At 35.9% G+C, this 71,481-nt stretch overlaps 5 protein-coding genes and 1 pseudogene across 7 annotated transcripts; 2 read left to right on the top strand and 4 right to left on the bottom strand.

The window, feature by feature from the left end:
* Nucleotides 1-1,956: 1,956 nt before the first annotated feature.
* LOC122038702 (phosphatidylinositol/phosphatidylcholine transfer protein SFH12-like) lies at nt 1,957-7,484 on the bottom strand. Of its 3 annotated transcripts, none has more exons than XM_042598587.1 (15): nt 7,282-7,484; nt 6,862-7,191; nt 6,403-6,537; nt 5,541-5,787; nt 5,261-5,360; nt 4,658-4,924; nt 4,463-4,540; nt 4,272-4,373; nt 4,152-4,201; nt 3,967-4,060; nt 3,528-3,662; nt 3,068-3,173; nt 2,615-2,979; nt 2,358-2,432; nt 1,957-2,223 (listed from the first exon to the last, which is right to left on the bottom strand). In XM_042598587.1, exons 3-15 carry the CDS (start codon nt 6,446-6,448, stop codon nt 2,185-2,187), a joined length of 1,704 nt encoding a protein of 567 aa, XP_042454521.1. In that variant the 5' UTR covers nt 6,449-6,537; nt 6,862-7,191; nt 7,282-7,484; the 3' UTR covers nt 1,957-2,184. The 3 variants fall into 3 exon arrangements, with proteins under 3 accessions (XP_042454521.1, XP_042454522.1, XP_042454523.1); XM_042598588.1 differs by having other exon boundaries at nt 6,403-6,470; XM_042598589.1 differs by having other exon boundaries at nt 3,528-3,659; nt 6,403-7,191.
* A 9,110-nt stretch (nt 7,485-16,594) lies between these two features.
* Nucleotides 16,595-16,771, top strand: LOC122039152 (annotated as a pseudogene).
* Nucleotides 16,772-20,932: 4,161 nt separating this feature from the next.
* Nucleotides 20,933-27,032, top strand: LOC122038701 (putative bifunctional dihydrofolate reductase-thymidylate synthase). The gene is made up of 11 exons (XM_042598586.1): nt 20,933-21,242; nt 21,352-21,844; nt 21,914-22,313; nt 22,405-22,449; nt 22,744-22,809; nt 23,077-23,138; nt 23,223-23,297; nt 23,388-23,553; nt 24,061-24,184; nt 26,502-26,608; nt 26,690-27,032. Exons 1-11 carry the CDS (start codon nt 21,200-21,202, stop codon nt 26,798-26,800), a joined length of 1,692 nt encoding a protein of 563 aa, XP_042454520.1. The 5' UTR covers nt 20,933-21,199; the 3' UTR covers nt 26,801-27,032.
* Nucleotides 27,033-29,209: 2,177 nt separating this feature from the next.
* On the bottom strand, nt 29,210-30,842 carry LOC122038700 (phenylpropanoylacetyl-CoA synthase-like). The gene is made up of 3 exons (XM_042598585.1): nt 30,578-30,842; nt 29,895-30,448; nt 29,210-29,809 (listed from the first exon to the last, which is right to left on the bottom strand). Exons 1-3 carry the CDS (start codon nt 30,750-30,752, stop codon nt 29,369-29,371), a joined length of 1,170 nt encoding a protein of 389 aa, XP_042454519.1. The 5' UTR covers nt 30,753-30,842; the 3' UTR covers nt 29,210-29,368.
* Nucleotides 30,843-35,174: 4,332 nt separating this feature from the next.
* Nucleotides 35,175-36,728, bottom strand: LOC122038699 (phenylcoumaran benzylic ether reductase Pyrc5-like). Its single transcript, XM_042598584.1, has 5 exons — nt 36,412-36,728; nt 36,142-36,279; nt 35,828-36,065; nt 35,534-35,737; nt 35,175-35,457 (listed from the first exon to the last, which is right to left on the bottom strand). The coding sequence occupies exons 1-5, from the start codon at nt 36,598-36,600 to the stop codon at nt 35,291-35,293; spliced, it is 936 nt and encodes a 311-aa protein (XP_042454518.1). The 5' UTR covers nt 36,601-36,728; the 3' UTR covers nt 35,175-35,290.
* A 20,395-nt stretch (nt 36,729-57,123) lies between these two features.
* LOC122038698 (phenylcoumaran benzylic ether reductase Pyrc5-like) lies at nt 57,124-58,664 on the bottom strand. The gene is made up of 5 exons (XM_042598583.1): nt 58,383-58,664; nt 58,112-58,249; nt 57,798-58,035; nt 57,506-57,709; nt 57,124-57,406 (listed from the first exon to the last, which is right to left on the bottom strand). The coding sequence occupies exons 1-5, from the start codon at nt 58,569-58,571 to the stop codon at nt 57,240-57,242; spliced, it is 936 nt and encodes a 311-aa protein (XP_042454517.1). The 5' UTR covers nt 58,572-58,664; the 3' UTR covers nt 57,124-57,239.
* Nucleotides 58,665-71,481: the final 12,817 nt, after the last annotated feature.

The raw sequence follows: 71,481 nt of genomic DNA, 5'->3' as shown, positions 1-71,481 counted from the left end.
CAGCTAACTTTTTGGATCGTTTAATTTTAACAGGAAGTGCAGGCTTCTCAGGTCTTTTGATACCATTTGGGCATTGTTTCAACTCTCTAGATTTGACATCTCACTATTTTTGGTAAAATGTTTTTACGGTTTTTATTTTTTTATTTGACACCATGTTTTCAACTTATATCGATTAATCCTGAGATAACAGATCTGATTTTATGAAAATTTTCTATTAATCACCGAGATAAATTAGAAAATACTCGTAAAGAATGGCCAATTAGTCTGGCATTTTTAGGTCAAATGTCCATTAAAAAATGTTATCCATTAATTTACTGAAGAGACTCAATTTTTAGATGTCTAGAAAATTAAGAAGGTATTTTGCCGTTGCACTATTATCCCGGAGGCAAAGAGTAAGTGCATGAGTGGCGTAGCTAGGATTTTAGACGAAGAGGGACAATTTTAAAAATATAAATATTAGTATAGATCAATATTTTTCACTCTCTAACAGTATAAATTTTGAATTCAATGAGTTAAAAATGAACTTAAATTCAATTTTTTTTTTTAATTTTGCTCTTGATTTTAGTTGAAACAACGATCTGTCGACCATATCTATGAGTCAAAGTCAAAAAATCATTTAGATGGAAAAGGAAGAGAAGAAGGATGTAGTGGAGGGGGAGATGCCCTATTTGAAGTAGGTATATCTCATATTTTCTTAAAATATCTCGACATTCATATTTAACCTAATTTATTATTAGCATAATATTTTAGACATATAATTACTTAATTTAATGACTAGCATTTTTCCAACCATTCAAAAATAATAATAAAATTGATAGTAAACCTGACTAACAAATAAAAACATAAATATGAAAAATTGACACCATATTTTTTTTAGCACTTAAATTTGTAACAAAAAAGATCAAATAAGAAAATTTCACCATAATCCAAAAGGTGTTTGCTATGGATAATTGGTGTAGTGACGATGACGATACTCGTAGCAAACAACGGCAGCTGCCAATAATATCGTGTAGTGACAATAATGTCAACGGTAGTGAAGAGAGGAAATCTTAAGGAAAAAATAAAACACGATATTGAAGACAAATAAAAAAAAATAGGAGAGAGAGGAAAAAGAAACTCAGAGAGAGAAAAAAAATAAAACATGGTCGAATTTTCATTGGATTTTTTTATGAAAAATTCCATAAAATGTTAAAATTTATAATTAAGTTTTTTTATTTTTTTTCCAATGTATAATTTTTTTTCTCAAATTTCAGGGGGTGCGGTCGCACCCCCAAAGCTCCACCTAGCTACGCCCCCTGTGCATCATAAGAATTTTTCAAAGGATCATCCATCCTAATACCGCTCTCACCCAAGAATTTCAAACAAAGAAAAGGAGTTGGAGGCATGCAGACTTACGATTTGAACATGAAGCGATAACTGATAGCTTCTGTATGACATGATATACGACTGATTTATTCGACCAAAACATAACTAAATCAAGGAAGTAGAAATTTGAACAGATGCTATGTGCTTGCTTGAAAATCTTGCTACAACTTCTAACTTAAATAAAAGATGGTACCATAATATAGGTAATACTTCTTTACTCAACTAGTAAAGACTGAAGATGCATTATAAAAAAAAACCATTAAATATGCTGCGCTGGTATCGTAAGAATGCTAACTCAAAGAAAAGCCAGCAGCATTGTTGGAAATTAAGTTCTTTCTCCATCCACAATGATGAAAATAAACTCACCAACTTTGGAAACCTATCTGTTCATTTTCCCCATTGCTTTAGCACACACCATTGTTCCATGCAAATATTCTTAAACCCTTCTAGTGATCCTATTAGTTCGACTTCAACAATGAGGGATTTGTGCTTTGCACGAATGTACAAGTCTTTCTTTGATGCCAGAGCAGTGTTGCACAATGCTCAATGTTAATACAAGGATATAAGGATGAGCATTGAAACAATGAAACCTTCATCAAGTATAATTTATTGAAAACAGAAGCAAATAGTGTATTTAGTTTATAATTATTCACATCGCAAAAAATACTTGCTTAGGACAATACAATATGATTTACAGTAAAGGTCATGACTTAGATACTCAACTCAAACTTTGGATCAGTCTCGCAAACGTAAGTGACACTTAATGTACACTCTGGATGTTTATGGTGACAACTTGTTAATTCAGATTCATGCTTTGTTTCAGTAGACCAGAGTTTTTTCCTTCCAGCAAAATGGATTCTGCAATTGAGAGAAACAGAAGTAAAAGATCAAGAGAGGAGATAAAGAGAGTGATGTTTCCAGAGTAGCTTCACAATCCTGGCTTTGTCCTTGAATAAAATATGCACCCGAAACTAAAAAATAGTCACACTTACAAACTTCTTTTTCTTCTTTCTCTTCTCAACATAAGCAAGAAGCTCCTTCTGTTTCTCTAGAGTATCCTCAAGAGCCTGAAAAACATCATAAACTAGAAGCATTAGATAATTGCATCTTTTATTCTATGTTAAGAGCCGTTTTTAAACATAAAAGCCAGTAGAGAACTCATAATCTTTGGATCCACGATGAGTACACAAATTGGGGGAAGATCGCTCATCTAGAAAACAATGACAAACATATGAAATTAAGCTGATACCTTCTTTGTTGCTGCAAGCTCCACCTCCAAAGCATCCACACGCTTAACGGCAGCATTTAGTATCTCTTCCTTCTCAGGTGGCATCTCAGTGGGCTTATTGCTGAGAACAGTTACCTTCTCTTCAAGCTCTCCCAGGCGTCTCAATGCACATGAATATTCAACTGCTGAGACAGGCGATGCTGGTAGCTGTCTCTGGTGCATTTTGCCAGAACAGTTATCGATCTCTGCATCAACAATCTTCCGTGTCATGTTCTGACCAACACGGACCATGGAGAGAATTCCCATGACAATCGTTATGGCTCCAGATAAAATCTGATTACTAAATCCATCTGGACCTTTGTAAATTTCAGAGACATCATAAGAACCTGTAATGCAAGTGGATTGTAAATTTTGGAATAACAGTAGATTGAAAGCTTTAAGTTCTGATCTTGCATCAGCAGGTATGATATGGACCTTTAGAGACGTCAGACTTTTTGCTCCAGTTAGTATCCACAGCCTTGTCCACATATGGATCAAAACCGCCATATGAACACGGTGCAGGGAATTCTTCACGAGTAATCTGTATGTGCAAAATTCTTGTGTTTAAATGCTAGTGTAGCAAATTTTCATTTATCTTGATGTCGAGTCCAGTAGAACTACAATAGTTTTTATTTGTACTCTTTGATTTCTTATTCTCTGGTGGCAAAAGGTGAAGCTGTCACCTTAGCTCTAAGGTCCTTCTAGACAAGGGGCACGAGATAACCCGAAATAGTTTTGATTTCCTATTCTCAAATATAGAATAGGTTTGATTTGTTTTCTTCAAGGTGAACCATTGAGGATATATTTCTCAATTAAAACCTAAGCTAAACCTGATGATTGTAACAATTAGCAATTGAAAATTTTGCATATTCAAACATCATGAATATGAAGTTACCTGACATTTTGTACTGTCTACTTCCCGTACAGGTGACATCTGTGGGTGCTCAATAGTGCTCCTTGGGGGGCTGGGAGAAATAGAACACTTATCATCTGCTGTTAAGTGTGCTTCGGGAGAGAAGGATTCATGCTTCTTCATTGAACAAGAATCATTTCAGTATCACCAATTCCAGGAAGACCAAAATTTACAGAGAAAGTAGAGAAGCACAGGGGAAAAGATGATATCATCGTCACCTTAGAATACAACACTAGCTACTTCAGAAATGTTTTTTTTTTTCCTGAGCACCATTTTGAACAATCTACTTTGTCAATTTTTCAAAGAGTGCTGATGCTTAAAATATGGATAAGATTCTCTGTTTAAACTTTTGATGCAATATCATATAAAAGGTTGCAAGCAAGAAAATAGAGAATGAGCAAAAATGGATGCGAACAACCACCTTGGAGATTTCAGCATCCTGCCATGGACCTTTATCCGATCGAAGGCATCCACCTTCACAGTTGCAAGTGCCACCAAGGAACTCCGGCAATTCACTTGTCAATCAGCCCACGAAGTTAGAAGTTGTAAATAAGCAAATTATTTAGAGATCCTAAATCTTCCCAAACTCTAGACAAAAGAAGATACCTGGCATCAATTACTTCTAGCAACTTACTCTGGTATTTGTTTCCTAAAACCTGCAAGAAAATTTTTTAGATGATAAATTCCTATACTGTGCTAACTCCATTTAGAGGCAAAAATTCTTACATGGATTTTAGCAGTAGTTTTGGGATCTAGGAAGGACTTTATGGTATTCCAAAGCAGTCTGAATCCCTGGCCTGCATTGACGATGAACATGCGGCACAAGGTCTGAAGTAGATCAAACAGTTACACTCGATTGGAGATTCTAATAGTATAATAATCTGTTAGAATTTATTTATCTCGAATACTTAGGGTACCTCAGGATAATTGTCACCATCAATTTTTTGAAGACGTCCTATAAGATCTCTTGCTGCTTTACTGAATTGTTTAATACCCTACATTATTAGAGCCAAAAGTGATATCAGAGACATGAAGAGAGAAAAATGAAACATTGACAAAGGATGAAGACTATGATATACTTGAAAGGTAGTGAAAAGTCATGTCATGCATACCACTCCCTGAACATCAATGATGGTAGTGCTCTGGTCAATGTGTTGTTTTGCTGCAATTGAACAAGCCGGAAACTTGACAGCAAAAGTCCTCTCAAACTCTTTTACATGGTACTTAACATATCGATCCATCGTTGTGACTTGCATCAGCTTGTTGGCATCAACTTGACCCAACCTTTCAATATAGACAGGTCTGCCGTCTTTATCTACACCATGATGACCTTGTGGATAGTACTCTAAGACTTGATCAAGTTCCTTGAACTCAAAGTCCTAATGTACAATGGAAAGAGGAAGAAGAATGTGTTATGCTGAAATGCCACTGGCGAATAAACATGTAGCAAAGAAAAATAAGTATATAGAATCAAGATAACAATTGAAAATTAATTACCAAACTAAAAGTAAGATGAGCATAGTTGATTGCAAATTAATGTTTTTAGGTTCCGTGAAGTATCTTTTTTTAATATGAAATTGGCTTTAGCAAGCTACGACACTCAGAAATGTGCTACACTGTGTTGCACATGGTCCATCATATAACTTACCTTTTAACATAGACAGAAATAACTCCAGGAACAGAGAAAATTTATCAACTAAAAAAACTTTTTTAACCTCTAAAATTGTATCAGCTCCAAATTCCTTCCTCCAATTGAGCATATCTGCCCACATTTGCTTTGTTTTCTCAATGTCAAATTTCCTGGCCTTGAGAAATCTGAGTCACATGCATTTTGCATTAACAAGGCAGAATGAAGGAAATACAATAAAAACTTGAAGGATTAGCAACCGAAAATGAGTTATTTGAAAAGGAACAATTCAGAGCTTGATTCTCAAGCTACCGGAAAAAATCAGAAAAATGAGTCATTTCAAAATAAAGATTAAGCAAGTGACAAGCCTGAGCATCGTATGATAGTCATCATGCTTAGAAGGAAGCATCTCTTCCAAAATGAGAATCTGCCTAAAGGCCTCAACAGCTTTCATTTCCTCAGCATCGCGAACATCCTCAATGGAGACAGACATGACCCTGCTACTTCTCCTACGCCTTTTTGACAAAGACCTGAACTTTGTGGAAGCGTCATGTGCCTTCTTCTTTAGCGATTCAATCTTAGTTCTCCTATCATCCTCAGAGATCACATCAAGACCTGAAAATGGAAATTATCATGATTTTAAATATTTCAGCAAAGAGCCCCATTAGACTCTATATTTATGTGCGTGTGTACCTAGGAATAATAGACTAGACCAAAATCATCATTTTGAAAGTTACAGAATGATATGTAATGCATTCATATTTCTTTGTGCCATCTACAATCTTGTAATGTGTTAGTCACTAACAGAAGGCACCAAGCTTCCTGAGTTGATATGAGATTTCTAGATTGACCATTGCTTATATTTCTAACCTAAAGTATCCAAATCCTAGGGTGGTATAAATACTCCTGTGAAGACCTACATTATCGAGATAACTAAATTCCTCTAGACTAACCTTAAACTAAAATGCACTACAGATTGGGGTTGATCACATGCCTTGCAATTGTTATTGCAACTTCCATATTCTAATGATAGGAATCAAACTACAATTCAAGAACAAGGAGATGCTTTCATCGATGAAATTAAAATCTATTCATAAATTTCCAGGCAAATCCAACGGCCACATGGTTGCATCCTGAAATGCTCTAATGCTTTTACTGATCTAACAAACAAAATTGGATGAGGAAAATATACAAACAGATGAAACACGCCAAATCTCGTCTTTTGTATACCATGTTTGTGAATCTGGTTCAGCGGTCCCGGCATGACTTCACACATTTTTGGTGCTTGCAAGTTCAACCTGATTCAAGATATCAGAAGGCAGAGTAAAGTGGTCATGCGAAGAGCACCAGGCCGTCAACAAGCACCTGAAATGTGCAACTCAATAACAGTAATTAAACAACAATAAATTATCAGGGAAAGAGGTATGAGCTACAGATGTAATATATTTTGAATCTTTCTATTGATTCTTCATCGTCAATTTTGTTGAAACAAGAACTCAAACCCAATGCGAGCTGTCATGGAAAATGTCCGGAACTCAAGAAATAGTAAATGGATCCTCCAACTGTTGCTGACACGAATAAAGTCAAATGGCATTGCAGAAGCCCTTCACAATCACCACAAGGGAATCGACTTTCTTCTCAAAGATCATATTTTTTTGCATGAAATGGGGGAGGGGAAAGAAGCATTACCTGTGAATGGGGGGCTACGGCGAGACCAGCAATCCGGCAGTTAGAGAAGAGAAAAAGGGCGAATGGGGGATCGAGCAGCTTAAGAAGACCTTGCTGATGGGAAGGCGAGAGCTACACCAAGGCAACGATGCGATTGCAATTTGCAAGCTGTAGCTGAAGCAAAAAATAAAAAAATCTGTCCTTTTTTTATCGGATGGCGTTGACTCTGTCTTCGGCCGTGTGTTGGCAAACGGCGATAGGGAAGAGGGAGGAGGAGGAGGACGACCGAGCGCCGAAATGCACGCCACTCCGTTCTTTGTCAACGCTTTTTAAAATTTGCAAAGAGTCAACCTGTCGCATTGCACACACCGATGAATCAGTAGCATCTCTACGATGAACAATCTCGATCGAACTAATTAAACGACATAGGAGCAAGCAAACCTTTATGCAAAAAGTAAAGTAATTATCAAATCCACATAAAATTACAAGTCATATGTTCCAACGACTAGCCCTCAGCATTGTCGGCTCGTCCAGTACTGGAAGATTTGGGTGCTCCATTAAATACCAACTATGTCAACATATAGAGGCAAGATTTGGGTGTTTTGAGAACTACGGAGAAGAGCAAGGAACTATGCAGAAGTGAAATTAAGAGGGTGACCAAAGTTAAGGGAAGAAGTCATTTTTTTTTTTTAAAAAAAAAAGCACATTTGTTTAAATAGTCATGAGGAAGGACGCTTCTAAAGTAAGTATAGTAAGCTGAAGAACAAAGAGAGAGCAATGAGACCTACATAGAATGATACATCATCCGTGGGTAGAGAAGAAAAAAACCTGCAACTACTTGGCTCTAATGACAAATGATGATTTCAAGCGATCATCAACTATAATGATGAAAATAAGGTTAATTCACCTTAGGATAATGGTACGGCTATAGAGTGTCTTTTTAATTTTATAAATATTAAGAATTCAATTTAAGTTTCCATGAATTAATAAATAATTTTTTTTAATAGATGATTGACATAGGAATGTTAGGTTGATAGATCATCTGCTGTAAACGCTTTCCAATTTACTTTGGTGACCGGTAAAAAATATTCGTGGGGCATGACTGATCACTATTTTTTTAATTATGCCTAAAACAAAATGAGAGGCATGGACCCTAAATGACCGCTAAACTTATTCTCACGGCTTTGAGGCACGCAACGATGCACGACACTTATTTGAATGTAATTTCTTCTCTAGTGTTGCTCTTCTTTGCACGTGATTTATTCTCCAACGTTCTTTTCTACCAATGCATAGATTCACTGAACAAGAGGTAATCCTAATCTTCTTTTTTGACCATCTTCTTCGTCTTGCAACACGCGGCACCAATTATATCATAATCATGCAACAACAGTTGTTTGTGCGACCTAATCAAGTCGATTCTCACAGTGGCTATCTCATGCAACACGGGCTGGTGGTTGGCCTTTGCTTATGTAACCTAATTGCATGGCGTGGTGGCTGTCGCATGCTATCCCGGTCGCTTGTGTGAACGACAACTTAATTGTATGGTGGTTACTACTTGTTACCTTGCTACTACCTGCAACTATCGCATTAGTCTCAGTGTTATAGGATACACTAAATGAGCTATCAATGTTATAGATTGAGAAAGAAATAGTTCGACAATTGGATTATTAAGATTTTATAAATATTTTTACCTCTAAAATAGCTAGACAAGTAATGTTTATAATAATATATTATTTTTGATTTATTTACGTATTTAGTATATATATATTTTTATAAATTGAACTTTATCATTATTTATTGTAGTAAAAGGATCATTTTTTAGTATGCGCTTTAGGCCTTCAAATACAAGTATGGCACTAGCTCGGCATCTTGTCAAGACGATTACGATTCCAGACCCTAAAAAATCGATGGACCATCGGTTAATCGCCAGTTCGACCCACCAATTCCAATTTTTTTTTTTTTATATGTATCCATTGTTGTTCCCAAGATACAACGACGGTGCTAACGGATAGCAGCAATTCATTCCCCACCTTTTTGATCAACGGTTACCATCTGTTTGCCCAATCAACAGTCCAGTCATCTCTTCTTGCCCACGTGGATGTCACATAGGCATTGCCATGTCAGATACGAGCCTGATACGTCACCTGAGTGTCACGTAGGTACTGCAATGTCCTCTGGAACTGCGAAGTGCAAAGTGCGCCTACAAAATGCCCATTGCGCACGTGGTGGGTGGCGGGCTCACAGGTGTGAGCACCTACTCCTGGTCTTTTTCTGAGTTAACTCCATTAACACAGCATCATTAATAAGCAAAGAATGCACATCGAAAATTTCCGATGTGGGACTATTCTCTCATGCATTTCCTTATATATATCATTAATGAATAATTAATGTTTATTTGGGCCGACTTTAAACAATTAATTTCTCATTCACCTTTAATCGGTTTTGAGCAAATTAATAGTCTAAGTTTATCTACTCGAAACATAGATTTCAATTTTGAAGTCAATTACGACTTTTATCTATTGATGACATTTCGATTTTTCCACAAAACCGTATTGGTCCATTAAGGCCTCAATATCCAACAATCCCCCACATGAATGGAAATTAATGCAATGCGTGTATGCATGCTGACACTTTACAAGAGTCTAATCGATAAGTCACTTCATCGGGAGAGGTAGCTTATGGCTTTGAACATTCCGTAGTGGAATGCTATCGAGTATACTAGGCTGCGTAGTGAACATGATGTTTTGAACTGCTTAGCTGTAGGTGTATACTAAGACAATAACACCCACACAGAGACCTATCTCACCTACTTTAGGTTCTCATGGTTGGTTCCGTTTCGGCCATGGACACCATCTTGGATTCATGAGTGTTTCATTGAAGCGGCCTGTCTTCATACTCATATAGGTGACACTTCTATCAGGAGTATCCTACCATACTCCACCTTATAAGGTATAAAAGTCACTAAAAGCATAAGCTTTACCTCACTACATGAGGTAGGACAGCACAAATTCATCCTAGGATTGGGATAGAGATAAAATATCTCATGTGCTGGAACACAACTTTCGTAACTTCGTTGTCCCATTGAACCAAGATCTTGGGATCTCCAGTCAACAAGGTTGGGTTACCGCTACAATCATTTTTTAGTTGTAGATTTTTAATCTCATTCCTCTTGATGAGCAGTATACTTGATCTCGACTCAACCCTTTCGTAAGAGGATCTGCCAAATTATCTTTGGACTTAACATAGTCGATTGCAATCACTCAATTCGAGATCAACTGCCTAATGGTATTATGTCTACGATGAATATGTCGTGACTTCCCATTGTACATATTACTCTGTGCCCTTCCAATTGCCGATTGACTAGCACAGTGGATCAGTACGGCAAGCACAGGTTTCATCCAGCTCGGAATATTTTCCAAGAAATTTCGCAGCCATTTAGCTTCCTCATCTGTTTTGTCTAGTGTTATAAACTCGGATTCCATAGTTGACCGAGCAATGCACGTCTGCTTAGTGGATTTCCAAGATACTACTCCCCCACCGATCGTGAAAACATATCCACTAGTGGATTTGAAGTCTTTTGTATCTGATATCCAATTAGCATCACAATATCCCTCTAGCACAGCGGGATATTTTCCATAATGTAATCCATAGTTCATAGTATATTTCAAATATCTAAGAACTCGCATCAATGCTTTTCAATGGGTGTCGTTTGGATCACTCATAAAACGACTCAACTTGTTGACCGCACAGGCAATATCCGGACGTGTGCAGTTTGTGAGATACATCAAACTGCCTATTATCCGAGAATATTCCAACTGCGATAAGGTCTTACCATGGGTTTTCACTAAGTGTTGACTTAGATCCATAGGTGTTTTTACTGTAGAGAGATCTACGCATTGAATCTTTTCAATACTGACTCTACATAATGGGATTGTGTCAGAACTATCCCTTCTGATGTCCTGAGAATTTTAATTCCCAATATAACATCTTCTTGACCCATATCTTTCATATCGAAATTTTTTGTCAACATTTTCTTTGTAGTCATGATTATATCATGATTGCCTATTATTAGTATATCGTCTACGTATAGACATATGATTACATAACCTTTAGGTGTGTCTTTGACATAAATACATTTGTCACATTCATTTATTCTGAACTTGTTTGATAGCATTACCTTGTCAAATTTTTCGTGCCATTGTTTAGGTGCTTGTTTAAGTTCGTATAATGACTTAACAAGTCGATACACCTTTTTCTCATTTCCTGGAGCCACGAACCCCTCGGGTTATAAATTTCTTCTTCCAACTCACCATTTAAGAACACAGTCTTAACATCCATTTGATGTATTTCAAGGTCATACTGTACTACAATGACTATTAGCACTCGTATGGACGTAATCCTTGTCACTGGTGAGTAGGTATCGAAGTAATCAAGGCCTTCCTCTTGTTTGTACCCCTTGGCTACAAGTCTGGCCTTATACTTGTCAATTGGTCCATCAGCTTTATACTTGCGTTTTAGTATCCACTTACAACCTAATGGTTTATTACCAGAAGAAAGGTCTACTAATTCCTAAGTATGATTATTCATGATGGATTCGATTTCACTATTGACAGCTTCTTTCCACATTGGAGCATCGAGACTAGAGAGAGCTTCACTTAATGTTCTTGGGTCCATTTCCGACATGAAAATCATGAAATCTGGCCTGAACGATTTCTCAGCTCTAGCCCGTTTGCTACGACGTGGCCCTTCGCTTTGATCGTCAATAGTCCTTTTATAACAGCTAAGTTCGATAACGTCATTTTCGTTTGAACTTCCGTTGTTATCATTTTCAACGTTTTCCTTCTTATTTGGGAATTCATTTTCAAAGAATATCGCATTCCAAGATTCTATGGTTGTTTAGGGCTGTAAACAAGCCGAGCCGAGTCAAGCTTTGGGGTGTTCAAGCTTGTTTGATAAGGTAACCGAGCCGAGCCGAGCCGAGCTTAAAATGAACCAAGCTTTTGAAATGAGTGTTCAAGCTTGGCTTGGTTTATTTTTTATGAGCTTGAGCTTGTTTGAAGCTTGGCTTGAGCTTGGTTCGTTTAGATGTTATCAAGCTCTCAATTCAAGCTTGGCTTGAGCTTGGTTCGAGCTTGGTTCGAGCTTGGCTTGAGCTTGGTTTGAGCTTGGTTCATTTAGATGTTATCGAGCTTTCAATTCAAGCTTGTTTGATTGTTTGAAACTTTTAGTTATTTGATTGGTTATTGAGCTTGGAAATTTAAATTTATTTATTTATTTTATTTTATTTTATTATTTATTTAGCATATTGAAAAGAGTTTTATTAATGAATATGGTTCGTGAACATTGTTCACGAACGTTGTTCACGAACGTTAACGAGCTGAACACATATGTGTTCAAGCTTGTTTGTTTACCTTAACGAGCTGTTCAAGTTTGTTTGTTTAATCAATCTTGTGTATATTGAACGAACATAAACAAGCTCTTACCAAGCCGAACACCAAGCTTGTTCACGAACGTTTGGTTCATTTACAGCCCTATGGTTGTTCCCACATGAATATCAGGAATGTCTGATTTGTGAACTAGGAAACGATATGCACTACTATTATGGGCATATCCGACAAATACCGCATCGAATGTTTTAGGTCCGATCTTTACTTGCTTTGGTTTAGGTACTTTGACCTTTGCTAAGCACCCCCACACTTTCAGGTATTTGTACGATGGCTTGCAGCCTTTCCATAATTCGTATGGAGTTTTATCACTTTTCTTATGAGGGATTTTGTTGAGAATGTGATTTGCCGATAATATTGCTTCCCCCCACAAGTTTTGAGGTAAGCTTGAATTTATCAACAAGGCATTCATCATCTCTTTTAGTGTCCGATTTTTACGTTCAGCAATACCATTCGATTGAGGTGAGTAAGCGCCGTTGTTTGATGGATAATGCCAGAATCTGAACAAAATTCATCAAACGGTGCACCATATTCTCCACCTCTATCGCTATGAATTATCTTAATTCGTTTGTCAAGTTGATTTTCAACTTCTGTTTTATAAGTTTTGAACGCCTCTAAGGCTTCGTCTTTACTTCTTAAAAGAAAGACATAACAGAACCTCCTGCAGTCATCGATAAAAGTAATGAAATACTTTTTACCTCCTCTAGTTTGCACAAATTTCAAGTCACATAGATCACTATGTATTAACTCTAGAGGAGTCGTTGACCTTTCCACTGAATGAAAAGGTAGTTTCGTCATTTAGCTTCTACACACACTTCACATTTATGTGTTTCGTCAACATTGACATTCGGTAATAAATTTAGTTTGATGAGACGTTTCAGAGTATTATTATGCACATGTCCAAGTCGATCATGCCACAAATTGAAACACTCAACCACATAGCTGGAAACAATTATTTTATTACCATCAAATTTTCGGAGTACAGTCATTACAACCATTTTGAATAGACTTTGTTCTAAGTACCCCTTTCCTACGAAGACACCATTCTTCGTAAGGACAAAGTTGTTGAACTGGAACACTAGTCTAAACCCGGTCTTAACAAGTGTCGATCCAGAAATTAGGTTCTTTCTGAAGTCGGGAACATGGAGCACATCAATCAGAGTTAGCTCCTTTCTAGACGTCATCTTCAGAACAACTTTTCTGAGTCCGACGATTGGAGATGTCATGGAATTACCCATATAGAGCTTCCTTCCATTTATCGGAGTATACTTGGAGAACATCGCCTTATCTGAACAGATATGACGAGTTGCTCCAGCATCGATCCACCACTACTTCGGGTTATCCTCCACTGTATTGGATTCAAACACGACCGCAGTGAGATCCAAGTCCTCGAGAGAGGTTGTGACGTGGTTTGCAACATCTTTTGGCCCCTTGGTTGGCTTCTTCGGGTGTCTGCAGTCCTTTGACATGTGTCCTGACTTTCCACAGTTGTAGCAAAAGAGCCCTTGAACTTCTTTACTTGAGCCTTCTTCTTGAACTGCTTCGGCTTTTTGGAGTTTGGCTTGACCAGGTTGGACATTTCGTCAATAGTCCGCTTGGTTCCTCTAGAGTCGAATAATTTTCGATTATCCTCCTCTATTCGTAGCCTTAGGACCAGGTCTTCCAGTTCCATCTTCTTTTGCTTGTGCTTGAGGTAATTCTTGAAGTCCTTTCATGACGGAGGGAGCTTCTCAATTACCGCAGCTACTGCGAATGACTCGTTCAGCTTCATGCCTTCGACGTCCAGATCATGCAGTATTAATTGCATATCTTGGACTTGAGCTGAGACGCTCTTAGAGTCCACCATGCATCTTGAAATCCAGAAATCGACCGACGATGAATTTCTTCAATCCGACATTTTCGGTCTTGTATTTCTTCTCAAGTGATTCCCACAAAGATTTCGCTGTCTCCAATGAACAATACACGTTATACAGCGTGTTGTCCAAGGTGTTGAGAATATAGTTGTGGCACATGAAATCTCCGTGTGACCACGCATCGCAAGCAACCTTACTACCTTCCTAGCGGCTGGCGGGTTTTCCTGCAAAAATCGTACAAGGTTTAGCGTCGTTAGATAAAACAACATTTTCTGCTGCCATCTTTTGAAGTCGGCTCCGCTGAATTTCTCCGACTTTTCTCTGTGCGGAATTGATGTTGGCGGAATGGCGATCGGAACGTCGTTGGAAGTAGTCATATCAGTTTGCAGAATATCGTTTACGACTGTTGTTCCCGGTATCTCCCGGATTGCGCAAACTAATACTGATCGTCGAGGCTAGTGTTCAACACTATCTCCATAAACGATATTGTTCCGCTACGGTGCTAACGAATAGCAGCAATTCATTCCCAAGATACAACGACGAACATCTCGGAATCGTAGCACTCTGAATTCTGAGACTAGCGAACCTTCTCGTATTGGTCCATTAAGGCCTCAATATCCAACATCCATTGGAACTGTTGATTAATTGGCGGTTCCTAGTCGTTGGGGGGATGATTTTTTTTGGATATTTTTTCAAGGGTTAAAATCATTTGACCATTTTTTTTATCAATGACTATGATTTATTATTCGTTACTATCCAAACTCTATAAATAGAAAGTTCATTTTATCATTGTCACATTCATCTTCTCTACTCTCATTTTCAATTTCGTATTCTCTATATATTTTCAACTCTAACTCCAAGTCTCCATTTATATGCACTTTCATTTCCAACTTTCAACTACAATGGAAGGAGGTTGTGAAGGTTCATCATCTCAATCTTAGAGGAGAAAGGAAATAGTGAATTCCCATGGAGACCTTAATATTCAATTCACCGATGATGAGACCGAACACCTTCTGACACCCGAAACATAAGGAAGCATCGATGTAATTACTTCTAAGGTTCGGAAAATTTCTCCTCTAAAATCTTCTATTTTCACTAAGCATTTTGAGAATGTCACGATTCCCTTGAGAAAATTACGTGCAAAATATTAACACTGCAATGCTTCCTAAATATTCCAAGTTAGCTATAGATCATTGAAACAACACGTAGAAATGAAAATATGATGAAATATGGACAATTAGTCAACAATAGTACTAATTCTGGTTTATTTTTATATTATGATAATAAATTAAGAGAATCATTAACTAAATTTATTTTCATAAAACATCTTTCTTTTAGTTTTGAATCTAAATGCACATTTGAAGATTTTTGTAAAAAATTTCTTAATCCATGTACGCTAAGCATGTTCCTAGGATTACATTTACTCGTATAATTAAAAAAATTAGTAAACCAAGGAAAAATAATTTAATTAATGAATTTATAAATTAAATAATAAATTTTTTTATTACGATATTTGGAGTGATCATTGGTAAACACAGTTGTATATAAGTATTACTTGCCATTATATCGATAACTCTTGTAACTTCAAAAAAAAAAAATTTTGTTAGTTTATAGAGTTTTGATGAATCACATATTGCTAATAACATTACACAATTATTATATTTAATTTTAGAAGAATATAGATTAACTCATAAAATATTTTAATATTATTAAATAATGTCAGTTCTAATACTGTTTGTATAGAAGATCTAAATTTTGTTTGTCAACCTGTTATTAGTGGTTCATTTTTTCATATTTATGTCATATTTTAAATTTATGTGTTGAAGATGGATTAAAATTTTTAAAAAAATCATATTAAACCAATTAAAATTATATTTTCTTATTTGTGGCCACATTTATCTATAATGAAATACTATGGTAGGTTTTGTAAAATAAATGGAATGGGACCTAAAAAATTTAGGTACTGTTGGAATTTAACATATCAATTATTACATGATTTATTTCAATATAAAGAATTATTGTGTTTATTTTTTTTACATAAAATACTAACATATATTTATTTATTTTCACAATGGAATATTTATAATAGTATTTAGAAATTTGAAAAGTATTTAACGATACAATCTAATAACTTTCTAGTGTTTATTATTCCACTGCTCATTCAGTTTTAGAGAATTTTCCTAGTATAGTATTAGTTTAAATGAACATCTTATTATTATTTAATTAAAAATATGAACCTTTAATAACTAATTTTGGTGAAGTATAAAATTAAATTACGTTAATGTCCTTTTTTCTTTTCACACTTAAAATAACTTTAAGACTTATTAGTAATTTTCTCTAGTTATTTTATATAAAAAATATGCATTGTCATTATTTTTTAAGTCTCACATCTTAGGATTGACAACCCTTTAGTGGAGAAGCTTCATGAAATACCTTGACTCTGCGACGCTAGAAAGCATATCTTTCTTGGCTTTTTGGCTAAGATCAAGTGTAGTATTTATTCTTATAAGTTTAATATCTGATATAAAAAATTAAATTCATTTTTTATGAGAGAGAGTTCGTTATAGTAGCTTACTGCTGGGGTTCTTGAGTTGCCCTTGCGTTACACTACTGCATGGGATTGGCGTCGCCCTTGTGTTGCACTACTTCATGGGATTGACGTCGCCCTTGTGTTGCACTATGGGATTGACATCGCCCTTTTATGGGTCTGATGTACTAATTTATGTGTATTCATATATTATATTACATATACAACTCGTGTGACCGATGACTAGTATTAATAATGAGTTTTATCTTTTTTTATATATTAGTTATGAAAACTAAATAAAAAAATATTTTTATTTTATATATAATATTAGAATTTATTTATATGATATTTATAATCAATATTATATAAAATATGGAATACAAATTAATGTTTCTGAAACATAATAAACTACTATTAGAAATCTAAAACTTATAAAATCACAACTTTTATTAAAATAATGGACGAAACGTTCATGAGGATCCTCAAGTTTCACACAAGAATTTGAGAATTATTTTATGACTTCTTTTGATTTTAATGAAGCAGATTGTGAAAATTTCGATATCCTATATAAAATGGTGGTCACAGAAGGCTTAATGCTTTCTTATCGTCTCTGTGATCACCAAAAAAATTTTAACTTGTCTGGTGTTAACTGTTATTGTAGAGCAGACATTCGGTGTTGACGACAATATATTAGATGGACAATGATCGATGATCCTGTCCGAACCAGGGGTCAACGAACGCTGGGGATGTGGCGCTCCCTGCTGGATCCTCGAGTCCTCCGGCAAACCTGCAACAAAACCGGGCCGGGAGGGGTGTCCCGGCGACGGCCCTCCGACGCTCAAGTCAGGCGAGGGAATAGATGAAGAGGTGTTTCAGAAACAGAAGACTCGTGTACCTCCGGTGAAGAAACGGAGCCCTTATATAGACCTCTCCAAGGAGCCTGGGCGCGCCAATCGAAGCAATCTACTGTTTTCGACCATGCCCAGGTATGGGTCTGTCAGAAGGACTATGCCCAGATATGGGTCTGTCAGAAAGACGTCCATAAGGCCATACCGCTACTGTATCAACCTCTCCATGATGTGACGGAGAGATCCTCCATCGTGCACTCTTGTGTACGGCATAATCATCAGACATGCCTTTGCTGACATCCCATATTCTGAGCCGAACGGATAGGCCGCTCGGCTAACCTTTGTACCCTCGCCCTTGTCCTGGCCGAACGGACCACCCGCTCGGCCCTTCGGTCCCAGCCGAGCAGACGCCCTGCTCGGCCATTCGGTTCTCCCGCCTTGGTGTCGGAAACCCCAGCCCATGACTGGGTTATCTTTGGTTCCGCTTGGACCTACTCAGCTGCTCGGTATTGGTGCAACATCCCTCAGGTCAAGGTTGACCTGGTTGACCAAGCTGAGTCTTGGTTTGAGTTTATATGTTTGACAATAAGATGTTAATTGAAGAAGAGTCAAGTAGGTCAAGGTTGACCGGATACTTGACTGGGAAGTCCTAACTGGGATGTTAGGCAGAAGGAAGTCCTGGTGAGTGAAGCCAGGCAGAAGGAAAATCCTGGTGAGTGAAGCCAGGTGAAAGTCCTAGTGAGTGAAGCTAGGCAGTATGAAAGTCCTGGTGAGTGAAGCCAGGCAGATGGAAAACCCTAGTGAGTGAAGCTAGGTGGAAGCCCTGGCGAGTGAAGCCAGGCAAGGGAAAATCCAGATGGATCAAGGATTGATCGGACATCTGGTGTTGAGAAGTCCAAGTAGGTCAAAGGATTAACTGGATACTTGGCACGAGGAAATCCAGATGGGTCAAAGGGATTGACCGGACATCTGGTGGAAGTCCAAGTAGGTCAAGGAAGTGACCGGATACTTGGCATGACGAGAAAAGTCCAAGTGGGTCAAAGGGATTGACCGGACACTTGGTGGGAAGTCCTGGCATTAGTCAAGGGAGTGACCAGATGCTAGGCATGATGTACCAACAGGTCAAGGTTGACCGGATGTTGGTTTGGGAGTCTTGGAACTTGGTTTTGGGCAAAAACCAAGTGCTGGATCAATCAGGGGATCGATCCAGGAGCTGGATCGATCCAGGCTTCTCCCAGCGAACAGAAAGCCTCTGGATCGATCCGTGGATCGATCCAGATGTCCCAATCGATCAGTGGATCGATTGGGACGCGGCTGCTTCGCGCGATAAGCGCTTTTCCCAGAGCACAGAGGCGCTCTGGATCGATCCATGGATCGATCCAAAGCCTCCCCGATCGATTGGGAACATTCGAATCGATCGGGATCCGACCGTTGGCGTCGTTTATAGCTGCAGGCGTGCGATGGCTGCGGCATCTCTCTCTGATTCACTCCAGCTCTCTCATCAGCTTCTCCACAGCTTTCTCCAAGCTCGTGATCGCCAGTTCTTGAAGGTTCTTGGAAGCTTTCCAAGTCAAGAGGCGGATCAAAGCAAGAAGAAGAAACTAGGGTTAGGGTTTTGTACTCATTGTAAGCGTGTAAGCTTGTATTTCTTGTATCCCTTTCCTCTCTTCTTGTATTGAGTCTTGTAGGGCTTCTCCGCCATTGGTAGTTACCATAAAGGAGAGTTTTATTAGTGGAGGGTGTGTGCGTAGGTGTGGATCCTTGGACTAGTCACCTCTTGTGAGGTGGATACCAAGTAAACCAACCGTGTTAGCGTTGTGTGATTTGTTTCTTTGTATTTTCCGCTGCACATCTTTGAAGGAACGAGCACCGAGCGAACGAGCGGAGCTATTCACCCCCCCTCTAGCTACTTTTCGGTCCTAACACTCGGCGCGGCCATTAACCGCTTAGCCCTCCATCTGTCCTCAAGCTGAGACCCTTCAGGAAGTGGATCCCCCATTCTTACCGCCGGATCAATCGACTTTGTCTTCTGACTCATTAGAAGTCGAAGCATTACTTGACGATTGGACCAAAGCGAGAAAAGAATCTAAAGAATACTTTCAGATGATGAAGTTGAAGATTTTGATACCAAAGGAATAAATCCGAACGGAAAATGAAAGTGAGTAACAATGCCACTAAGTGTAAAAATGTAAAAGAACTTAACTTTGATTTCTCTATATCCTAAGGGATACGTAGCCAACTTAAATAAGTGCAAGCCCTTTTTCTTAAAATAAATTTAAAATTTTTTAATATAATAATTTTGAAATATGGTAAATCATAACGAACCATGATGAACCGTAAACTGACGGTTTCAAACTGTGAATTGTAATCATCTTGAGCTATTAAAGTTAATAGTTGATCTGTCAGAAATTGTCGAACTATCGGTTCTGAACCGTCAAACAGTTAGTTTCGAAGTATTGTCAAGCCTAAATAAGGTCTTGGGTAAAAAAAACTAAAAATAAGTGATTATTAAATAGTCAAAATAGTGAAATATAATAAGTGAGACTATGATTTAGGTCTAAATCTAAAGGAAAAAAATTATTTATTGATTCTTAGGGGTTAATTACAGTTAAAAGAATAAAATTAACTAAATCTCCAACTCAGTTCATTTAGATATCAACAAGCGTTTAATTCTAGTTTACTTTATTGTTTAAAATTTTTTATAAACTTTTTATACGGAACAGAAGAGCTAGTGACGCTGATGCTAGGATTGAGTAATCAGTTAAAATTGAACCGATCAAATCAATAGTCAAACAAACTGAATTTGTTTCGAGTGGACTGAAAACTTTTTAGATGGAATGGATAAAACATGTGTTAATTCAATTTTCAATGAAAATAATTAAAAATTTTATCCAAAATTGAATAAACAATCAATTCCGACATCACCAATTGATTGAGAATAAATATGTCTTCAATTATTTCCCCAATCGGTTGGGGAAGTCCCCAATGGATTGGGGATATATTGGGATTGAGTTTGTCAGGGTCAAGAAACTCACACCAATCAATCGATTAGATATCGATTCAACTTATAATATCAGTTTAATCGATTTAACTAAATTTTAATTTTTAAAATAGAAAATTAAATATATATAACCGATATTTTAAAGGGAAAAAATAAAAATTTTAAATTAACCAAATCAAATTTTTAATTGGTTCGATCAATTTAATTAAACTTTTACTTACACGGAGAGAATGATAGTTAATTTAAATTTAATATGATGTGTATATATAAAATTATTAATATAGTTATAGACTTATAGGTAAATGAGTATTTTATTTTTTTGATTATTAATTCTGTATCGTTAATTTTTAAGGACACCCTAAATCACATTCTTCCCAAATCAATTCGGCTTATGATTCTTACACTAAAATATTTGGGATGCAAAGTACAAGGCGGGCTTTTCTAATCGACAATAACATAATTAAAGAGAGAGAGGGGGAAGGGAAAAGGAAAGAAAAGGAAAAAAACCCTCTTCCCTTCCTATTCCGGCGCCGCCTTCCACATCTTTCCACTGGCCGCCAGTCTTCCTCTCTTTGCGCAGTGGTTCCAATCGGATTGTGAGTCCTCCATCAAGGATATCCTATCTCATCCATGCCCTCGTCGCCTCACGCCGGACAGATTCTTTCTCCCTTTCCCCTTCCTCGCACATGTTCTTATCTTCTCGCCTATTGACTGCCTCGAAGAGCACAGGTAAGTTACACTCGGTTCAAGTTTACGCAGTCAAAGATTGTCTTCGAACAGTGTTTCCCACTTGCATTGCATAATCTCTCTTTGTTTTTTTTATCATTTCACGGCTCAGGTGCTGCCTTCTTCTGTAGAAGTTGTCGGTTTGATACTGGAACTTTTGGCAAAGTGAATACTTTTACTCGTTGTCTTAGAGTTCTGGCAATGGAGGGTTCAAATCGTGCTGCCCATTTTGATTCTAAGAGGAGTTATCAAGTTGTTGTTGCTGCCACCCGCGATCTGGGTATTGGGAAAGATGGGAGTTTGCCATGGAAGTTGCCATCTGACCTGAAGTTTTTTAAGCAAATCACGGTTACAACTTCAGATCCCACAAAGAGGAATGCAGTGATTATGGGCAGGAAAACATGGGAAAGTATTCCGCCACAGTTCAGACCTCTTCCTGGACGGTTGAATGTTGTGCTGACTCGTTCGGGAAGTTTTGATATTACAACATCTGAGAATATCGTTGTATGTGGAAGCATGGATTCTGCTTTGGAGATTTTGTCAACAACCTCGTATTGTTTGTCTATTGAGAAAGTGTTTGTCATAGGAGGTGGCTCAATACTAAGGTAAAATCGTATCAAAAGTGTCTTTTATCTGTCTACAAGATAGCATTTATAAATTGCGTTTGCTTGCAGGGAAGTGATTAATGCACCTGGATGTGAAGCCATTCACCTAACAGACATTGAGGCATCCATTGAATGTGATACTTTCATGCCTCCAATAGATTCTTCTGTATTTCGGCCATGGTACTCATCCTACCCCATGGTGGAGAATGACATCAGATATTCATTTGTGACATACGTTCGGGCACAAAGCTCATCTACTGAAGTTCATGTTTCTACTGATGGGGATATGAATGGTGGCCATTTAGCTATGGATAAATTTAATGTTCAGGATTTCTCGTTTCTTCCTGAATTTATATACAAAAAGCATGAAGAATATGTTTATCTTGGACTTGTTGAGGATATCATACACAATGGTGCTCAGAGAAATGATAGGACAGGGACTGGAACATTATCTAAATTTGGTTGTCAGGTAAATTTAGATATTTTCATTAACTTCTCTTGCTGATACTTTGTTTCCTTTAGTACTTCACGGGCATCCTAACAATTTGTATCGGATATAGATGCGATTTAACTTGAGGAGATCATTTCCATTGCTGACAACTAAGGTACCAATGAGGACCTACTTATATGCTTTTGCTTGATTCCACCCAAACTCTGTCAGTGTGTTTGAATATGTATGCATACTTGTTTAAAAATCTGCAACAGAATATTGGCAATTAAAGAACATGTGTACTTTTGATTTGAAAATCCTAAATGTTTTATGTAAGATAAATTAGATCCCTGAAATATGTTACTCGTGCATTTGTTGGGAACATATAATATTTCCATAACATATGCAACTACCTTTTTATCTAGTTCACCTATTTTGGCTGACAGTTATAATATGTTTATTATATCAGAGGGTCTTTTGGCGAGGTGTTGTGGAAGAACTTCTGTGGTTTATAAGTGGTTCTACTAATGCAAAGGTATTGTAGCTTGGTTAATGCATATGGAAGGCCTTTTTCCTTATACATTTTATGTAAATATGAAGATGCTTTTCTAGTATTGTAATGTCAATATTAATATACCGTAAAGTAAGTTATCTTTTGATAACTCTCTCTCTCTCTCTCTGAACTGTATAGACTATATTTTTTCATGAATAAAATTATACAAGAATTATTTGTTACAAAAATTTCACGTTGTTGAAACTAATTCCTTTTTGTGAGCTAAAAAAAGTGATTGTATCTTCTCAGGTTCTACAAGAAAAGGGAATTCACATATGGGATGGCAATGCATCAAGAGAGTACCTTGATAGGCATGCACTCGTCTTGCTACATTTTGCTGCTAATTTCATATATCAACCTTGCAAATCTGATGATCATGTACTTTTTGTTTCCAGTATTGGCTTGATTGATAGGGAGGAAGGAGACCTAGGACCTGTATATGGATTTCAATGGAGGCACTTTGGTGCTGAGTAAGAGATAATTATGAAAATATCTGCAATAGCTATTTCTATCAATTTCTCCTTTTATATTTTTCTTAACCATGCATGGATATTCTGCAGATACACTAACATGTATGCTGACTATACTGGAAAAGGATTTGATCAGTTACTGGATGTAATAGATAAAATTAAACATAATCCAGACGACCGCCGAATAATTCTATCAGCATGGAATCCTTCGGATCTTAAGAAAATGGCTCTTCCTCCTTGTCATATGTTTGCACAAGTCAGTGGTCATTCAAAGTTTCAAGTACTATTGATTGAATCATAAATTTATATTTTGCAACCAAACTTGATTGCTTGAGCTATCATTTTTAGTTCTAGTTCTCTTTTTGCAAAACTTCTTTTAATTTAATTCATGTTATAAGTCAATCTGATTGATGAAAATTATGATGTACCATATGCTATGACTTCCATGTTTTTTCTTTTTCTATTGAGCAGAATTGTTCTTTTTTTTTCCCTTCAGTTAAAACAGCAAATATAAATAGCAAACAATGTCAGCAATGTATATCATATATATATTATCCATTAGTTATCACAGTTCATTTGCTGAAGTACACACTTACGTTCCTGTGCAGCAAGAGTAAACAATTTTATACATTATATATAGAGTTGTTTCTGTTAACAACCATAATATATGTGTATAAATTATCTTTTGTTTTTTTTTTAATTTATCTCAATCTTCTTCAGTTCTAGCCTATTTGTTAATTTCATCTTATTACATGTTTTTCAGTTCTATGTGGCTAATGGGGAATTATCATGCCAAATGTACCAACGGTCTGCAGATATGGGTCTTGGTGTGCCATTTAACATTGCATCATATTCACTTTTGACATGCATGATTGCTCAAGTCTGTGGTATATTATTCTCACTCTTTTATTTTTTATTTTTGGACACTGGAAAGTATCTTCTGTGTTGTGCAGTGTGATCTTCATTCCTTGTGCTCATATACCTTTCTAAATGCTGATTAAAAATCTGGCTAACTAAAATTTGACTTCACTGTATTGGTATCAGTTTATAATTGAAGAATTGGCTCCCAAATGGCACATGGATTAAAATTGTCATCCGTAACTTATAGATATTCTTATTACAATGAGTGAAATTGATTAGCAGAATAATCAGTATGCACTAGAGGAGAGCATATTTAGTAGCTGAAAACATAAGCTAGAAGAAATAAACATGCACGAGTCCATGGGATGATATACTGATATTATGTCCAGCCACAAATATTCCATAAGAAAGAAATATAAATTGCAGAAGCATTAGTAAATGGATCTTTGAGAATAAAATATCTTAGGGAGAGTATAAAATTTGAAGGAAAATGTAAATAACTAGAATCTAAAGATGACATTTGATACGGGTTGTAACGAGTGGATCCGGAAATGACTTGACAATTAAAGTCAAAGTAACCTGACAGTCAAAGTCAAGGTGACGTGGCAACCAAAGTCGGGATAAGAGTGTACTTCCCATCTAGCTTCGTTGTTCACCCGACATCAAGGCTCTTGGGTCTAACTTGATGGATTACAAGTCGTGGGGGAGGGGGCCAACCAGCCAGAGTAAATACTGGCAGGGCCTAAAGTACTTAGCCTCATAAATCCCTATGGGCATCCGACTGGATGAAATACCGGCCGGGCCTAAAGCACTTAGCCTCATAAATCTCTATATGCACCCGGCTAGACAAAATATCGGTTGGGCCTAAAGCACTTAATCTCATAAATCTCTATGGGTGCCTTAACCTCATAAATCTCTATGTGCGATCGGCCGGATGAAAGACCGGCCGAGCTTGAGGCACTTGACCTAATAAATCTCTCCATATGCGCCCTAGATGAAGGATTGGTTGGACTTGAGGTATTTAACTTCATAAAGCTCTTCATGCACGACCGACCATAAAACTGGCCGGAATTAAGAAACTTAGTTGCATATTTATTTCTAAATGGATTTTTGGTACACACAGTTTATTATATGGTTGCTTAAAGCGGATTTATAGCATGACCAATGTATCATATAAATCTCTGACCGGATGTATGACATTATTCAATACATAACAAAGCAACTTAATACAAGGACAGACATAAGGGCGGTCGGCCTTGTTAGCCGACCGAGATATATTTCGCAAACAAGCAATAGACAACATTTTAACAACCTATCAACATTGCTGGGGAATATTCCTTTGGGACCTCCTTCAGAGGTTATCTTGTTTCCTATCAGTCGATCATTTATGACAACATATTCCTTCAACGCTTCATCAAAGGCCTAAGGTATAAACGACAAAAGAGGTACATTTGTGGGTAGATAAAAAATTCCTCGGATACTCGTTACACAAAAAACTAACAAACTCCGACACACGATGTCACCTCATGATAATGGAGATTATGATATGTGGTATATACAGGGGTTCTCTCCGTTGGCAAGGTACGCAATTTATATCCTCTGCGCCTTATTATCGTGTGATCACCTCTCTTTGCGCTTCTTCATTCCTTCATCCAGGGCCGTACTAACTTGAGCGTCGGAGGGCCTTGTAAGGATTCCTTTATATGGTTTTGGTCACTAACCCTTTGTTGGATCGTGGGCGTGTGCGCAAGATCGCAAAGAGATCTTTCCAAGAAGGGAAAAGTCTTGCTCCAGTCATCCATCTGACCATCGTCACCAGCGAGCCATTTCTCCAACTTTCAGACATGATCAACATTATTTTAGCAACCATATATTTCTTCAGCTACGCTAAAGCTTTCCCATTCAGAAATTAGCTATAAGCCTATAACCACATCCTTAAAGCCCATCATAGAGAAGCAAGAATGTTTAGGTCTTGAATATCTTGGTGCCCAATATTTGATATGATTGGGGCATCAATCTCAACTGGCCTGTGGTGCCCACAGAATCCATTATGTTTTTGTCACTAAATCTGTATGCCATCCACAAACATCAAAAATCAAAGTATAGCATGCTATTAGTGAACGTACTTGCCCGTGTCTAATCTTTAGTATATTGATTGGAAAATGGTTCGTATGTGTTTGCTTCAAATTTGTTTTCTATTTAAAACAAAAAAAAATATTCATCAACCTCTTTTTACAGATATATAGTATTGTGTTGGGTTGAATTTGAAGTCTATGGCATTAGTAGGAATATGATATGCTGTGTTTCTCATTTTCACAAGTTGCATATGGTTTAATGTTTTAGATCTCTCTCCTGGAGATTTTGTCCATGTTATTGGAGATGCTCATGTTTATAGAACTCATGTAAGACCTCTGGAGGAACAACTTCAGAAGCAACCCAAACTTTTTCCGGTGAGTAATGCAATGGAAAAGGTCTTCAGTATAAAATAAACTTCACAACAGTTTTGAACACTTTTTATTCTCCCAACACAGGTTCTAAAACTTAACCCTCTGAAGAAGGACTTGGATTCGTTTGTTGCATCTGACATCAAGCTTTTTGGCTATGCTCCCCATAACAAGATAGAAATGAAAATGGCAATCTAGAAGCTGTATTTCTTTCACTACAAAAGAAGCTGATTTCAGTATCCACCATCATCTTTCTTTTAATTTCTTGTTTTTTATTTTTATTTTGTTAATGAGGATGTTTTGTACTACGTAATTTACTCGTGGACGACTACTTGTTTATCCTATTCAATTGTCTGAAGTTTAAGCTTTTATGGATGTAGTTGCCATATAATTAAATTATGATCAAATCCACAAGGGCTTTTATATTCTTTCAATTCATCCTATTTTTAATAGCGTACGGCTTGATTGTTTTTATGTCAATTTATTCCATATAGAAGCACTTTCAACAAAACAATCTTAAATAATTGCAATTTTGTGTTTACAATTAGACCTGTGTTGTGCATGTACCTTCAATATAGAACAAAAATTTCCTGCAATGAGTTTTTCTGAAGGAAGCTATGTGTTGTTGTTTTATTTATTTTTATCAAAGAGCACGATATGTTATTTTCTTTTTTTAAGTTGTCATAGTTAAAAAATAATATTAATTTAAAATTAAAAAAATGTTTTTATCTAAGAGGATCTTTTATTTTGTGTTTTTAGCTATACTTATATACTTTAACTTATAAATAAAATTAAAAATATGTGCTTTAATTTGATAAATTATTTTGTATTGACTTGATTAGAGATTTGATAAACCAGTAAATGTCGGTCCTATGGTTAGATATAGATAAATAAATTATGATGGATATTTTTCTCTAATCCAGTGGTTATTTGTATGGAACTAATATATTATAAATTAGAGTAAAATATGGTGGTTATTTGTATGGAAGTAATATATTATAAATTAGAGTAAAATATGATATAAATTAACGGTCCAAATCAAGTCTAAATGAATCAAGTTGTTAAAATGATGGCTCAAGTCATTAAAATGATGGTTCAAGATTAGTTTAGTTTCTTTTTTATTAACTTGAGCTTAATTTGAGTTTAGTTTATTTAAATATTATTAAACTCTCAATACAAGTCTTAATTCAAATTTATTTGATTATTTGAAATTTTTATATTTTTAATTTATTATATTAGTTATTGAACTTGATAAAATAAATTTATTTGTCCAGTTTCTTTATTCATTTAGTATGTTGATGAGAATTTTATTAATGAATATGATTCACGAATATTATTTACGAATGTTATTCACGAACATTATCACGAACGTTATTCACGGATATTAACAAGCTTAAACACATTAAATAAGTTATTCAAACTTATTCATTTAATGTATGTATATTGAACGAATATATATTAAACTTGTTCATAAATATTTAATTTATTTATAGTTCTAAGTATAACAATCTTTGGTTAGAAAGATGAGACGACCAATAAAATATTTTATATCCATAATCTTAATATTTATGGAAGTAAACACCTAAATACCTATGTCAATCCGTAGCGCCGTAATATATTATAAATAATTGCTTAAGTAGATGCAAATGACTAATCTTATTATTTTATTAAAAATCTCTCTCATTTACTAACTAACTTTGGTGAAGCCTAAAATGTATTTACGTTAATGTCCTTTTTCTATTTACACTAAAAATAATTCCAAGGTTTATTAGTAATTCCACAAGCGAAACAATCAGTGATCTAGAGTTCGAGACTCAGCTACAGCGTATTATTATGAATTTTTCTCATCATTAATTTTCTCTAGTTGTTTTATATAAAAAAATATAGTTTTCTTTAGTCCTATATCTTAGAATTGAAAATACTATGATCAAATAAGTTTTTGTAAGTATTTTAGGCCGACAATGTTAAAAAATATATTTTTCTTATTTTTTTTTACTAAGACAAGTATAATATTAAATTAAAATAATTTTTTGCATAGGAAAATTTGTTACAGTAGTTTACTGATGGGATTTTCTAACATCACTATTGTATATATAATTACACTAATATATTATAAAAGATTTTGTAGGTAGTAGCAAATGACGCAATAGCGTGCGTAGGAACAAGGAGAAGTTTCTCGTAAAGACAGAGAAAAAGAAGAAAAAGATAAGTAAAGACAGAAAAAGAAGAAAAAGATAAGTAAAGAGAGGACGACAGAATTCGAACAACAAAAAAAAGTTGATGTGGAATTTGACAGAGAAATTAAGGCACCAAACAAATTGGATGTTTAGTTGCCATCACGATTCTTTTTTTTTTTAAGTTAAAATTGTTGACCATTGAAATTTCGTGTTACAGGTGCTTTTGTTTTATTTTTTTCTTTTGTAATTAAGTAAACTCATAATTAAAAATTTAAATTTATTATAATAAAACAAGAAGAAGTTGACTAACCTAATAGAATTATTTTAAATAATATTAATAATAACTAATATTAATTTAAGATAATCGTGATTTGCATTTAAAATATGACTTTAGAATGTGCCAATCATGCACCAAAAACGGTACCAAACGTGTTTAGTTCTTGAGTATTTTCGGAAATTAAAATTCAAATATATATCATACATCGTGTTACAGGGAGCTTATTCTTTTCAGAATCGAGGTGAAATTTGAAGAAGAGGCTTCAAATTACTAACTTTTGGATGCAGACGGGAAGAATTCAGTGTTGTATCGCTAGTTCAGTTTGCAACTATGGAGGACGACGGTCTCGATGGAGAGTCCCGGGCCGAAGGCCAAAAGCACGCCCCAGTCGAGCCCCTCGCCGGTGGTGGCGTGGCCGTCCGCGGCCGAGCGTTTCCGCATCTCGTCCAGGATGAACAGCACCGTGGCGCTCTGCATGTTGCCGTACTCGCTGAGTACGTGCCGCGTCGCGGCGAGCCGGTCCTTCTCCAGCCCGAGCCGCGCCTCCACCTGGTCCAGGATCGCTCGGCCGCCGGGGTGAACCGTCCAGAACAGCTGGTTCCAGTCCGACAGCCCCAGCGGCGAGCACGCCGTCGTCAGGCTCTGCTCGATGTTGCTCGCGATGATCGACGGAAGCTGGCTCTTGAGGTGGAAGGTCAGCCCAATTTCGCGGAGGTGGCCGCCCACCGCCTCTTCGCTTTCCGGAAGCATCACCTGCGGCGCCAAAGATTTGATTTTTAAACTTCGTTCGATATCAAAAGATCAGATTTTGCTTAATTTCGACGGGATCAGTGATTACTTGGGACGCCGAGGCGATTTCGAAGATGGGGCGCTCGACGCCATCGACCGGGTCGGACCCGACCACGAGCGCGGCGGCGCCGTCGCCAAACAGTGCCTGCACGAAGAGGCTCTCGATGTGGGCGGGGTGGGGGCCGCGATAGGAGAGCACGGTGACCTCGGAGCAGACGGCGAGCACCCGCGCGCCGCGGTTGTTCTCCGCGAGGTCCTTGGCGACGCGGAGGGCGGTGCCGCCGGCGTGGCACCCGACGTTGTAGAGCATGACGCGATTGACGCACAGCGGGAGCCCGAGCAGCTTGAGGAGCTGGAGGTCGGAGCCGGGCATGTCGATTCCGCTCGCGGAGCAGAAGACGAGGTGCGTGATGTCCGATTTGGGGCGGCCCCACTCCTTGATCGCCTTCTCCGCCGCTTCCTTCGCCAGCTTCGGCACCGCCTCCACCACGATCTGCTGCCGCGCGTCGAACGACGGCGCCATGGGAGCCAGCAAGCTTGGATTCTCCCGCAAAATCTCCTCGGTCAAGTACAAGTGCCTCTTCCTGATCGCCGCTTTCTCACCTACACATTTAATCGAACAGGTCAGACGCGCCCACCTAAACCCACCAAACCACCAATTCCCAACACAATCATCGATCATTCTGCTCGAATTACAAGCAATCGGATTCAATCAAGCTACATAAATCTTACAGATGCGCCTAAACTTGGCTTTGAGTTCCTGCAGATGCTCGGAGTTGGTGACCCGGAAATAGAAGTCGGGATAAGCGTTCTGATCGACGACGTTGGTGGGGTTGGCGGTGCCGATGGCCAAGATCGTCGCCGGCCCGTCGGCGCTGTGAATTATCCGGTACCCGTTCACTTCCATCGCCGGCGAGAAGCTCACAGAACCGATGCGTTTCTTAGTCGGCGAAGAATGACGCGTGTTACCCTGTCAGTAGAGACCTCTCAATTGTTAGTTATATAGAGACAATTGGAAACGCTGGCTGGCGTTGGCGTTATTCCGAATCGGTCGGACCGGACCGGACCGATCCGGTCCATCAATCGGCTCTTGACAGCTGCGGGGTAGGTGAAGACGACGCGAGAAAGAAATGCAATGCCTAAACATTTTTCAAACGTAATTTGCAATGCGCGTACGGCGGCCACTCGATTAATTTTATCACTTAAACCGAATCGTCCGGTTGCAAGAGAAGCGCTCCAGGTGGGTACCACCTTCTCGGTGGACCAACCATGTGGGATTCCGGTCTATTTTTGACGTTTGATCAGCTGCCGTTTATCAGTCACGGTCCGGGTATACCTGAATAGCAATCCTCCTGGGGAAAGTTAAGTAAGGCCGTGCTAAATCTCCCAATTAATTGGGTTTAAGTAAGTCATTACCGGATGCGACGGGGCTGACGGACGATGTCTCAAACAAATCCGTCATGCGTCATCATGACGCAAGCCTGAGGTAATCTCGGCTCGGATTGTATCCTATTTTGCTTTTCCTTTTTCTTGTATTTATAATATTTGGCCAGGGGAAACTATTTTTTTTTTTTTAAATGTGATCTTGAAAAATTAATCTGAATGAATGTGCGAATGAAGGTGACACGATCCATTAGGTCGTGCTTTAGTTATCTCTATCCGCATATCTTCAAAAATTAGTATAAGATTCAAGGTTCTTAAATATTGGACAAAAATATATTAAAAAAACATCCATAATTATTAAGGTTCATCAAAGAGTCAACATAGATGACAAATTAGTACAGGAGGATAAGGATTTCAACTACCATTACAGGATTCTCATATGACAAGAACAATTGGCCCGAGATGACTTACAAGGACAAACACTATTAATTAGACATAATAGGTGTCACTAATTGTGCAAGCCACGCAAGGAGATTTAATGGAGGGTTTGAAGATGGTTTTCGTTGTTTTATTGACTATACTCCCTATTCTGTAAGAAAGGCAAGGCAACCACTCAAAGATATTAGGGGTGCAAGTCTAATTAATTATATTTAAGACAAACCAGCGAAGGGTGACATCGGCGGTCGGCTCTTTTTATCGACAGTATAATCCATAATATTATGAGATTCCATTAATAAAAAAGAAAGATATAGTTCTTTATTCCGCGTAAAAATTAGTCCTGCCCAACTCAAATAATGATTGCCCCTCTGTATTTAAATTCTTGGATAAACAAACTATTCAGAAAAGACAGCAGGCAGTTAGGGCAGTGCATTAACAATTGAGGAAGATATCAGTATATTTTTATCTTCTATAGTACAATCGAACTGTTTGAATTTCTGTAGTGTTTAATATTTGAATTTATTTCTGATATGAAAACTGATTCAGAGTACAGTCGCAAACATTTGTTTAGTGTATAGTAGTTTAAATGTGTGGTCAGCAGATAATGATGAGTCTGGGCCTGGGAATATCGCTGCTCCTTTGGAGACAATGCCCTTGTCTGTCAATTAGTTGGTTACAACTCACGTGATAAATGAGTGGTCTGTCTGTTCTAATTGTTTTCCATCAAAATGAAACGATTTAATCATCAAAATGAAACGAGGAAATCATGATGATTCTATCAAGAAATTTTATTTCTCAAAATGTTATTTTTCCAAAGATTTAATCTCTATTTTTACGTGACAATCGAACATCTAAATATCAACTTCGGATATGTCCGTGGGGTCAGTTGTTATGAAATAGATGGCAATGAACTGTGCTGAGATTAAAATAGGACAAGTCAAACATTTTTTTTTGGAAAAAAAAGAAACGAAAAGATCATCTTGCATCATCATGATGCAAGACTGAGATCATCTCACTAGTGCCTTTCTATAGAAGCAATTGTTGTTGTGTTTTTTTTGTTGCAAGTCACTGTCCTCCCGCTTGAAGAAGCATTTATCTTCTCCATCTATAATAGTAATACAATCCTAAATCACTCTATTTACCTGTCGATAAATTTTTTTTTTATAGAGTTGATCCAGTTACCTTTAAAATTAGTTAGATTGTAAGAATTGAATACATGATTTAACTTTTTTTTTAAAAAAAAAATCCTAAATCAACTCTTTTCCCTTTTAGAAATAGAATGACAATGAATGATGTTTTCATTTATACATCTAGTGATGATTGAATGCATTGTGTTGTCATGTGAGTGTCAATTAAGGCGATTTTTCATTAGGGCTGTAAATAAGTTGAGTCGAGCCTAATTTTGAGGTGTTCTTGTTTGATATGATAACTAAGCCGAGCCGAGCCGAGCCGAGCTGAGCTTAAAATAAACCAAGCTTTTGAAATGTTCAAGCTTAACTTGGTTTATTTTTTATGAGCTTGAGCTTGTTTGAAGTTTGACTTGAGCTTGGTTCATTTAGATGTTATCAAGCTCTCAATTCAAGCTTGACTTGAGCTTGGTTCGAGCTTGGTTCGTTTAGATGTTATCAAGCTCTCAATTCAAGATTGTTTGATTATTTGAAACTTTTAGTTGTTTGATTGATTATTGAGTTTGATAATTTAAATTTATTTATTTATTTTATTTTATTATTTATTTAGCATATTGGGAAAAATTTTATTAATGAATATGGTTCGTGAACATTGTTCATGAACGTTGTTCACGAACATTGTTTACGAACATTGTTCACGAACGTTATTCACGAACGTTATTCACGAACATTATTCACGAATGTTAACGAACTGAACACATATGTGTTCAAGCTTGTTTGTTTAGATTAACAAGCTGTTCAAGCATTTTTGTTTAATTAATCTTATGTATATTGAACGAACATAAATAAGCTCTTACCAAGCCGAACACCAAGCTTGTTCATGAATACTTGGTTCATTTACAGCTCTATTTTTCATATTTAAAATTTAATTTCCTCCTTTAAAAAAATTATATAACTACTTATTCTTATTTTTTTTAAAAGAGTTATGTGATTATTTATAATAAAATTTATGTCCTCGAAAATTTAATTGAGCCAGCCCAATAGCATGCATGATAGCGACCCATTAACCTAGACTGGGCCAGATGATGCAACTCTTTTAACTGAACAATGAGATTCTCCCAAATCTTATCAATCTACCTACAAAAGGCTAGTTGTGACATTTTATTGGTGCAATCTGACTAAGAAATGTAATTTTTGACGATAACCCATTCGAGAAAACCTAATACTTATATTCATGATCCATAGGATCCATCCTGATTTTCTACCCAGTATATCATCCTATTTATTATATAATATAAAATTATTTAAATCTTTTGGATAGTTGTTCTTTGTCAGGGTGCAAGAAATAAAAAATTTAACATCAATTTTCTTGGTTAAAAAGAAAAAAAGCAACAATTAACATAATTAAAAAAAATCAAATTGTTCATGGACAATGGACGATATTGGGCCAGAGGCTTGCGCATGCAAAAGTAGAACTTACTAGAACAAATTCTAATCTACTCGGTCATGTAGTTTTTAAATTTAATTTTCTAAAAAAATATAATACTTTAAATCAATTTTTTAATTAAATTAATTAAAAATTTCAATTTGATCAAAATAATGCTATTATTATTATTATTATTATTATTATTATTAATTAAGTGTTATACGGTGTTACAATATTATAATAGTCATTAATTAATTACTATATTATTGCAGTAATTATTTAATGACTATAATATTATTATAATGATTATAATCATTTTAAAGTGATTTTTATAAGTTTAAATAATTTTAATTATTTAATATAATAGTATTTTTATAAGTGATTTTTTATGTTTTAATTAATTTAAAATAAACATATTTTTGATATGAAAAATGAGCTTCTTCCCCCACCTCACACGGATAGAGGTATAAATGAACCAAATCGTTCATGAGCTATTCGAAGTTTTGTTTGATAAAAGTTTATTTAATGAGACTCATTAAGATAAATAAATCAAACTCAAGATACATAATAACTCAAAGTTCATAATACTCAACTCGTTAGCTTGTGAACATATTAGTTAGTAAAATCATGAGAATTAATTTTTCAAATGAAAAAAATAATAATTTTAATATTAAATTTATAAATTTTACATTCTATTTATAAAAAAATATAAATAAATTTATTAAATTTATTTATTAGAATAAAATTATAAATTTTAATAAGAATATTATATATTTTTTAAAATATATAATTTAATTTTTAATAAATATTTAAATTTATAATTTATATTTACTAAATTTGTTTAGGCTCGATAAAAATTTGAATAATTTCTTTAGCCATAAATATATTCATTAAATAAACCTCAATTCGATTATAAATCAGTTAAATTCAAATATTCAAGAGTTAACACGAGCAATTAGAAGGACAAAGAAAGATAACCATGGAATTCAAACAGATAACACACATGATTACATGAACATGCGATTTATTTGCATACATAACTACTGAAAAGCGACAATGTTCTACATGTTCTTAGATAAAACGATTCAGGTATTCATCGACAGAAGTATATTTGACATCGGGGTAGAGTTCCGAGGCCTCCACGCCGAATGATGGTTCGATCTCGAAGTTGGTGTGGTCGCCCTTGATGAAGACCGAGTGATGAATTGCATAAACCACGTTCAATGGGATAGGAGATTCTGTAAGAGAAAAGGATAAATATGATGGAATAATCAATTAAATCACAAGGCAAAAAAAAGAAGAGAAAAGTAAAACCTTGGATCTTCTTGAGAACTTCTTCTTCAGAAACATAGACCCGCTCGAAGGTCTTGCCGACTTTCTTTTCCCACAGAGAAACGAGCTCGTTGTGCGATAGGATGTTGCTTGGTGGTCTCAGATACAGGACCTTGTTCAATGTTCTGGGATCATCCACTGCTTTCACAGTGTATGTTCCGATGTCATCTTCATCGACAAACACAGCTGTTGAATTGGGGGAAAAAAGGGATAGAAAATCACAATTAAATACTGAAACAATAATGATTTTACATTTGAATTAGATTAATGAGTTACCTTTGACGTTCCCATCACCCAAAATGACTACTTTGTCGGTTGGAAGACCGGCAACTCCAGCCTGCCCGAGCGATGGGAGGAAGTACCCGGCGAAGAAATTGCTGGACACGTAAGTGTAAGGGATCCCTGAAGCCTCCACGGCCCTTCGGATCTGTACCTTGATGTCGAAGGTTGACTTGGCCGGCTCTACGGTGTTCACTCGATCGACATCGTTGCCGAACTCGGAAGGTAAAAACCTCTGAAAATTCAACAATTGGTTTCCAGTGCATAAGTTAGGCGGCTAGATTGGAATTTGGGCGAGGAAGATCACAGACCTTGATGTGGGTGCCGGAATCTTTGATGGCGTCGATGATCTTGGTTTGATCCTTCAACTGCAAAAAGCCGACGGCGGAGATAACGACGTCGACTTGCTTGATGGCGCTCACCAGGCTCCCGTGGTCATACAGATCCCCCTGTTTTAATTTCAAAAAAAAGGAAGGATTCAAGGGAGAGAAATTGAAAGTTAGGGCAAAATCAAATTGAAGTGTTCTGAAACTGAAATCGTGTAAATTTGCAGATAAATAAGCAAGCAATGAAACTTGTACATGGACGAGCGTGACGCCGGCTGCCTGGAAGTCTTGGAGGAGCTTGGCCTTGGCAGGGGGCTGGTCGGCGGCAGCGGCGGCACGGACGAGGGCGAAGGTGGAGTGGCCTTCCCTGGCGCTGGCGAGAGCGATGTGCTTGCCGATGTATCCGGTGGCGCCGATCACTAGAATCTTGCTCTTCGACGCCATCCCTCGTTCGTTCGATCTCTTCTTCCTCGTCGTCCGCTAGAGCTTTCTCCTAGTGGAATAGGACTATAGGAGTGTGTGGAATGACTTTACTTAGAGCACTGGCTTCGTCTTTGGTGTTCACCAACCACATCCGGGACACCGTGCGGACGCTCCCAGCTGTAATGAGAAATGTTAATTTAACCCCTCAGAGTCTAATTTTTTTAAAAAATATTCTTATAATTTTGCAAGTAGTTTATTGTTGGTTCATCCTGAAGTACAATCACTGAAGATGGAAATTAACAAAAATATCAGGTGAAATGATAATAATGAATTATAAGGGGTAATTGTGACATAAGCAAAAATCCTTATTACACGGAAATTTATCTTAAATAATTATTGCGTGGGGCCGGTGATTGAAGATGGAACGGAGGTGTCGAATGAACTTGGACGAAATCACGGCCGGTGACTGAACGTGTTCCCATTCATAGCCAGTTAATTATGGAGCGGGCAAAGCATCGAGCTGTTTGTTGACCAAATGGTGCCAAAACGAAGGCCTAGAAGGCACTTTCCAATTTTGCAAAATTATGCATTTTTTTTTACCAAATTTTTCAAAGGGACTAAGAGAGCAATTATTTATATTTTTTAATTATTCAAAAGTCATTTTATGTTCGGATAAAATACATCAAAGTTTCAGTTTAGTTCATTATTATTGATGCGGTTAATGATCTAATGGATGAGGATCGTTAAAAGAGATCCATATTGATGTTAATATGTATGCTTTTATATAAAAAAATTTAAAAATAAAAAAATTAGATATAAAAAATAAAGATAAAGGAGTAGACACGGATTATAAATAATAAATATTAATATTAAAATAAATATATGTTAATAAAAAAGAAGCATTAGTATAATGAGTATGTGATATTATTAATTTTTTGTAAAAGATGACATACATTTACGTTTAAATCAATATGGATGCCCTTAGTATTGCCAATGATATTATTAGTTGAGAACTTGTCACCCTATCAGCTCATCAACATGTGGAGTACAATGACACTACCATAAAATCATTAACCATTGCGCACACGTATTGCGTGTGTAATATAATGCATAAATACATGTAAATTATATAAAATGAATATTTATTGTCAAATAATTAAATAATATTATTCAATGCTAGTATGATTTATTCTATGAAAATCTTAATCTGAAAATAAAGTAGAAATTAGGTTATTAATCATATCTCAAGTTATGTAGTGAGAATGTCTTATATCACTCGAAGAACCGATGAGATACAGAGATGGATAGATGCGATTATGATTTTTCTCGAAGCATCGATGAGATACAGATGGATTGATGCGGTTGTATCGTTATGCAGAAGAGTCGAAACAGATGGATTGATGAGTTGTGATATAAAAAAGATAAGAACAAGAAAACTGTAGCAATAATTGGAGAGAGAGAGAGGAGGAGAGAATGATGAAAAATCGATGAGGATTGAGAAGGTGAGAAGAAGGGATGTAGATAATAAAAATTAAGTTATGCGTCTATAATTTGAAAAGGATAAAAAGTTGAAATTACTAATAAGCCTTGAGATTGTCTTCGCTAGCTATTGTTTTGGTTTTTTTATATTACTATAAAGATTTATATAGCTAGATCATATTGTAGATACATTCTTTAATTCTTTATTGATGTATCATAATTATAACTAATGCAGCGATAAGGAGGGGCCCACGTGGCACCCTCGTAGTCCGGGTCGATGGCCACGGTGCAGGTTAAAGTCAAGATGGTCAAAGCCATGGCGAGAGGTTTAGCCGTTGAATCCGAGTGCCGCTTGGAGAAGATCGACCAGACACCTGCTCGCCTCGGAGAGGGCCGACTGGACACCCGCCCGGTACGATGCATGGCCTGGAACAAAGGGGAAAAGGAAATCAAATAGAACACTACTTCGTCATTAAATGAAGCCAAAGCAAAGGAAAACACTCCATCAATGAATGCAAGGAAGTCAAAACAAAGATATCTTCTGTCAAGTAATTAATACCATTAAACAAGAGGAAGATAGAGGAGCACAAGGAAAGGTATAAAAGAAAGGGAAGTTGCATATTTGAGGGGGAGGATTATTATCATTTTGCACTGCTTTCTCTCTCCACTTATATTCTTAACTTGAGTGTTGGAGGACCAACGACAGGGACCCCTCCCCTGGTTTGATTTTTGTTTTGCAGAGAGCAGGGAAGTGAGGATCAAGGTCTTCTACCAATCAGTAAGCCACGTCATCCCTAGTTTTCCAGTTTCTTGATATCGGACAGGATCATTTTGGCATTGTTTGTAAGAACATCACCTGTATCTGAGCTAGAAAATGGAAGATGCTGGACGATTAACAACGATGGCGCTGATGCAAGAAGAACTTGATATGCTGATACAAGCGAGAGTAGAGAAGATAGTGGAATAGCAACAGTGGGCGCAGGCCGAGCGCCAGGTCGCCATATGGAGCAAGGGGGCCGAGCGGAATAGGTTTCTACTCGGGAACGGAATAAGATGCTGATTGGTGTCTATGAGGAGGCTCATCCTCCAAATCGAGTGCCGATCTGGGCCCCACCAGAAGAAAAGGCTCGAGCGAATAGATACTGGGGATCATCCTTGGATGAGGCACTCGCCCGGGCTGCACGGAAGGGGAAAGCGCCGAGAAGAAGCAACTCGCCGGAGTAGGTCAACCGATAGTTCTCGCAATGGATTCTGGACGACACGCTACCGAAGCATTACAACCCCGTGGCAATCGGGGAATATAATGGAATGATTGACACAGATGATCACTTGGCCAAATTCGATAATGCAGCCACACTTCATCAGTACACCGATAGAGTAAAGTGTCGGGTCTTCCTCACAATTCTATCCGTATCGACACAACGCTGGTTCAAGAGATTACCGAACGGATCGATTCATAGCTTCATAGACTTCCGAATGACCTTCCTATATACTTTGCAAGCAACCACCGCCACCAGAAGATGAGCGTGAACCTGTTCTTGCTCAAGCAAGGACCTAGGGAAGTATTGAGGGCCTGTATCCAGCGCTTCAATCAAATAGCGATGGACATTCCGGCCGTCTCTTCAGATGTACTGGTGAATGCCTTCACTCAAGAACTCACCGAGGGAGAATTCTTCTGGTTGTTAATTCGAAAGTCATCCAAGTATTGGGACCGATTATGTAGCTAGAGGGGGGGGGGGGGGGTGAATAGCTCGGCGCGATCCTTGTGCTTGACGTTGCTTGTTTCTTCAAAGATATACAGCGGAAATACAAGAAACAAAACATACAACGCTAACAAAAAGGATTTACTTGGTATTCACCTCAAGATAAGGTGACTAATCCAAGGATCCACACAGTCACGCACCCTCCACTATGAAAACACTCCTTTATGGTAACTACCAAAGGCGGAGAAGCCCTACAAGTTCACACTACAAGAAAAAGGGAAAGGAAACAAAATACAAGGTAAAAGCTTACAAGTTAGCACAAGAAAACCCCAACCCTAGATTTCTTCTTCTTGCTGTAGATCCGCCTCTTGACTTGGAAATGTCTCCAAGAACCCTCAAGATCTGGCAGTGAGAACTTTGTGGAGTTGCTGTGAAGATCGCTGAAAAGAAGAATCGAAGCCGTGGAAGTTTTTCTAAGAGAACAGCTCGCCAGCAGCTAAATACTGTTGGATCGTGAGAGTTCGATAGAGGGGGGGGGGGTGAATATCGATTCAAAAAACAACGTTGAAAAGAGTTAAGCGCAGCGGAATTTAAAAGAACAGACACAGTAATTTTACTTCGTTCGAAGCCTGTGACGACTCCTACTCGAAGGCCCGTACTCCGTGAGTACTTTCGTTGGGCAATCACTATCAATTCGAATGATGATTACAAAATAATTAAGTACAAGAATTGACAGAAATAAAATACCGACAAGAGAAGAAGAATTAGACTTAAGAAAGCGCTTTGTCGGAATAGCCTCGTGGCGTCGCAGGAGCGTAGAGCAGCAGAGCAAGCAGTAGATTCTCAGTTGATGTTTTGAAGCTCCCCTATGACCCTCCTTTTATATGAGGCTCGGGGCGCCCCGGATCCCTTCCGGGCGCCTTGGTGGGACGTGGCTGGTCCAACCAGCAAGCTCCACGTGGCGACGCGCGAGTTTGGATGAAATTTGCCTCCCGGGCGCCCGAACCTTGTTTTCCCGCAGAATCCGTCCTACAAGACAAACGTTAGTCCGGAGGCAAATAATAAGTATGCCCTGCAAAATAGTTTGTTAGCACAGTTATATTGATAAGCAAAACAGAGTATGACTTAGATTCCGTCTTTCCGAGACCGGAATCTAGTCACGATCTCGACTTAGATATCCGAAATGGATTTAAGCCGGATCGATGCCTAATGTTCCCTTCCCGGGAACGCGTCCTCACAGTCACTCCTTTCCAGTGACTTACCTTTAGTCACCTTCTAGACGTCCGGTCAGCCCTTCGACCCGTCTGGACTTCTCGCCAGCTATCCGGTCAGCCCATCGACCTAGCTGGACTTCTCGCCAAGCATCCGGTTAGCCCGTCGACCCGCTTGGACTTCTCGCCAGCTATCCGGTCAGTCTGTCGACCTAGCTGGACTTCTCGCCAAGCGTCTGGTCAGCCCGTCGACCCGCTTGGACTTCGTGCCAGACATCCGGTCAGTCCATCGACCTGTCTGGACTTATCCTGCACACTCGATCAGAGTGTTAGATAACGACGAACCTAACTTAACCTGATTTGTCATTCATTAAAACCTGAGTTAGACCGTTAGTGCTAACCGCACCAACAATCTCCCCCTTTTTGATGGAATGATAACTTGGTTAAGTTAGTGATAAATATATACAAAAATCAAGCATGATTTTCGAGGTTTTTAAGGTTTTAAGTTAGTTTTTCAAGTTTGCATTTAGTTGCTCTAACTTAACCACCTATCCCTCCCCCTTTGACATTCATCAAATAAGGACATAAGCCAAGTAATTTTGGAATGCAGAATAAGTAAAACTTGTAAAAAAAATGTCAAGGTAACTAGGGGGAGTTTAAATAGTAATTTAGCTTTTGTTTCTTAACTTTTGTAAAATAACTAAGTTTTGAAAATAACTAATTTAGCAACATAACTTAGTATTTAGTATATTTTGAGTAATTTTGAAAGATAATCTCTGCAAAATTAATTGACTTTGTAAACTTAAGAGAAATTTTTAAAAGCTAATTTTCAAGCTTAAGTTTAGGAACGCTAAGTTTAGATATTCTAATTTCCAAACATAGGGTTATAAGTTACAAATTTTAAGATCAAATTTTCAAAGTAAGTTTCAACTTTTAAAACACTTTTCAAACATGTGTTATTAAAACCAAAATTTCAAGGTTTAAATTTTCAAATACATTTCATCTTTGAAACACTTTTCAATCATGAGTTTTCAAAATCAAAGTTTCAAGACTGAGTTTGAATAAATTTACTTTTCAAGACTGAGTTTGTAAAAGATTCAATTTTCAAAACCTTAGTTTATAAAATCAAATTGAAGAATTTAGTTTTATAGAAACTAGTTTTCAAGAATAGGTTTATAAAGATAAGTTTTCAAGATTAAGGATTTCAAAACTAGGTTTAAAAAAAATCTACTTTTCAACACTGACTAAGTTTGTAAAAACTTTAAATTTGAACATCGAAATTCAATTTCAAAACTAAAAAAATATGTTTAAGGTGGAGAAAATAATTTAGGTGCTAAATGTTGATTTAATCCTCCTCCTAAACCTGATATCTAAAATAAAGCTTTTGAAAATATTTGCTAAGAATATTTAATATAAGATTTTCAAAGTAATTGGGATAGAATTTTCTAAAGATATTTTAAAGAGAAAAAAATAACACTTAAGGAGATTAACAAAATAAACCTCCCCTGAATTTGATACTCCCCATAATTTAATATCTCCCCTTAAGTTAATACTAAGGTTTGGTTATATTAAATTTTACAGCCTCAATACATTTTTGTACCTAAGTGTTTTGGTGGATGCAGTGTTAGTAACACTTATGTTTATGAGTATATTATTTATATAAGTATTTTTATATACTTGGTATAGTTTTTTTTTTATAAGAATAAGATGAGTAATCAATTATTCTTAATAATAAGTAATAAGTAATTTATTACAAACTTAATAATAGTTAATCATTATCAATATTTTATTAATTAACTTTTATTTTACTTGACTTATCTGTTCGTATTAATTGTCTTAATATCAATGGATAATAGTTATAATTTATCTTTTATTTTCATTTACTTAATCTTTAAGTTTTGATAAAGTAACCTAAGTTACGTTTAATTTGACTAACGTCAAAATTAAGATTGATTGAGTTAAATTAAGGTCATATCTAATTTAAAGTACAATGACTACAATTAATGTTTGAAGTTTTTTACTTTAATTATTTACTTTTTAATTATTTGTTAAATTTTCAGTTTATATTTTATTTTTAATTTAAGCTTCAAATTTTATTTTAAGTTAGTTTAAATTTTAAAGTTTTAATTAACTTAAGTGTCTTAGTTTTAGAATGACTTTTAGTCTTTTAATTTGTAAAAAGAATTTTAAAATAATTTTTAAAAGTTTCTTTTTTCTAAATGATTTTTAAAAGAGTTTTTTTTTAAAAAAGGGTTTTTTTTAAAAAATAGTTATTAAAAGAATTTTTAAAATAAATTTTTAAAAGATTTTTAAAGTGAATTTTTAAAATATTTTTTGAAATAAGTTTTAAATAATTTTAAAAAGAATTTTAAAATTATTTTTAAAATAGTTTTTAAAAGGATTTTTAAAATAATTTTTTTTCAAAGGATTTTTAAAAAGGATTTTTTTAATGGATTTTTAAAATAGTTTTTATAGAATTTTTAAAATAATTTTTAAAATAATTTTTTAAAGAATTTTTCAAATAGTTTTTTTTTTAAAAAATTTTGAAAATAATTTTTAAAATAATTTTTTAAAGAATTTTTCAAATAGTTTTTTTTTTCAAAATAATTTTTAAAAAATTTTTAAAATAATTTTTAAAGAATTGTTAAAATAATTTTTAAAGAATTTTTCAAATTGTTTTTAAAGGATTTTTAAAATAAATTTTTAAAGAATTTTTCAAATAGTATTTAAATAATTTTTAAAATAATTTTTTAAATAAATTTTCAAATTGTTTTTAAAGAATTTTTTAAAATAATTTTTTTTAAAGAATTTTTTAAAATAGTATTTAAAGAATTTTTGAAATAGTATTTAAAGATTTTTTCAAATTGTTTTTAAAGAATTTTTTTAAAATAATTTTTTAAAGAATTTTTAAAATAGTATTTAAAGAATTTTTAAAATAATTTTTTAAAGAATTTTGAGAATAATTTTTAAAATAATTTTTAAAGAATTTTGAAAATTATTTTTAAAGAATTTTATTTAAAATAATTTTTTAAAGAATTTTTTAAAGAATTTTTAAAATATTATTTAAAGAATTTTTAAAATAATTTTTAAATTAAAATAATAATTTTTAAAGTTTAAATAATTTTAAAGATATTTTGTTAAGTTAAAATAATAATAATTTTTTTTTAAAATAATTTTTAATTTCAAATGATTTTTAAAATAATTTATTAAGTTAAAATTTTAATATAACTTTTAAAGTTAAAATAATTTATTAAGCTAAAATAATTTTTTTTAAATAATTTTTAAGTTAAAATAATTTTTAAGGTAATTTTTTTAAATTTTTTTTGGTTTTAGAAAACTAAGTTTAATTTTAATTTAATTTTAATTTTAATTTTAAATTTGAATTATTTTTAAATTTAATTTAATTTAATTTTAAATTTAATTTAATTTAATTTTAATTTTAAATTTGAATTTATTTTAAATTAAATTTAATTTTAATTTTAAATTTAATTTAATTTAATTTTATTTTAATTTAATTTAATATTAGTTTAATTTAATTTAATTTAATTTAATTTAATTTAATTTAATTTAAATTTAAATTTTATTTTATTTTAATTTTAATTTTATTTTTAATTTAATTTAATTTTAATTTTAATTTTATGTTAAATCTTTAGTTATCTCACCCGATCTATATTTTCAATCAAGGAATTTTATAATTTTGTGAGATGAATTCGGTTCAATTTTAGGGTTTGTTTTTAACTTGTGTTAGATTCAGGTTTAGCTTTGGGTTCAACAAATAGACATTCTCTGGATAAACTTCTGGGCTATGGTGAGTCACCTGGACATCATTAGAGTAACCATGCCTTCGAGGTTTTCCAAATAGTCCTATCCACTGAACTTAATACAAAACCTTAGTCTAACTAGTTAGGATCTGTAAGGGGTAGCTTCGGCTAGTTCCACTTAGGCAAATGCACCAGGTCGAAGCCATATCTTCCTAGACATGCATAGACTAAGCTTCCCTAACGTACTATCATCTAAAACTTCACCAGTACCGTGTGTCAAGTTAAACTTGGTCCCTTTCTAATTAGTCCTTGTTACCCTACCGGGTGGGTTGGTTTGACTTACCCTGTCGGGTATGTTAGTTTTGGAGGTGCCAGCTATTTTGGAGCCTCCCCCTGAATTATTGGTTTTTTTTATTTTAAGATTTTTGTATAATTAGAGTTGGTTTTAGTTAAGTTTTAATGTTTAATTAAATTTAAATTTTTAATTTTGAATTAATTAAATTGGTCAAATTATCTTTATTTAAAAGAGTATATTTAATATTTAAATTTTCTTTCAATTTCAATTTTATTGGGTTAATTGAATGATCTTTCTTTAATAGATTATTTTTAAAACTTAAATTTTTATTTATTTTTAAATTTGAATTAATTAGATTATATTTATTTAAAGGTTTATCTTTTAATCTGTTATTAGCTGTTAATTTTAAAATTTCAAAATTATCTTTGTTTAACATGTTATCTTTAACATTTAATTTTAGGTTTGTTAAATTCCGTTTTGATTTTATCAAAGTGTTTGATTTTATCCTTATATTTTCTTTGTCTTTTAAATTGATATGGTTGATTGAATTTATTAATTTTTTATTAATTAAATTATGTTGGTTTTGGATAGCATTTTCTAGACTGATTTTATCTTGATTATTAAATATTTTATCAAGGTATTTATTGATTTTATCCATTTTCTCATTTTTAGCATTTAAATTCAAATTTATTTTAATGTTTGACTTATTTATGTCTAAATGCTCACCTAATTTTAAATTTTCTGAATTAATTAAATTATTTGAATTGATTTGGTCATTGTTCTGTTTGACCAAGTCAAGGTTGATGCCAAATTGATCAGAGTCTTGGTTGACTTGATCAGAGTCTAGATTATTTTGTGATTTTGAATTTAAATCATTTAAATCTAGATTATCATGCACCATACTTGGACTAATTTCATACTTATCATCATGCTGATTATTTAAACTACTATTAGCAGGGGTATTTTGGTAAATATTACTAACCTTGAGCGCAACCCCTAATTCAGTAGGCTTCTCCGCTGGATTTGACTCGAGTCCATATTTGACTTTAACTTGATCTTCTAGCTCCATCGGCGTCTCGTGAAGCTTGATCAACTGGGTCCACAGCTCATATGCATTCTTGTACTTTTCTAATGTGCATAAAATATTGTTAGGTAAAATATTACAAAAAATGTTACTTACCTTTTTGTTCAGTTTCGAGTTTTGAGAAGGTTTCCTCAAAATTAGCATATAATCGATATCTACGCTTCCTAAGAAGCATTCCATTAATCGCTTCCAGTAGTTGAAGTCTTCATGATCGTATGGTGGTGGTTCGCAGGGGTTCCGTCCTTCTAGAAGAGTCATAATTTCCCGACAAGAGAAACAAACAAAAAAATCCCAAGACTTGGTCTTGGATTAGCAGTGCTGGAAAAAGAATAGAAGTATCTAAGTTTGTGTTGCACCAATTTAGATTTAATTGCAATGAAGAAGAAATTTCCAAAGCAATTAATAATAATATCAGATTAGAACTAAGCGTAAAACTGAAACCAAAAAAAGAAAAAATAAAAGTTAATATTTTCACCCCTGTCTGATTGGTGGTTGCACCAAATCAGAGCGGTACCTGCTCTGATACCACTTGTTGGATCATGAGAGTTCGATAGAGGGGGGGGGGGGGTGAATATCGATTCAAAAAACAACATTGAAAAGAGTTAAGCGCAGCGGAATTTAAAAGAACAGACACAGTAATTTTACTTCGTTCGGAGCCTGTGACGACTCCTACTCAAAGGCCCGTACTCCGTGAGTACTTTCGTTGGGCAATCACTATCAATTCGAATGATGATTACAAAGTAATTAAGTACAAGAATTGACAGAAATAAAATACCGACAAGAGAAGAAGAATTAGACTTAAGAAAGCGCTTTGTCGTTATAGCCTCGCGGCGTCACAGGAGCGTAGAGCAGTAGAGCAAGCAGTAGATTCTCAGTTGATGTTTTGAAGCTCCCCTCTGACCCTCCTTTTATATGAGGCTCGGGGCGCCCCGGATCCCTTTTGGGCGCCCTGGTGGGACGTGGCAGGTCCAACCAGCAAGCTCCACGTGGCGACGCGCGAGTTTGGATGAAATTTGCCTCCCGGGCGCCTGGATCCCTTCTGGGCGCCCGGACCCTGTTTTCCCGCAGAATCCGTCCTGCAAGACAAACGTTAGTCCGGAGGCAAATAATAAGTATGCCCTGCAAAATAGTTTGTTAGCACAGTTATATAGATGAGCAAAACAGAGTATGACTTAGATTCCGTCTTTCCGAGACCGGAATCTAGTCACGATCTCGACTTAGATATCCGAAATGGATCTAAGCCGGATCGACGCCTAATGTTCCCTTCCCAGGAACGCGTCCTCACAGTCACTCCCTTCCAGTGACTTACCTTTACTCACCTGCCAGACGTCCGGTCAACCCTTCGACCCGTCTGGACTTCTCACCGGCTATCCGGTCAGCCCATCGACCTAGCTGGACTTCTCGCCAAGCGTCCGGTCAACCCGTCGACCCGTTTCGACTTCTCGCAAGCTATCCGATCAGCCCGTCGACCTAGCTGGACTTCTCGCCAAGCGTCCGGTCAGCCCGTCGACCCGCTTGGACTTCGTGCCAGACATCCGGTCAGCCCGTCGACCTGTCTGGACTTATCCTGCACACTCGATCAGAGTGTTAGATAACGACGAACCTAACTTAACCTGATTTGTCATTCATCAAAACCTGAGTTAGACCGTTAGTGCTAACCGCACCAACAAATACAACGGCAACGGTCGGATCCCAATCGATCGGATTGCTCCCAATCGACCCTCAAACTCTCTGCATTACATGCGTTGAACCTGGACTCTATGGTTGTGTACCAGAGTCTAGGGGCGGTGACAGGAGCTTGTGACGAGCTTGCCATCAGGACACGTCGAAGAAACAAAGGGCGAAGAACAAGACAAGAAACAAAAACTCAAGGAGATCGAAGATGGGAGGCGATAAACAAATGCTACAAAATCGATCAATGAAGCTCTCAGACGAAGCACGAAGTTGGGAAGACGACGGCATACGCGAAGCTTATTAACCTAGCAGCTGATCGACCTCATCTGTCCGATCAGAGGTTGTGAATGTTGGAGTGTATACTAAAAGCCTAGCTTTCGTAAACATTTATTTTTGAAATAAAAGAATCACATTGGTCAATATTTGCATTTATTTGTTAAATGTAATTGTTTAATTAATTTATATAGTAGATAACATGGAGTGTGGTGTCACACTCAAAAGATCATGTTGTCGGTTCTCTATAAATTATAAACAGTTGCTCACGACTAAGATGGAAAGGAACAAACTATCAGAATAGTCGTAGTGTAATTAAGTATTAGTTTATCTTAACTAATAAATTACATTGATACACTTTAAGTGTATTGAGTAGGACTATTTAGTAAGTTCTTTTTGTACTGACTTAGTAAAAGAACTAGATCTTAGTTATTATGGAAGTGTGTGCTCTTAATCCTAATATAATAACAATCACATATATTTAATATTTATTTCTTTGACTTATCAAAGGGTGAGGTTTAGCTCGATAAATCAATATGCCCGATAAGTTAGGAAATGATATTACTTATAGTGTGTGTTGTTGATTATAGAAGGAATCTGTGTCCTAGTTTTCTAGGTTGAGAATGCCCCCAAGAGGAGCTCATAAGGTTTGCCATGTTAAACCCTGCAGGTGGACTTAGTCCGACATGACAATGAAGTTGAGTGGTACTACTCTTGGAGCTAGATATTAATTAAGTGAGTTGTCAGTAACTTACTTAATTAGTGGCTGTTCGTAATCTTAAACACAAGGAGACTAACACACTCATGATAAGAAGGAGCCCATAATGTAATTTAGGATTGGTGCAGTAGGTCAATAATAACTCTCTAGTGGAATGAGTTATTATCGATGAACTTGAGTTGTGTGTTCGGGGCGAACACGGGATACTCAAGCTCATCGGAAGGCCAAAACCAATTTATCCTCTAGGTCTATGTCGTAGCCTCATTATAGCCTCAAGTCCATCCAAATGTAAGACTATTCTTAGTGTCCAAGAAGTGGGCCGGTCCAATGCTTGGTGACCAAGCAAGGGCCGGCCACATCCTCTTCTGTAGGGGCCGACCCTTTGCTTGGTGACCAAACATGAAGGGGCCGGCCACAATATTCAAAAATGAGGTTTGTTAAAATCTTCTCTCTGTAGAAAACTATAAGTTTTAAAAGAGAGATTTTAATTTAAAGAACTTTTCTTATTTGAATTTGGCCACATGTTTTAATAGAGAGTTTTAAAAGTTTTAAAACTTTTCTTTTTTAACCATCCTCATGGATTAAGAAAAAAAAGGAAGATAAGTTTTAAAATTAAAATTTTCTATCATCATGTTAAAAAAGGAAATTTTATAAGAGAAGTTTTAAATTTTAAAACATGGTTTTAATTTTTAGAACTTTCATTTTTTAACTCCTACTTTAGGAAAGAGAGCTTGTAAATTTTATAAGAATATTTCTTCTTGTAAAATTTTTTAAAAAATATATTTCCTTTTCTCATGATGAGGTGGCCGACCACCTTTTTGTTGCCCAAGCAAGGGGCCGACCATAATTAAATTAAAAATATCATCAAAAAAATCAATGTTGGTGATTGATTCAATCAAGAGGAAAGAAAAAGAAAAATTAAAAGGAAAAAGGAAAATTAGAGGAAGATTTTAATTTTTGTAAAAATTCTTCCCATATTTGCCTTGGGCAACTAATATAAAAAAAAGGGTGAGGGGACTTCATGAGACACAACTCTTATTCTTTTGTTTGGAGGTCTCAAGTGGCTGACCCCTCTCTCCCTTCTCTTTTCCCTTTTGCTCTCTTCTCCTTTGTGGTGGTGGTGACCGGATTTTAGAAGAAGAGGAAGAAGCTTTTGGGTGGTGTTCATCTTAGAGGATCGTCGCCCACACGACGTCCAAGGCGAGGCGAGGAATACAACAGAAGATCTCGAGGTCATTAGCTTACAAAGAGAATGTATAACTAGTAATTTTCTTCCGCATCATACTAGTTATTTTCTTTGTAAGAATTCTAAATACAAGAGGCAATTAGATCTAGTTTATCAAATTTATTTTTCGAGTTTGTGTTTTCTTCTTTTTCGAATTTGTCACTACAAAAAAACCTATAAATAACGACGGCATTCCCGACTGAATTTAATTCAGTCGGTAAATACTGACTGAATATATATTTCAGTCGGTAACTACCGACTGAATTTAATTCAGTCGGTAAATGCTGACTGAATATATATTTCGGTCGGTAATATTCTGACTGAATATATATTTCAGTCGACAATTCATTTAACGGGTTCGGGTATTGATGTTTACCGACGGAGTTAACATTCCGTCAGTATATATCGCTAATCGGGCGATCCGATCAGGGTTAGAGTTTACCGACGTAATCACAATTCCATCGGTAATCCCCGACGGAATCATAATTCCGTCGGTAAACCCTGACGAAATCATAATTCTGTCGGTAAACCTCGACGGAATCCACAATTCCGTCGGTAAAACAGAGTGAAATTAGGGCACGGTGCAACTTTCCTCTCCGCGCGAACTTGATCTCCTCTCCTCTCCGCTTCCTCGGCGATCGGCAACTGACAACCGGCGATCTCGGCGTCCAGCCTCGTGTCCTCTCTCGTTGTCGGCGATCAGCAACAGGCGACTTTGGTATGCTCCTCTCCTCCCTCATCTCTTTTGTTTTACACGCATGTCGGCGCTACGCCGGTGCCTGCTCCCCGGGCGTGTGCTCCGCTGCCGGCTGCTCCCCAGGCACCTGCTCTCGGCAGCCGGCCGTCGATGGCGCCTACTTGATGCAGGCTGGCGCCGCAAGCCGACGCCACAGGGCCCTGTTCGCTGCAGGCCAGCGCCGCATGCCCCTGCTCGTGGCGGCTGGCTATCGTAGGGCCGGCCGCGACAGGCCCCTACTCTCGGCAGGCCGGGCGCCGCAGGCCCGTGCCCATCTACACTGCTTACTGCTTTTCGATTCTAGTTTTTTTGCTTCTCGTATGAGATCGGATCTGTTAGCGACTGAGTTTGTCTCTCCAATGTGCGAGAGAGAGCCTAGGTCGGTTTAAATCTCATCTACGCTGCTGATTTCTATGCTGTATAATAGGCTCTCTGCAGAGGAATCTAGATTATTTGTAATTGTTTGTCTTTCGTTGGGTAATATTCTTTGGAGATTTCTCTGGAAGATGTTAACTATGCAGAAATGTAAACTTTATAAAAAACAATTGTAGGTCTGATATAACTTTGATTAGAAAATAACAGAGTCTAGCGACGATGACTTACAAACTGTTGATGTTGAGTAGAACTATTTCCAGAGTCTAGCATTGATTACATTTTAGCATTATTGTTCATCAAGTAAGTTATGCTTCAATCCTGTTTTATTGCCTGATTATCGTATTTGTAAACTTTATTATGATGTGTTGTAATGCTATTTTGTAGATATTATATCTCATAGCAAATTATCCAGCACCACCACTTCGTGGATCTACAGTTCTTAGGGTTGTCGGAAAGTCGTAAGTATTTTTTAATTATTAATAATTTATGTTCCTTTTTTAAACATATAGCTTATGTCTTAAATATTAGTGTTGTTATTTACAGTTCCTAGTTGTTATTAATTCAATATTAGTATTGTTTGATTGTGAACCGAACATCTGGTTTACTTTCTCCATCATAAAATTTCTCATAACCACACTTTAACCATGCTACTGGAAGAAGTAGAAAAAATAAAGAAGCTAGATTATTGATATACTAAGAGTGTCTTATTTGATTGATTAACCATCCTTAACACCAATAACCAAGCCCTCCACAACCTCTAATTTGTTAAACTTTAAGTTGTTTTGCCTAGTGACAAACTCTAAGTTTGTTAAACTTTCATTTGTTGTTTTTTTTTAATAATCCAAGTGTCCAAACTTAACCCGATTAATTTTCGAGATAGACAACCTTTCCCTAATTCAACTATCGAGTAAATTCGGAGTGCAGCTTATGCACACTCAGAAACTAACTTGATATTCTTATTGTTTCTTTGAGTACTAGTGTTGTATTGTTCCATGGCCAAACCAACTCCAATACAACTCTGTTGACAAGCAAACTCATAGACACTAGATTTCATGCATAATCTGTCCTCTAATGGGACAAGGTTCTAAGCATAACCTAAAGGTTCAGATTTGTCTGTTGTCCTCATTAGGCTTATGATACAATAACTTGAACTACTTCAATCATAAAATGAATATTGTAGTTGTTTTTATAAGGTTTCAGATTCTTAAGTGGTTGTGGAGGTGGCTTAATTTTAGTAGTTGTACGCTTAAAGTATATTGTAGTTGTTTTTAGGTTTCAGATTCTTAAGTGATTTTAATTTATCATACATTAATTAAGTCAAATATAATTATTCTATTTGGATATTCTTAGATATTTATCTTAAATTGTATTGCATTTTGCAGGAGTCCATATTGATACATTCACCACCGTACTATCATTGGATATCTACAATATAATTTAGGTATTTTATTACATGCAAAATTAGTTATATATTACAATTATATCGATTCAGTCTGATTATAATCTCTTATATTTGACTTTTACAGGTTTATATTTGGATTTATGTGTAGGTGATGTATCATGGTAAGTTTGGACATTTTGTATTTAACGTTGACTTATCAGTACTTTTGGATGTTTATGATTGTCAATACTTGATATTTGGTTATGTTTTATTTTGTATTAAATTTTGGAGATATGGCCACTTGTTATATGTTTTGTATTATTTTTTAGACAGTTTTATTATTTGTTTGTGAGCATATTGTATGTTGTGTTGGTTGTTGATTATGTGGATTGTGATTATGTATGATTTGTGCTTGTCTTACCATCGTTTGTGATGATTTTTATTGTATAAAAATTGTATATATGATAAGTGGGAAATGCAGGGTAGTGATTTCAAATTTTTTACTGCATATTGCCGACGGAATTCAATTTTCTGTCAGTAATTTCCAGCGGAAATCTACATTCCGTCGGTAATTTATTGAACAACAACAAGTTTTTACGATACCATGCCAACGGAATTAACCTTTCCGTCGGTGTTCACCGACGGAATTCTATATTCCGTCGGAGAATACCGACGGAATATTGAATTCCGTCGGTAAAGCACCGACGGAAAATTGAATTCCGTCAGTATTCTCCGACGGAATGTATAATTCCGTCGGTATTTTATCGACGGAAAGGTTAATTCCGTCGGTGATTACTGACGAAAAGTTTATTTCCGTCGGTAAAATACCGACATAATTTGATTCAGTCGGCAACCTCCGTTACATGTCGTTTGCCCTTTGCCGACAGGATAAGTTTTCTGTCGTTAATAAATACCGACGGAAGTCATACATTCCGTCGGTAATTTCTGACTGAATATAATTTCCGTCGGTAAATTAAGCACCGACCCAATTCTTCCCGATGTCAGAAATTCCGTCGGTATTCCGTCGGAAAGCTCATTTACCGACGGAATATTCAGTCGTTAGTCGCGACTCTTTTTGTAGTGTGTGATTCGATTGTTCTTTTTGGTTAACCTAGAGTTATTTAAGGAAATTAAATATTAGCTTTCCTTAAAAGACTTTGTCTAAGCGGTGGTGGTTGCTCCCATATCCAAGAAGGTCATGTGCCTCGCCATGCAGTCCTGAAAGTCAATTTTGGAAATTAATATTTAATGGAATTAATAACATAGGTGAGTTTGAATCAATAGTGTTAAGTTCCGCTTGCGATTCAAATCTAAACCATTAAGAACAGATAAGTTAAATTTGGAATCAATGATGTTAAGTTCCGTCTGCGATTCCTAATTTAACTTCTAAAGAACACAATAGGTTATTTAAGGAAAGATTTGACACTTGTACAAAAAATTTTTATACAGTGAAATCGGTACGTTTTCCTAGGACTAACCAACAGTGAAAACCTAGATGCGGATCTAGTCGTCGAATTCGAACAAGCGCTCATCACGTCAGCAGCGATTATCTGCCTGTCATGTTAGGCATGTAGCGACAGAATGTGGGACACGTGGCATGCGGTCAGCCGACTGCATATAATGACCTTAATTAAAAAGTATGGCCACGTACTCGACCTTAATGAGTAGGGATTTGCATGATTTTCGAGAAATTCAGATGACGACAGTAGAAACCGGGCTCGCCCAGATCTAGGAAAGGAAAATTTTCCAAGTGCGGCAGTTCATCGTCTTGATCGGTGAAGATGACGGGTCACATGGCCGAACGTCCATCTGTCCTAGTCAGATGTAGCGAAGGTGATCGGAAGCCGATCAATCGGCTTGAGCATTGATTGAGCTAAGGGATCTATCACAATCCGAGTGGACGATGATTGAGAACAGTCTGAATAGCTGAGGAAACCACTTAAGGCATCACTTATCTAGTTAGTCGGACTTGCAACCTCCTTCGACCAGACTTGAAGGGGAGGCTTATATGATGCGGCGATAAGGAGGGGCCCACGTGGCCCGGGTCAATGGCCACAGTGCAGGTCAAAGTCAAGGTGGTCAAAGTCAGGCGAGAGGTTTAGCCGTTGAACCCTAGTGGAGGTCGACTTAGTGGTCGCTCGGATATACACAGGCCGCTTGGAGAAGATCGACCAGACACTTGCTCGGCTCGGAGAGGGCCGACCGAGACACCCGCTCGGCTTAGAGAGGGCCGACTGGGACACCCGCCCGGTACAACGCATGGCCTAGAACAAAGGGGAAGTGGAAATCAAATAGAACACTCCGTCATTAAATGAAACCAAAGCAAAAGAAAACACTCCATCAATGAATGCAAGGAAGTCAAAACAAAGATGCCTTCTATAAGGTAATTAATGCCATTAAACAAGAGGAAGATAGAGGGTCACAAGAAAAAGTATAAAAGAAAGGGAAGTTTCATATTTGAGGGGTAAGATTATTATCATTCTGCACTGCTTTCTCTCACCACTTCTACTCCTAATTTGAGCATCGGAGAACCAACGTTAGGGACCCCTTCCCTGGTTTGGTTTTTGTTTTGCAGAGAGCGGGTAAGCGAGGATCAAGTTCTTCTACCAGTCAGTAAGCCACGTCATCTCCAGTTTTCCAGTTTCTCGATCTCGGACAAGATCACTAACAATTGGTATCAAAGCTAAAAATTAGCTTATTGTCAGTTTTTAAGGTGTGAGGATTATTTTTTAATGATTTGGCATATATACATCAATTTTTCTATTTGATTTCATATGGATAAGTGAAATTGATATATATCCGTTGAATGTAGTATGGATAGGTTATGATTTAACCTATGAATTGAGTTTTTCGCATTATCCTTAAAGAACGCAATAGACGACGTAATTTTAGGATTTTTCAAGCTTAAAATCACATTTAGAAAATTAGGTTTTCTGATATCAATCGTGTGGAGAAGGTCCTAATCGATTGCTAATCGTGAATTCACAAATAGAGGGTTGCCAAATTGATTACCATAAGGATCTAATCGATTATTGAATTTAAGGATGTCCATAGAGAGTTTCTCAATCGATTGGCTGATCGATTGATGTTCACCAATCGATTGAGCCAATTGATAAAGGTTCATTGAATTGTCCACAGAAGGTTTCTGAATCGATCGGTGAATCAATTGACGTTTGCCAATCGATTAAAGTGAATGAACTCGTGAATAGTGACCTTCGAAATCCATCATCGGATTGATTGTTGTACTAATTGATTGCCAATAATGGGTAATCGATTAGCGCATGTGTCAATCGATTCCCACGTATTGTTAATCGATTAAAAAGAGTGTTAATCGATTGGTATCTGATACCAATCTATTGATAACTGAATTTAGCTAAGTTTTTAACAGTTTTCTTTCTTGTATTCTTCTTTATTTTTGCTGCTTAGTCGAACATATAATATTGCCAATGCGGTAACTATTGAAGAGACTTGGAGTATTAACGTAGAGAGATGTATGCCCATGCTAAGGGTGATTAACCCAAAGGAAAGTCATTCCTATGAAGGATATATGTTTAGGGATGTTCACGAATTAAATTAAACTTTTAAGTCATATGCATAGTGTATCGGCCCAGAGAAAGTGACATTATGTGGTTGATTAGAAATATTGTGAGTGATAGTTAAAAACATAAGCTAACTAAAAAAATTCATAAATAAAGTATCATGCGTATAATGTGTCAGTCTAAAGAAAGACGAGTTATGTGGCAGATGAAGGTAATTATGAGTTGTTTAGAGAGTATCAATAATAAATTACAATTTAGTCTAAATATTGATGTAATATTGTACTAGATATCTCTATTAATACCTATATAGTAGTATATTTTATTTGTTACATTTTATTATTGCATAATAATAAAGATACATGCATTATTTAAATATAATGCATGTATATCATCATATAAATTATATCTAATGCATGTATATCATCCTATAAACTGATAAAATATGTGGTAGATGAAGAAACTAAGGGGATTTTCTACAAAGCATATCACCCTATTTATTATATAATATAAAATTATTTAAATCTTTTGGATGGTTGCTCTTCGTCAGGGTGCAAGAAATAAAAAATTTAAGATCAATTTTCTTGGTCGACTTATAGCACCACTAATTAAAAAGAAAAATAAAGAGCAACAATAAACATAATTAAAAAAAATCAAATTGTTCATGGACAATGGACGGTATTGGGCCAGAGGCTTCTCCATGCAAAAGCTAGAACATACTAGAACAAACTCTCATGAAATGGGTCATGTAGTTTATAAATTTAATTTTATAAAAAATATAATACTTTAAATCAATTTTTTAATTAAATTAATAAATTTTTTTAATTCGAACAAAATATTGCTATATTTATTATTAATTAATTATTATACAGTGGTACAATATTATAATAGTCATTAATTAATTACTATATTATAGTAGTAATTATTTAATGACTATAATATTATTATAATGATTATAATCTTTTTAAAGTGATTTTTATAAGTTTAAATAATTATAATTATTTAATATAATATTATTTATGTTTTAATTAATTTAAAATAAACATATTTTTGATACGAAAAATGAACGTCTTCCCCAACCTCACGCGAGCAGTTAGAAGGACAAAGAGAGATTACAATGGAGTTCAAACAGATAACAAACATGATTACATGAACATGCGATTTATTTGCATCCATAACTACTGAAAAACGACAATGTTCTACTTGTTCTTAGAGAAAACGATTCAGGTATTCGTCGACAGAAATATATTTGACATCGGGGTAGAGTTGCGAGGCCTCTACGCCGAATGATGGTTCGATCTCGAAGTTGGTGTGGTCGCCCTTGATGAAGACCGAGTGATGAATTGCATAAATCACGTTCAATGGGAAAGGAGATTCTGTAAGAGAAAAGGATAAAAACGATGGAATAATCAATTAAATCACAAGGCAAAAAAAAAAAAAAGAGAGAAAAAAAACAACATTTGGTCAAGTAGAACCTGGGATCTTCTTCAGAACTTCTTCTTCAGGAACATAGACCCGCTCGAAGGTCTTGCCGACTTTCTTTTCCCAAAGAGAAACGAGCTCGTTGTGCGATAGGACGTTGCCTGGTGGTCTCAGATACAGGACCTTGTTCAATGTTCTGGGATCGTCCACTGCTTTTACAGTGTATGTTCCGATGTCATCTTCATTGGCAAACACACCTGTTGAATTGGTGGGAAAAGGATAGAAAATCACAATTAGATATTGAAATAATAACGATTTTTCATTTGAAATAGATTAATGAGTTACCTTTGACGTTCCCATCACCCAAAATGACGACTTTGTCGGTTGGAAGACCGGCAACTGCAGCCTGCCCGAGCGTTGGGAGGAAGTACCCGGCGAAGAAATTGCTGGACACGTAAGTGTAAGGGATCCCTGAAGCCTCCACGGCCCTTCGGATCTGTACCTTGATGTCGAAGGTTGACTTGGCCGGCTCTACGGCGTTCACTCGATCGACATCGTTGCCGAACTCGGAAGGTACAAACCTCTGCAAATTCAACAATTGGTTCCGAGTGCATAAGTTGGGTAGCTAGATTGGAATTTGGGGGACGAAGATCACAGACCTTGATGTGGGTGCCGGAATCTTTGATGGCGTCGATGATCTTGGTTTGATCCTTCAACTGCAAAGTGCCGACGGTGGAGATAACGACGTCGACTTGCTTGATGGCGCTCACCAGGCTCCCGTGGTCGTACAGATCCCCCTGTTTTAATTTCACAAAAAAGGGAAGGATTCAAGGGAGAGAAATCGAAAGTTAGGGCAAAATCAAATTGAAGTTTTCTGAAACTGAAATGGTGTAAATTTGCAGATAAATAAGCAAGCAATGAAACATGTACGTGGACGAGCGTGACGCCGGCTGCCTGGAAGTCTTGGAGGAGCTTGGCCTTGGCAGGGGGCTGGTCGGCGCCAGCGGCGGCACGGACGAGGGCGAAGGTGGAGTGGCCTTCCCTGGCGCTGGCGAGAGCAATGTGCTTGCCGATGTATCCGGTGGCGCCGATCACTAGAATCTTGCTCAACGACGCCATCCCTCGTTCGTTCGATCTCTTCTTCCTCCTCGTCCGCTAGAGCTTTCTCCTAGTGGAAAAGGAATCCGTGACTCTAAAAAGTGTGGAATGACTTTATTTGTAGTGGTGGCTTCGTCTTTGATGCTCACCAACCGCATCCGAGAAACCGTGCGGACGCTCCAAGCAGAAATGAATTATTGCGAAATGTTAATTTAACCTCTCAGAGTCTAATTATTTTAAATATTATCCTTATAATTTTGTAAGTAGTTTATTGTTGGTTCATCCCGAAGTACGATCACTGAATATGGAAATTAACAAAAATGATCTGGTGAAATGATAATAATGAATGTTAGGGGGTAATTGTGAAAATAAGTAAAAATCCCTATTAAACGGAAATTTATCTTTAATAATTATTGCGTGGGGCCGGTAATGCATTTGGACGAAATCACGGCCGGTGACTGAACGTGTCCCCATTCGCAGCCGGTTAATTATGTGGCGGGAAAAACACCGAGCTGTCTGTTGACAAAATGGTGCGTTTATGCAAGATCGAAGGCCTAGAATTAACTTTCCAATTTTGTAAAATTATGCATTTTTTTAGATAAATTTAAATGGCTAGAATTTGATCCTTTAGAAAATTAATTAAGTATTATTTAGTAAAATTTACACCCAACAAATTATTAACCTTTAATTAAACTACTGATTATTCCCAGGCATGGAAATATAGGAATCATAATGGCTTTAAATTTTTAAAAATTATCTCTCTATATTTAGTTTACCCTCCTTAATTACAGACCCTCCCCTTCTTTTTAACTTTAACCCCAAAAATTTTTAAAATATAGTTTATACCCTCCTTAATTCAACCCTTCTTTTTTTAGACCTAAACAATTTTAAAAAATATATTTTACCTACTGATTAACATAGATCAATTTATCCATTTAATAGCAAAATTTAAAAACTAAAGTGTTTTTTTTTGAAAAATTCAAACATGCTTATTTTGAGCTTAAATAAAATAAAAAGTTTCAGATCCATTTTAATTTAGTTAGATTTAAACTAATAAAATCTCTTAATATTAATTTCAAAGACCCAGATTTTTGCGATGAAATTTTCAGAAAAGACTGCAGACTGCAGAGCTGTTGCAGGCAATTTCAAAAAAAAAAAAAACCTCATTTACGATATTATATCATGGCAAAAATCACAATTGTATCCATATTTATCATCATCATTATTAAAGGCCCAGATTTTTAAGATTTTTTTTTTATAAAAAAACTGGAATGAATCTCATTTATGGCTATCTACCTACTATATTTTTATTTAAAAAAAATCTCATTTCATACAAATATTTAATCAATACATGCCATTTCAAAAATATAATTAATCATTAATATAGAAAGATAAATTTTAAAATTTAAATATGAACAAAGATGGGGAAAAAATATAATTGACTCATAAAATATAATATTATTTAGACATCCTTATTAATGATCCTAAAAATTATAAAAAAATATTTTAAAGATCATATTCTAACCATTTCGTACTTGACAAAAATTTGTAAGAGAGCTTTTTTTGTTATTATTTATATTTTTTAAATTATTCAAAAGTCATTATTTCGGATTAAATACCTCAAAGTTTGTTTTTTTTTTTTTGAGTTCTTCACTATTATTGATGTGGTTAATTATCTAATGGATAAGGATCGCAGGGTTGTTAATATGTATATTTTAAATGGAAAAAATAAAATAAGAAAACAAATTTTGAATATATATCGAATAAAGATGAATAAATAAATATGAGTGTACAAATAACAAATAATTGATGTTAATATTAAAAAAATATATTAATAAAAAGGAAATATTAATATAATGAATATTAGATATACTTAATTTTTAAAAAGATAGTATATATTAATGTTCAAATTAATAAGGATATCCATACATACTGTTTGAGAGGTGAGGGAAGGGGAGGGAAGAGAAGGGAAGGATAAATAGGGAGAAGAGAAATTTGAAACCCTGTCTGAGAGGAAGTGAGTAATGGAAAGATAAGGAATGGTAAGTTTTAACCTTTTGTGCCCATGAAATAAAAGAATTTCTTATACCCTTTTCGGATGTAAGGAAGGGTAAAGGGAACTAAAAAAAATTGTATTCAATTTTTATCCCAGTTTTATTATATTAATTCCAAAAATCATTATTTTAAGTATTCCTTATGTCGTGACGAAAAACACTTGCACCGTTCGACTCGTACCGTCCAATGCTCACACTCCAATGACGCCGACACCGACCCTCGCATGCAGTATCTCTTCTAAGTCTGACAAATATAAAATGTTATTAAATATAAGTCTACTTTGACAAACAATTTCTACTTATCTCTTAATCATAATCAATATATCTTATGTTTAGAGGAGTTTACCGTCCTTGCTGGTACTGTTTTGTTAATCTACAATATTGTCAAAACTTCATTTTGAAAGTTTCATGATTCGAAGACTTTAACAATTGCGTGAACATGTGAGTTCTAACTAATAAATATATGCAAGATGTACTAGGTTTTTGAATGCGTAAACTTTTAATAAAAATGAGGATAATATTATAACTTTATATATTTAACCTATATTACTCTCACTTTCCTCTCAAATATGATAACACATGTTATGTTAATTAACCTTCATTCTCTTCTAAACAAGGAGAATATAAATATTTTATTTTTCTTTTTCTCTCTTCTCCTTCCGTTAATGAATCTTCACTCACCCCATCTAATCAGAGACGGAGCCACGTGTCCTGGGATATATAGCCCATCCCTCACATGGCTATATCTGTATTAGAAATTATTAGGAATTTAATGTAATAATAATGATTAAATTATATGATATATCTTTCATTAAAATTAATTTTTAAAATTCATCTTAATTATATTATTCTTAACTATTAACTGTACTTTATAAATAAATAAATAAATAAATAAATGGAATGATTAAACACGAAATCAAGATAATGATTTAAAATTAAATTTACCTAGGTTGTCCAATTATCACTTAGATATTCATGATTTGATTCTCAACTACGACGTATTTATAGAGATTTTTCTTTTAAATAGGACGCGCAACCAAAAGATGTTGGACTTCTAGGTCGTCCACTGTGAGTTATGTCTATGCCGAAGCCGAACAACTATGGATGGAGGTCCTATGCGAGATGCTCGAGCATAATTTCACGCCGCTCTCACTAACTAACTATCTCTACCAAACCGTCGACGACACAATCTCTAACATTGCATCAGGGGTCATACCTTTCACCATGACATTTAAATTTTCAATGTCTACGAATTAAATATCATTATCCATAAATTAATTTAATAATTTTATAAATAATGAAAATTTAAAATAAGATGAAATATAGGAAAAAGTGAAATGGTAACATGCTCATACAAAATGAACTCAGACATCTTAGCAGACTTAACTAATGTGAGATCAACCCAACTCATCTTTTATTCTTGGATCCGTCCCTACATCTAACATTGTGTTAGAGTTGCCGATGATATTATTAGTTGAGTATTTGTCGCCCCACGAGCTCACTATAACATGTGGGTCATAATGACACTATCATAAAACCATATGAACACTATCACAAGGAATTGGTTACGTTGTCGTGGAGAGTGCATGGTCAGAAGCACTCTTCCTCAATTGCAAATAGTTCGCACGTGGTAAAGTTTAACATCACGTATCTTATTTAACTACGGTACAAAAGTAATCTTTGCAGCTATGAAATCTCCATAACAGTGCAAACCAAAGAAGACCATTGTTTTCATTGTCTAGAAAGTAGAGGAATTGCATAAAGAGAGGGCAATACTTCTTAACCTCTAACATAAAAAAAAGAAAGAGGTTAAGAAAGAGCAAACATGAGGAAGAGGAAGAGGAAGAGGAAGAATTACCGTGATTCGATGACATGCCTACTTTACAAAAATGATCGAAACTTTATTAAAATTCTCTCTACACAAGAGAATCACATTCAATAATTCTTATAATACAATAGGTTTATAATGATCCCTAAATAGTCCCTAAACCTGATCAGACCTAATAAAATCATAATAAAATTCTGTTATTTATAATAACTGTAATAGAATTCTGTTACAAAAAAATCTTAATAGATTTTTCTTCCATGATGCCTCTCGCATTGACCTTCATTCAAATATGAGTTACCTGTCAATAATCCCCATCTTAGCAAATATTCACCCCTTCGAAGAACACGAGTATATGAGTAAAACTCCACCTGGATCTCTGGGTCTGAGTTTCTTTCCTCTAGCATCTAGAGATATGAATTAAGTTGAAGTAATGATTGAACTTCTCTGTGGTCACTGACTTTGTCAACATGTCTGTAGCATTGTCTACAGTGTGAACCTTTTTAAGTTGAATTTTCCCGAAAACAATCAGTTCTCTGATCTTGTGAAACCTCACATCAATATGCTTGATTCTCGCATGATACACCTAATTCTTCACCAAATAGATACCACTCTGACTATCGCATAATAATTTGACTCAACCTTACTAAACACCTAGTTCTCTAACTAACCCTGTAAGCCATAAAGCTTTCAAAGCTATTTCAGCTGCTTCTATGTACTCCGACTTCACAATGTAACAATAGATTGTATTATAGACTTCTAGCAGATATGTTCTCCGGCCACAGTGAACACATATTCTGTAGTAGATCTCCCGTCATCTAAATCTTTTGTATAATCTGAAGGCGCTGGAATTTTGTTCTGTTTCAATTTCCCCTGTACAAAAATTATACAAGTATAGAACTTTTCCTAGCAATCCGCATGTTCGATCAGACATGTGTTTGATCAATCAAGCAAGTTCTTGACGGATCAAAATACACCTTGATCGAAATACAAGATTGCTGACATCTTGTGTTGGTATTCAAAATCGATACAAAGAAAACTAAACTAATTACGCAGCGGAATTAAAGAACTAGTTGTACCTTTATTTTGTAGCTAAAAACCTCTTGATCTTCTGTTGTATTCCTCTCCTCTTCTTGGGCGTCGTGTGAGTGATGATCTACCAAGATAACAAACACCCTTCCCTTCTTTGTTTCAAAACCGTCGACCACCAAGAGAATAGCTAGGATGAGGCACCTTCTCCTCTTCTTCTTCTTTTCCAAGCCGCCGCCTACCAAGGAAAGCAAGAGGAGGCGTCGGCTCTAGCAAGGAGGAGGCATCGACGACTAGCAAGGAGGTGGAGGTGGCGCCGCAAGGAGGAGGAGGTGGCGTCGACCCTAGGAGGAGGAGGTGGCGCTGTCCCTAGGAAAGCAAGATTAACCAAAACCTTTTTTATGGATGGGTGGATGCGAGACTTTATATAGAGGTTACAACAGGGACCTAGAAGAGGAATTGGTTTATGCCTCCTGATGGACTTGGACTTCCTGTGTTTGGCCTGAACACTCAACTCAAGTCCATTAATAATAACTCATACCACTAAAGGGTTATTATTGAACTACCACACCAATCTCATATTACAATATAGGCTCCTTTTTATCATGAGTGTGTTAATCTCCCTATATTTAAGATATCGTATGTCCATTAATTAAATGAGTTACTGACAACTCATTTAATTAGCATCTGATTCTAAGAGTAGTACCACTCAACTTTACTATCATGCCAGACTAAGTCCACCTGCAGGGTTTACATGATAATCCTTATGAGCTCCTCAAGGGGACATCATCAGCCTAAATAATTAGGACATAGATTCCTTCTATAATCAACAACACACCATATAAATAGTACTATTTCTCAACTTATCGGACCTATTTATTTAACGAATAAATCTCACCCATTGATAAGTTAAAGAAATAAATACTAAGTATACGTGCTCGTTATTATATAGGGATTAAGAGGGCGCACATCCATAATAACAGAGGTTCTGTTCTTTTATGTAGTTAGTACAAATTAAACAACCTCAAACGGTCCTGCTCAATACACGCATAGTGTACTAGTGTAATTTTATAGTCAAAACAGACTAATACCAAATTACACTACAACCGTTCCAATGGTTTGTCCTAATCCATCTTGGTTGTGAGCTACTATTTATAATTTATAAGGAACCAATAACATGATCTTCTGTGTGGCATCACACACCATATTATCTACAATATAAATTAAATGGACAACTGCATTAACATATATATAAATATAAAATGTAAACATTTGATCAAAGTGATCCTCATTTCAAAATATTTCAAAATAGATGTTCATACAAAAGCTATGCTTATAATATACATCCCAACAATCTCCCACTTATACTAAAGACTATGCTATCGTAAATGATGTCATACATCTGATTCTCATCCCCTCAACATGCCTATCAAAAGCACTCACCGGAAGGGCCTTAGTGAAAGGATCTACCAAGTTATCTATTGATGTAATCTTGGCGACAACAACCTCTCCTCGTTTTACGATGTCTCGTATCAGGTGGTACTTGCGCTAAATGTGTTTACTTGCCTTATGGGCTCATGGTTCATTCGAGTTTGCTACTGCACCACTGTTATCATAATAAATTATGATAACTTTGGGCAAACCAGGAATCCCATCTAAGTCCATCAAGAAGTTTCTGAGCCATACAATTTCTTTGGCTGCCTCAGAGGATACATGATGTTCTTTGCCTTTCACAATGAATCTCTCTGGTTGCTTCATATAGATATTTTCTTCAAGACTTCTGTTATGGAAAGTTGTCTTGACATCCATTTGCCAAATCTCATAATCTATATGAGCAACAATAGATAAAAGAATCCGGATAGACTTAAGCATGACTACCGGCGAAAATGTTTCCTCATAATTTATCCCCTCTTTTTGAGTATACCCCTTCGCAACAAGCCTCAATTTAAAGGTTTCCACCTTCCCGTCTGTTCCTCTTTTCCTTTTGTAGATCCATTTACATCAAATGACTTTTACACCATTTGGTGGTTCTACAAGCTCCCAGACCTGATTGGAATGCATAGATTCTATTTCAAAGTTCATTACACTTTGCCAAGATGCTGCATCTTTATCTTGAAGTGTTTTATCATATGTACAGGGATCAACTTCATGTTCACCAGAGATCAAGTCCGAAGACTCTCCCAAAAACATGAATCTTTGAGGTTGTTTAACAACCCTCCCACTACGACGAGGCACTACCTATAATTGTGCATCATTTGTGACACGCGTTGCAGTTACTTGTGGTATCTCATCTTGTACCGTTAGTACTAAAGTAGAAGTGTCCTCTCTTATTTCTTCAAGAACAATTTTACTCATAGGCTTGTGGTTCATTACATAGTCCTCTTCTAAAAATCAGACATTAGTGCTAACAATGACCTTCTGATCTTTAGGACTATAAAACAAACTACCTTTCGTTCCTCTAGGATATCCTACAAACAAGCAAATTTCTGTACGTGATTCCAACTTATCAACGTCTCCCTTCAACACATGTACTAGACTACCCCAAATCCGAATGTGTTTCAAACTAGGCTTACACTCATTCCACAATTCTGTGGGACTAGAGGGTATTGACTTAAAAGGCACCAAGTTCAGAATGTACGCTGCCATTTTTAGAGCATATCCTCAAAATGAATTTGGTAATTCAGAATGTTCAGGCTGATAGAATGTACGCTTTGCCGCTTTTACCATGATGTTTCTCCACATCAGCCTTGTACTCTTTGAACTTATCAAAACACTCAGACTTGCGGCGCATCAAGTAAATATATTCATATCTCGAATGTTGAGTGAGTTATTTCAACTAGAATTTGAGAAGGAAAAGAAATCAAAGAATAGGAAAGAAAATATCCTTCACCATATTATTATGATTTTGAAAAGAGGCAAAGCAAGTTCTAGTATTCAATTATCATGAGTGCATATCACACAAAAAGATAATAGAATATAGGCCTTAGGTGGTCCTCTCTAGGTAATTTTCGACAATCAAACTCAATTAATCAAAATAGAATCCATCACCACACTAACCAATATCATGCAAGTAAAGCATTCAATCATGTAAAATGACCTAAACTTGATGGTCAAACTTAAAGAACTTTTACCATCTTAAAAGTATTACTAGAATAATTTCATGGAGAATTTTATTCAAAATGAAATGCTATGTAGAATAAACAAAGTGCAAAGTATGAAAGCAAAATAGGAAAATGTAAAGTATGAAAGTAAAAGAAAGTGTAGAGCAAAAAAGAAAAGTAAGGAACGAACTCCCCTTTATTCCCGGTGGTTGAAGTAGATTTAGAAGTAAGATCCATGCCGGTAGTGGAATGGTTCTTCTCGGTGGTTGGAGTCGGTTAAGAAACAAAATCCAAGTTGGGAGTGGAATGATTACATTTGAAGTAAAGACCACTCCCTTCACCCTATTCCTCTTGAAAATACTCCCTGGAGGTTGAAGACGATTCAATTTAAGCATCCACTCTAGAAGTTTATAGTCTCCTACAAAATCAATGAAAGACAACACCTCTTGCAAGTATGGGAAAATAATAGTTTCTATATTACATGGTTCAAGAAATGCATCATATCCAACAAAATCAATTAATGGTACCTCTATAAAATCTTTTGATGAATTACAAGAAATACTAACATTGTCATGTTGAAAGGTACCTGGAGGTTCTAGAATGGTGGCTATGACCTCCTCCTCATCAAGTAATAGCTCAGGCTCTGGTTCAGGTGATTCTTGGGGTATTACTTCCAATGTGCAATCCCCTACACTTACATCATCAATATCTAGTTCAGGTGGTTGTGCAATTGGAAGAGGTGATTTTTTTAGGTATTACCTCCATTATGCAATTCCCCTATACTCTCCTCATCATCAACATCAGTACTTATATCATCAACAACATCTGCCACAACAATATTAGTAGAGTTAGAAATCCTTATAACTACAGTATCACAACAAAAAATATTAGAAGAGTCCTGTGGAGTAATGGAAATGAGATCATGTCTATCAAAAACACTACAATCCCTTTGCTCAAGCACCTCAATATTCATAGAAACGGTCTCATCAACTCTTAAGGTAACCGGTCATCCATTTCTAAATTGTTGAGGGTTGGCTGTCATGTTTTCCAAAAATTTCATAGTTTCATCAGGAGTCTTGTCAATCAAGGGCCCTCCATTAGCTTTATCCACCATGTACAAATCAAACGGTGACAACCCATCGTAAAAATGTAGGACAAGCAATTGATCATTGATTTGATGTTGAGAACAACTAGAGCAAAGTTCCTTAAATCTCTTCTAATATTCATGAAATGTCTCCTCCTTGAATTGTTGAATACCGCGAATCCACTTCCGCATAGCTATATAATCATTTTGAACTCCCCGTGGACTCTGATATGCTGGATATGACTCAGTAAACTGACTATGTGCAACCTCATACTTGAAATGTGAATGATCCATTCCATTAAAATTCTAGGTATTTGGAAATGACTCATACCTATTTTGTTGTTCCATAGGTGGGTAGTACTGATGTTCAGGCTGATAGAACCAAGTCTGAGGCTGATAGTAGTGATAATATGGATCCATGGTAAAAGAAATTTCTTGTCCTTACACTGAATACTAACAAATAATATCAGAAGACACAGGGGATATATAAAATCAAACACATGGATATATGAACATGAAAGCAATTGAAATAATTTGTTTTCAGATTTTATGTAAAAATAAGAAACAATCCTAAGATTATCAAACACCGTTACAATCCCTAACAACGACGCTAATTTTGATAAACCCAATTTTTTGTCATGAAATGGGTATCAAAGAATTAAGTAACCGAATTCATTCTACACTAATGTAGCATAGAGATGACTCAGGTCGTCTCCCAACGAATGTAGCCAATGCTTGATAAATCTCAGGATCAGTTTATTTGGAAATGGGGTTTTAGATTTCGTTGAGTTCTTGAACTAATGAATGAAAAGTAAAGCAAATAATGAAACTAAACCTAATGCAATAGAAAGAAATCCTAACTAATCATCAACAATGAATCCACAACGTATTGTCACCCTACGCAATGAAAATCATTATCAACAGAATTAAACTAAGGAACGAAATAGCAAGACAAAGATAAAACTAAATCTAATGCTATAAAAGAAATCATATCTATCTATTAATCATGAATCCACATCATATTGTCACCCTATGATATGGATTACACCATTAATAGATCTAACAGATTAGAAACTAAACGGAAAAACAAGAACAAGACAAGAACAAAGCAAACAATTCAGATTCTTGTACTTATGAACTAAACAATGAACTCAAGAACATATCAGATCTTCAGTCAAGGAGTTAACAAACATTCAGACGCATTGAAGACAATAAGAAATAGATCTAAACTTCGTCTAACCCTACCAATTTAGATCTATGAAACTAAATAGCCAAGAAACAATAAATGAAGCTGGAAATTAGAAAACAGAAATACAGAAATCAAAGAGGAAAAGTGATGAACCAAGGTGAGCTAGGAATCCCCAAGCACTCACTGATCTTGACAAAGATGTCAAGATCTTCCAACCAACGAAGGACTGATCCAATCAGATAACCTCTGGATCTGGCGAAATTAATCAGCAACATCAAAATAAGAAGTACACAGCAGGAAACACTCTCAGGTCCTGGACATGATCGGAGCTTCAACGATGGATGATCGTTGGCCGGAAGGAGAGGAAATCGGCTAAAACCACCAAATTCCTCCACCTTCTCTGCTCCTTCTTCCTTGCACGAAGTCACGACAAAATTGGTGTTCAAATGGTTGAGGTGGCGTCGCTAGCTGGTGACAGGTGGATGATGACCAGAGGAAGGGATGCCCTTGACCTCTCTTGATCGCCGACGGTGGAAAGAGATGGGATCACCGGAGCAAGATCGCTCCCGCCTCTCTGTTTTGATGCGAATACTGTAGAATTTGATGAACGAAGAGGCATTGTAGCTTCTCCCTTTTAAACTCATCTCAGATCTGAACGAACAGTCTAGAATGCTTTGGATCTTGATCGACAGTTGGATCAATTCAGATTTGGATCAAAAGCTCTGGATCTTGATCGATGGCTATGATCTACTTCCCCTTGGCTTGGATGGACCAGATCCTTGACAGATGGCTCAGATGCCTCTTAATCTTGAATGAATGATTCAGGTGGCTCCAAAGCTTGATCTTCTCATTTAAGCTCAGATTTGAATTCAATCTTAGTTTGATCAACCTCGGATCCATGATCCCTTGATGCTTCCAAAGAATATGACCAAATATTAGCATCAAATACCGTAAATATAAGATAATTTATATTAAGTCCACAAATGAATACAACTCATGAGATGTGATATAAACATGGAATTAATACATGAGAAGATCAAATGATATGTTTATATGAATCAAAATATCATGACCAATTGATGGTTATCAAGTTCCTAGGGATAGCAGTGGGGTGGGTTCAAGCCGAGTTTGGCCAATCCTAGAACTCCTCCTGCAAGAAAAAAATGGACCCGAACTCGAACCCATCCCGCCTCGAACCCGCTCAAAACTCGATGGGCCCATAGTGGGTTGGACCCACCAACCCGCTAAGCTTATGGGCCATATTCGGGGCGGGTTCATTGAAACTCGTAACCCACCCCGAACTCGCTTCTAAACCCTGTCAACGAGTTTAGACTCACCCGGATTCATTGAAACTCGTAACTCACCCCGAACTCGCTTCTAAACTTGGTTAACGGGTTTAGACTCGCCCCATAATCTGTTTGATCGGGTTTAAATCCGTCCCGAATGACGGATTTAATATGGGGCCAAGTTAAAACCCGACCCATTGCCATCCCTACTAGTTCTCTTATATAAGAATAAGAGAGACATATAAAATTGTGCAAACTTTAGGGGTATTAAACTAATGAGTCATATTATGAAACTTTGAAAAAAATAATAAAAAAATTAAGGAAAGAGACCACGGTGACCAAAAATCAATTTGGGTTCATATATAGAAGGTCGACAATAGAAGTTATACATCTTTTTAGACAATTAATTGAAAAATATCGGGAGCAAAAATAAGATCTACACATGGTATTCATTGACTTAGAAAAAATTTATGATAGAGTTTCAAGAGAAATTATATAGAGAATTCTAGAAAAGAAAGGTGTTAGCGTAACATATATTGAACTAATTAAGAATAAATATGAGAATATAACGACCAAAGTAAAGAATTCAGGCGGAGTACCTGAAGCATTTCTAATAAAGATAGAGTTACATCAAGGATCAACTCTAAGTCTCTATCTTTTTACATTAATTATAGACGAACTCACTACACACATTCAAGATACTGTATCACAATGCATGTTGTTTTCAGATGATATTGTTTTGATAGATAAAACACGTGAAAGAGTAAATATTAAACTAAAATCTTGACGGGAAACACTAGAAGAAAAAGTTTTAGGTTTAGTAGAATAAATACAGAATATATTGAATTTAAATTTAGCAATATTAGACGTAATGATATAATTATTAAGATAGAAGATGAAGAATTACCCGGAACCAAGAGCTTTAAATATTTAAGATTTTACAAAACGATAAAGGGATTGAGAGAAATGTATAACCACTACAAGAAAAAAGCTAATAGACAACGCTTTTAAAGCGTTGTCTTTGTGCCTGAAAAAGCGTTGTTAAAGGCATTGTTGTTAAAAGTCTGCTCAACGACAACGCTTTTAAAGCGTTGTCGTTTGTAGCGAAGACAACACTTTTGCAATACTATTACAACGCTTAAAAAGTGTTGTTGTTTTTTTACAAAGACAACACTTTTTGCAACGCTTTAAAAGCGTTGTCGTTTTAAAGAAAAAAAATAAAAAAAAATATTTAATAATCATTATTTTTATATTTACGAAACTATTATTTTTCTTTTACCATGTCTAGATTCGAATTTTACATATAATCAACTCAGCTAATGATTTCAAACTCATACCAAAATAATAGAATTCTGATATTATA

This window comes from Zingiber officinale, chromosome 1A (assembly GCF_018446385.1).
Source record: "Zingiber officinale cultivar Zhangliang chromosome 1A, Zo_v1.1, whole genome shotgun sequence".
NCBI lineage: Eukaryota > Viridiplantae > Streptophyta > Magnoliopsida > Zingiberales > Zingiberaceae > Zingiber > Zingiber officinale.
This window is presented reverse-complemented; position numbering and strand designations above follow the sequence as displayed.

What these genes read in the sequence shown, in the direction of transcription:
- LOC122038700 (XM_042598585.1), bottom strand. Translation starts at nt 30,752, where the DNA reads ATGGAAGTGAACGGGTACCGGATAATTCACAGCGCCGACGGGCCGGCG. An exon ending in AGCCAAGTTTAGGCGCATCT is followed by an intron (nt 30,449 to 30,577) that starts GTAAGATTTATG and finishes TTAAATGTGTAG; the next exon opens with GTGAGAAAGCGGCGATCAGG. An exon ending in AAATCGCCTCGGCGTCCCAA is followed by an intron (nt 29,810 to 29,894) that starts GTAATCACTGAT and finishes TTGGCGCCGCAG; the next exon opens with GTGATGCTTCCGGAAAGCGA.
- LOC122038699 (XM_042598584.1), bottom strand. Translation starts at nt 36,600, where the DNA reads ATGGCGTCGAAGAGCAAGATTCTAGTGATCGGCGCCACCGGATACATC. An exon ending in ATTCCGGCACCCACATCAAG is followed by an intron (nt 36,066 to 36,141) that starts GTCTGTGATCTT and finishes TTGAATTTTCAG; the next exon opens with AGGTTTTTACCTTCCGAGTT. An exon ending in GGGTGATGGGAACGTCAAAG is followed by an intron (nt 35,738 to 35,827) that starts GTAACTCATTAA and finishes CCAATTCAACAG; the next exon opens with CTGTGTTTGTCGATGAAGAT.
- LOC122038702 (XM_042598587.1), bottom strand. Translation starts at nt 6,448, where the DNA reads ATGTGTGAAGTCATGCCGGGACCGCTGAACCAGATTCACAAACATG. An exon ending in GAACCAGATTCACAAACATG is followed by an intron (nt 5,788 to 6,402) that starts GTATACAAAAGA and finishes TTCCATTTTCAG; the next exon opens with GTCTTGATGTGATCTCTGAG. An exon ending in AGCTTGCAGCAACAAAGAAG is followed by an intron (nt 2,433 to 2,614) that starts GTATCAGCTTAA and finishes GATGTTTTTCAG; the next exon opens with GCTCTTGAGGATACTCTAGA.
- LOC122038701 (XM_042598586.1), top strand. Translation starts at nt 21,200, where the DNA reads ATGTTCTTATCTTCTCGCCTATTGACTGCCTCGAAGAGCACAG. An exon ending in GGAGGTGGCTCAATACTAAG is followed by an intron (nt 21,845 to 21,913) that starts GTAAAATCGTAT and finishes GTTTGCTTGCAG; the next exon opens with GGAAGTGATTAATGCACCTG. An exon ending in GTGGTTCTACTAATGCAAAG is followed by an intron (nt 22,810 to 23,076) that starts GTATTGTAGCTT and finishes GTATCTTCTCAG; the next exon opens with GTTCTACAAGAAAAGGGAAT.
- LOC122038698 (XM_042598583.1), bottom strand. Translation starts at nt 58,571, where the DNA reads ATGGCGTCGTTGAGCAAGATTCTAGTGATCGGCGCCACCGGATACATC. An exon ending in GGGTGATGGGAACGTCAAAG is followed by an intron (nt 57,710 to 57,797) that starts GTAACTCATTAA and finishes CCAATTCAACAG; the next exon opens with GTGTGTTTGCCAATGAAGAT. An exon ending in AGTTCTGAAGAAGATCCCAG is followed by an intron (nt 57,407 to 57,505) that starts GTTCTACTTGAC and finishes TTTCTCTTACAG; the next exon opens with AATCTCCTTTCCCATTGAAC.